Source organism: Heptranchias perlo, chromosome 9 (genome assembly GCF_035084215.1).
Source record: "Heptranchias perlo isolate sHepPer1 chromosome 9, sHepPer1.hap1, whole genome shotgun sequence".
Classification (NCBI taxonomy): domain Eukaryota; kingdom Metazoa; phylum Chordata; class Chondrichthyes; order Hexanchiformes; family Hexanchidae; genus Heptranchias; species Heptranchias perlo.
Window position 1 is genome coordinate 33093485 of NC_090333.1, and position 72089 is coordinate 33165573.

Genomic DNA, 72089 nt, shown 5'->3' on the forward strand with positions numbered 1-72089 from the left:
CAGCCGGTTGGAGACACCAGACAAGCAGGACCTACTGGCCAGAGGGCTAACTCCCACCTTTCTTCATCTGCAAAGCCATGAAGCATGATTTTCACCTGGAGCCAGGAAGAGAGTGGATGGGTAGATTTTCATGCAGGAAACCCAGAAATGAAATGAGCCCGTTGGAATCTGCAATTGCAACTAGATTGAAGGCAATTCTTTTTGCTTCCAGGTTTCTACTCTCCAAACTGCACAGCGGGTTTATTGCACAGCGGGGGTATTGCACAATGGGGGTACTGTGCAGCGGGCGTACTGCGCAGCGGGCGTATTGCGCAGCGGGCGTACTGCACAGCGGGCGTACTGCGCAGCGGGCGTATTGCGCAGCGGGCGTACTGTGCAGGGGGCGTACTGTGCAGCGGGGGTACTGCGCAGCGGGCGTACTGTGCAGCGGGGGTACTGCGCAGCGGGCGTACTGTGCAGCGGGGGTACTGCGCAGCGGGCGTATTGCGCAGCGGGGGTACTGCGCAGCGGGCGTACTGCGCAGCGGGGGTACTGCGCAGCGGGCGTACTGCGCAGCGGGGGTACTGCGCAGCGGGCGTATTGCGCAGCGGGCGTATTGCGCACCAGCATGACGCGATCTAAAGTCCACTATTTAAAGGGCCAATGTAAAAATAGATTTTGGAGGAGAAAGGAGGAAAAGAATTAATGGATTCAAAGGCAGCACCCAGATTCATAGCTGGTTCCCTTGAAGTACTGCTGGGTGCAGTGAGGGCCAGGTGGGAAGTAATTTACCCCAGCGATGGGAGGAAGAAACCTAATTCTGCCACCAAGAAGGCGTGGCTGGAGGTGCCAGAAGAGGTGAGCAGCAGGAGCACGGTGCCCAGATCTTGGCTGCAGTGCAGGAAGTGGTTTAATGACCCAAACAGGTCATTTGTGTGTGAGTACAGTTGCTGATTCACCCACATCCTGTGGTGTACAACACCCCCCCTCTCACTGTCTTGCCAAGCATATTCCATCACATCACTCCTCACACCCACTTGAGTTTCAGCAGCACCCATCCTTCACTTTCTATGCACTGCCTCACCTCCCCATGTATCCATCCACCGCTGCTACTCACCTCAATCCTTATGTAATGTGATGCATCTGCCTCATAGTCACCCTCACCTAATGCACTGCATCGATCAGGTAAATACGTGAACTTCAGTCACTCACAAGTCTGTTCTTTTGCCCCTTGTAGGAGAAGGGAGCACAAAACGCAAGGGAGAGGGCGAGGACTGAAGGTGGCCCTCCACAAATAGTCCAGCTGATAGATTCAGAGGAGGAGGCCATGGAGATTAGTGGCACATCTGCATCCCTCTCCAGGAGAGACTGGGAACCCGCAGATGCCTGGTAACAGAACTTAAACATCTTTCACACATGTGACTTTATTTCATCAATGACTGAACTATGGGAAACCTGAGTATGGTCATTGCCAAGATTGTTACTTTGCCATGACTGATTTATGTTGCTTTCTTTTGTCTCCCAGGGCCTTCACACATAGAAGAAGACTGTGCAGAGAAGCAGGACATCGATTCCTCAGAGGACCTCATTCCTTCTGAGGATGCACTGTCACACAACACACAGCCATGCACCAGCGCAGATACTTGCACTTCGGTGGTTCCAGGTAGTCAGTTAGTTGGGTTGTCACCTGGTGATTCACAACTCACATGTGAGCACGATCAGACACTGGTGGCAGGGACAGCTGTGGAGAGTCCGCATTGGAGGGCGTACTCCTCTCCAAGCTCTGCTCAGCTGGACACAGATGCTGAACTCCAGGGGCCATCGTTGAGAATGAGAATGATTAAGGTTCAGCTGCACCTTTGCAAGGTACTGGAAAATGTGCCGCAATAGCGGAGAGGATGGAGGAGTCCAACGCCAACGCTAGTGGATTGTTGTCCCAGGTAATAGTGAGAATGTCTGCCATGGGGATAGTGGCCGCCTCCATGGAGCTTCAAGCATGGCTTTCAAATGAATCCATGCAGGCCATGACCACGGCCTGCACGCTATTGTGCAGGAGATGTCTGCCGCCTTCAACAGGATGACAGATACCTTACCCATGTCCTTACAGTGCGTCACAGATGTGCACCAAGCTGCTGTCCAGCAGACTGATAGGCGTGGTGTGCCGCTGGTGAGGAAGAGGGATGATGGCGAAAGGGGACATGGAAGTGGGGACTCCACTCAAAGTGCTGACGTGTCTCACCCGTTATCCCCCCCCCTCCTCAACCAATACCCAACATGCTGCCTCCTCTCCCGATGGCCAACTCTGCCCCTGCATGGGTGTAGGTGGAACAGTCTTTGGCGGGGCCCTCACGGACTCCAAAACCCAGAGGTCATAGGCCAGAGCAGGGATCTGAGTGACCTGTCACTACCTCTGTTGAAGTCACAGGGGATGCACCACATAGAAGCAGTAGGAAGAGTAGGTTCAAGAAATTGTAGTTCACCAAGGGTATGCACAAGGGTGTTTGAAGAAATGCTATGAAGTGAAGCTTCCTTTCTTTCATATTGGCACATAAAATGTTTTGTTTAGCACCATTTCCATGTCTTGACCATTTTTTTGTCCTGAGTGTGAAGTGGCCCTTTCATTTGCTTCATGATGAATGCCAATACATCACTGTACCCATTGGGCGGATGTGCAATGGGTGTATGCGTGGTTAAAGGACTGTTTTGTGTAAAGGTGGGGGTGGGTGGGTTTTGGTGTTAGCAGTAGGAGCCAGCCTGAGTATTTCAATGTCTCCTTTGCCACTCTCACTAAGAGAGCCTGTGGGAAATGAGGGCATCCCTGGCAATGTGCGCGGCTGGTATGGCAATGCATGCCCCATCTTCATGTTCCTCCTCCTTTTCCTCCTCATCCTCCTCCTCTTCCTCTTCCTCTTCTTCAATTTTGTTGCCATCATAGGGTGATTGACGAGCGCCTTCATCCTCCTCCACCTGTAAACGTCTCTGCTGCGCTATGTTGTGCAGGACGCAGCACACCACAATTATTCCAGAGACCCTCGCTGGCAAGAACTGAGGGGCGCCTCCAGACCTATCCAGGCACCTGAAGCACATTTTCAACATGCCGATGGCTTGCCCAATGACACACCTCGTGGTCATGTGGTTCTCGTTATGCCTCATTGGTGGGGTTCCTCACAGGTGTCATGAGCCAAGTTTGCAGGAGGTATCCCTTGTCTCCAATAAGCCAGCCATTAAATCTGTCTCCTGTTTCGAAGAGATCTGGAATGTTGGACTGGTGCAAAATGAACGCATCATATCAGCTGCCAGGGAATCTGGTGCACATCAGCATAAATCTCCTCTTGTGGTCGCACACCAGCTGTGCATTGATGGAGTGAAACCCTTCTTGTTTGATGAAAACTCCTGGCTCATGTGGTGGTCCTTGAATTGCTGCGTGTGCAATCAATTGCGCCCTGCACCCGTGGGAAGCCAACCAGAGAGGCGAAACCGACTGCCCACTCATTCTGGCTATTGTCGTCATGGGGGAAGTTCACGTAATTGGAGTCCCCTGGCAAACAACCCATCCGTCACCTGCCTTATACACTTATATGCAGGCAACTGGAGAGGTCACCGGTGATGCACTGGAAGGAGCCAGAGTCAAAGAAATTGAGGGCAATTGTGACTTTTACTGCGACGGGCAATGCGTGGCCATCAGGTCCAGCAGGGAGCAGCTCTTCTTCAAGGAAGCTGCAGATGTCTGCAACCGCCTGCTGACTCAATCTGAGCCTGCGTAGGCACTGCGCCTCAGAGAAGTCCAAGAAGCGTAGCTCTACCTCTATGCCCTCCATGTTGGTAGTGCCTCCTGCGACCTCAGCCCTTCTGTTGATCCCCTCTCTGCTTTTCTCCACTCAGCTCTTCTCTCTGCTGTTCTCCAGATCTTTGTTGCACACCTCTCTCTCGTGCACCTGTAGATCCCAACACCGCGCAACGTGGCTGCCATGGATTGTCATTTTCTCTCCCCCAGATCGCCTCTGGAATACATCCATTGCGCCCCCCCCCCCCATCCTGACCTTGGCAGTTTGAAAGGCTACAAAGCTGTCTCAACACAAGAACTCTCAGCCAAACATTTGCCTGAGGGAACTGAGAGACCAGCTGCAATAACTGACCTTTTATTCAGATGGGTCAATCACAGGTTTAAATACCCAAATTAACTACGGCTGACTCTCGCCTTCATTTCACTGGCGAGATTCAGAAGCCCCGGGAAACCTTTGCTGGAATTGTTAAATTTGAAGTTGGATCAGACTCAATTAAAAAAAACCTACCTCAACTCTCTTAATGACCTTAATTGCTCTTCTAACGACCTGCTCGCCGGCACTAATTGGGGCGCAACCTCGGCAATTTGGTTCCGCTCACGCATCCAAACGTGTTCGCGTTAAACCCGGAAGTGGGCACGTTGGAGCTGGGTTGCGGTCGGAATCGAAAATAATACAATTTTCATCTCCCACCTGACTCCAACCCACCCATTCTTGGGGATTAAAACTCCCTCATGGGATCTGAACTTGACGGGGGCTTCATTTTAAAGAAAGAAAGAACTTGCATTGATATCGGGTTCTATCTGAGCATCAGTGTATGAACCTGTTTCGATGGTCACAGACAACCTCCACATTGATGGAGTAAACGCCCTTGAGGTTTATGAAGGGCATGGGATTTTGCACAGGGGCCTGTAGGACTATATGGGTGGCATTAATGACCTGAACTTTGTGGGGTCCTGCCACACGGAAAACATTGCACAGCTTTCTTATTCAGCTGTCAGTTGCACATGGGAAAAGGAATGAAGCTGTTTGCCGTGCCGCACAACGCATCAATCACCTGCTGAACGCATCTGTGTGTTGTAGATTGACTGATGCTGATGTTCCCCGCGGCAGCTTGAAATAAACCAGGCGCACAAGAGTTAAGGGCTCTATTGGCCTTGAGAGACACTGGCAGTGCCATCCCTGTGGTGGAGGTTGGCTGAAGGTCAGATTCTAGGAGCCGGCACAACTCTGTTACAATCTACCTAATGAAGGGGAGCCTGCAAGTGCAGTTTTCCTCTGACATTTCAAAGTAATTATACTTTTGTCTGTACATATGGATTTGTGGCTAAGGGGAATCCAATTCTGATGCAGTTTGACCTGTTTCACATCCTACCTTTAATCCCCTTCTTCCTTTTCTGAATATGAGGGGTACCCATTTTCAAAATGATAATTGCGGCATATAATAATCAGGCAGATCCTGACTCACTCCTGACCAGAAACCTTAAAAATAAATAACAAAAATTAGCCCTGAAAGTAACACCCAGCAAAAAGCTGAAGAAAAACTTTCTGAAATTTTCCTTTAAAAACAGTGGGTCCCCTTTTAAATGCTAACTTCCTGACAGCCCAGAAACTACCTGCCCCTATTGCCTATTTTGTATGGGCAACATCAGTGCATAGTGCATTCTTAGCAAGAATGACCAGAAAATGCGCCTGCACTAATACGTTTCCACTAAAATAGGTTTAAATATTAAAATTATGCTCTTGCATGTTTGCCCTTAAGACTTGGCTGGAAGTTTGTGCATGGCACAGAATGGGTGCAAGTCGATGAGAATGACCCCTGCCCAGTTTTCTGACCCTCCCCTCTCGTGCCTGTTCCAGTCCAGCAGCATCAGTGATGCTGACAAGAAAATTTACCATAGTCTGATGTCAAGTTCTAAAAGGAAAGCTAAGTGTTGATAACTGAGTCATAGCAAAGCTGAATGTTTACAGGTATGACTCTAGAGTTTTTTTTTATTTGTTCATGGGATGTGGGCATCACTGGCAAGACCAGCATTTGTTGCCCATCCCTAATTGCCCTTGAGAAGGTGGTGGTGAGCTGCCTTCTTGAACTGCAACTGAGTGGCTTATGAGGCCATTTCAGAGGGTGATTAAGAATCAACCACATTGCTGTGGGTCTGGATTCATATATAGGCCAGACCAGGTAAGAACAGTAGGTTTCCTTCCCTAAAGGGGCATTAGTGAACCAGATGGGCTTTTACAACAATCCAGTAGTTTCATGGTCACCATTACTGATAGTTTTTTTAATTCCAGATTTTATTTAATTCATTGAATTTAAATTCCCCAGCTGCTATAGTTGTGGATTTGAACTCATGACTCTGGATTATTAGTCCAGTAACATAACCACTATGCTACCGTAGCCTTAGATAACAAGATGTACTCCCTTAGGGATTTTCAGAGACAGATGCCTAGAAATTCATCAAGAGACAACATGTAGATGAGGAAGACGTGGAGGGCAAGGACGAATCCTTGGGGCACACTGGAAGTGTTGATGCAGGGGTGGAAAGTGAAGCCATTGCTAGAGATGACTATGATCAGATACTTACTAGTGGAACAAAGCAAAAGCAAGGGCAGTCCCATTGAGATGAACAACTGAGGAGAGGCATTGGAGGAGGAGGGTGTAGTCAAAGAAAATGGCCCTGAAATTCTGCAGGGCTTCTCCCAGTCTCTCACTGTAACTCCAGCCGTAGAAACACCACAGAATTTCAGAGCCAACATCTTTATGAGTGTTGCCCGGACAGCTTCTCAACCTTCAGGAGAGCTTGCACAGTATTAGCTGTCCTGGAGTTGGAAGATTTTTGTCTCCCTTTTATTCCAGCTTTGAGCTTCTCTCTCATTATTATCTTTCATTCACCCTCTCTCCATTTGTTGTCAGCTTCAGTGATAAGTAGCCCTTTAACAAGTAACTTGTCTCCTAAGGCGTTACTGTTCATTAGACCCAATTTATTTTGGATTCAACTTGCCTTGGTTATTGTTATACAGAGTATAACAATGTCACCAACCCAGTTTTGGACCGGACTCCAGATTTTTGAATGGAGATTCATAAATTTCTAAAATATTTAAACAGAAAGCCAAAAAAAATTTTGGAAATGGAAGTCCATTTTTTCCATTTTATGATGTAGAGGCATCAATTACTCAAATTACAAATGTTTTTAATTAAATTTCAGCAGCAACAAAGTAAACAGAACTCAAACCACGATCCCACCCCTGCCTAGCCTGGCCCCTATCCTATCCTGTCAAGTTTTGGATTTGGCAGAAGATGATAATTCTAGAAGAGTGAAACCTAAAACAGTCCTACTCATTGTTATTGTTGCCCTCGATTGCAGAATGCCATCCAGCCTGCAGCACTGATTGATAACCAGATTCCTGTGTGTCAGTAACTTGGATTTGTTTTATCCAATTGCATCCAGCACTCTAGAGATTGCTAATGACAGCATGCACACCAGGCTCACTGTGAAAAGGAACTTAAATCATGTAGGGGGTGGTGGTGTGTGTCAGCTTCACCTCTGACTTCTGAGCGGTTCGAATCGCTCCCACTCCCTGGGTTCTAGACCTTGGACTTATTTGGGGGTTGTGACAAAGTGCAGCAGACAACTGGTTTTGGTGCAAGAAACTTTGACCTTTATTCAAGAGAGAAAATACAACACAACAATCTTAACACTCTAATAAAATGGGGAACACTTCAGTACACGCGAGTGGAAAGATACCTCACCCCTCCCAATCCCACTGTACTAGCTAAGTTGGACTCTAAAGGGCCAGAGATAATGCTCACCCAACGGATCCTTGACAGTAATTCACCCAGAGGTAAGTCAGAAATAGATTGTAGAGTGAAAACTTTGCGGATCTTCGGTTTTCTCCCGAGTTGGTTTTCTTTGGTCGCAGTGGCCCAATATTACTTGGTTGGTTGGTGGTAATATTCGTTTGGTTGGTGGTAATATTCGTTTGGTTGTTTTGTAAGGCCCTTGTTGCCGTGAGGTGTCTGATGGTCACTGGGGCTGTTGCTCTGGTTTCTTCTTGTGTGTCGGCCTGCTTCTAGAGCTGCTGACCTTCTCTCTGTTGCCCCCTCACCTTGTTGCACTATCACCTCCCGAGCTGTTGAACAATCCCTTGCCCGTGCAGGGCTGACTGACCGGTTCTCTCACATAGGGTTCGTTGGTTTCGCCGGAAGCTGCTCTTCCTTCCAGACACAGGCAGAACAAGACAAGCAGAACACAAGCGCCAGCAAGAACCAGAGAGAGAGAGCGAGAGAGGTTTCGAGTTTCCACTTCTATATCCCTCTCTTACAATGGTCTTCGTCACTTTAAAAAAAACACTTCATGTCTGTTTAAACAGTTCTTACAAAGTCCTTAAGAATCTTTGATGGCTTTTTGATGGTCCCTCATCATGTTGCAATTGCTTCTCCCGATGGGTCATTGTTTTAATTCCGATTTGCTGATCACCTGGTATACAGGCTTCCTTTTGTATCCAACGTCCTAGGTGTTGATCGGTTTTGCTTTAAAACAAAGACATGGCCCCACCATGTCTGGAGCAGTTGCCTCTTTCAATGGCAGTGAGTGTCGACCACCTGCTGTAGGTTTTGCATTAAAACAAAGACATGTCTGAAGCAGTAATTCCACTGTGTGTATTGTTGAATTCGTCTGGTGACCTCTCACCTATCCTTCCATCTTAGGATTTTGGTCATTGGCCAAAGTTTTTCCATACTCAGGGAAAAGGTGAATTTCTTTAGGGTTTTTCTCCGATTTTTTGGGGGATCTGTGAATTTTGAGAATCTTACAATCATTACATTAAATGATATTACATAGAATCTACAGCACAGAAACAAGCCATTAGGCCCAACAGGTTTAAGCCGGTGTTTATACTCCACACAAGCTTCCTTCCACTCTAATTACCTCTTCCCACCCTGCACCCATATCCCTCTATTCCAGAGGTGTCAAACGTACAGTGTGCTCATACTGGGACCATTCAGGCTCTGGGCTCCACCACCTCGTCAACCTTGGACAGGCTGGGGAATTGAATGGATAAGGGGCACTCACGTCACAGATGTCTTAAAGTTTGCTGTCCTACAGATTAGTGGGAATGCTGAGCCGCAACCCCAAAGCAGAAGCACTGGTGTAATGGTAGTGGAACATGTTGCCCTCTCTCAGGATGACAGCACATCTGTATCTTCGGTACCCCTTCAACCGAAGCCCACCCTGGTGTCAGGAATCCAGCTGGGCCACCAAGTTGCTGCAGTTTGCAGCCAGATTCTCTCAGGCCCGAGCTCCTAAAGGTCACCAACCAGAGTCATCTCATGAGCCCTCATCTGAGCCACAGCAGCCTTCCACCTCCCATGCTGAAGTCAGTGGGGGAGCACCTCATAGGGGCACTAGAGTAGGAAAGAGATAATTTAAGAAAGGTACTATGGAGTAGGGATTGGGTGAATGGTTTGTGAGGTTCATCAATGACTGGATAGGGTGGGTGGATGGGCCTGATGTCTTTTCTCACCCTTCTCATATGTTTATATCTCTGATGATATCTACTGTGTATCAATAGATCAAGCAGGTGATAGAAGCATCATGTGCCAGGGGAACTCTTTCAACATTTTCCTCGTGGAAAGCTGCCAGCAGTACTTGTGGTGGGTTATTGTAAAGTGTAAAGCATCATAGATGGCACATATGTGGCCATTCAGGCCTTTATTACCAATCCCATAGTCTTCATGAACAGAATAGAGTTTCCTTCAATTAATGACCATGTGCATCAAATAATGTAAATTAATGGCTGCTACCTGATAACACTTATGACGCCTTCATTTTAGGCCAATCTGCCATGATATCATTTTTTTAAAGATGAGGATAGAATGAACAGACGGTTTCTTAGGATACCCTCGGAAACTCTAAGTGATGATCATCTTCAGACAGCTATGTGCATGAGCAATATAATGTAATAAAGAACATGCCTCCACCAGGATGCTCGTGGAACATAGTATTGAGATGTTAAAACAGTGGTTGCAATACTTAGACAGCTCAAGTGTTGTCCAGCAGTATAGGCCCACTAAAGTCTCCAAAATCACAGCAGGATGTTGCATGCTGCACAATTTCACGATACAAAGAGGAGTTACCATGTAGCAGGAAGACAAGGAAGCCCAGCCACAACCACTGGCAGAAGAGGACTATGAGTCCAGGCAGAAGATATGGATGTTGAAACCCAGATATAACCAGGAAGACTAGTGAACTGGGCTCTCATTGACAATGTAGTTACATAAGTGTATAAGTTGCTCAATGTGCAACCAGTTTTGTCCACTCATGCATAATCCTGCTAGGTCACTCTTGACAACATAGCCAGGAATGGAATTTGCAGAGAACTTTATGACTGAGGAAAATAGAAAACAAAAGCTGCAAATACTAAGAGAAAAGGATTTTGAAATAGTGAGCATTAAAGTTTTCCTCTGAGCCCTGAAGGTAATGACTAAAATGTGCAACAAGCAGTTGGATACATTGTTGCATCCTAATATCACTAGGGACAGCACTTAGAGGTTTTTTGTTTCACCTAGTCCTAAAGTCTATCTCCTCAAATTCTATTTAGTTCTTCCTCCCCATTCCACTGTCACCTTCTGCCTCCCACAATAAACTTCCCTGCTTTCAGCTGCTGCCTCTTCTCTTCATGTGTTGCATTTATTTTTATGCTCCATTATTCATTCATCTTTAACCAAATAAGCAGATAACATGTGAGCATGATTGTCCCTAATACTCTGCGAATAGTATATTATTCTGTCACTGCATTTCATTCTCTTGGTTGTACAACATGTGAATGTACTTTAAATATTTGTTAAAATGATAAAAATAAGTTACAAATCCAATGATTTGAAACAGTAAAGCCAAATTTTCTTTAATGCAGGCCACTGAAATGTATTTTTAGTATTTATTTAAATCAGCAGCCCAGTTAGAATATTAAAAGAACTATTCATGTTTGAAGGCTACCTCTCAACCTTCACCCCCCACCCCACCTCCCCATATCTATTCGCAAATTGTATGTTTATACTACAGTCATATTTATGTTTTTAATTAGCTTTTAGCTTTGTCTCTGGCCAGATCTCCAGCTCAGTTCAGCCTTGAAAATCTCTGGCTCACACCACCGCTCATGTCTATTAATGTTAGTACTGAAAGAAGTATGGTTTGTATGTGTGTGCTGAGGAATTTGGAAATTAATTTCTGTCTTTTTGCAGAACACTCAAAAGTCATATTCAGAGGAAGTTTAAACTTCTGCCATTGGTAAATCCAATAAAACATAAAATTAATCAAATAAGACAAGAACAGACAAACTTCTCTAACTAACCATCTTTTTTTTAAATGGATTTGATGATCAATCTTTAGTTCCCTCTGAGAAGTAATGGATATTGTGCACACATCATCTAAATTCTCAACTTCAGAGTCAAATGATGAGGTCAGGCTGATCTCCATCCTATGCTCTGTTTCACAGAAGGATTTTATTGATGGACTGCAGGCCTCTATGGATCTAAGTGCATATCAGGATGTTGGACTATGTCCTCCTTGATAAGGCTGAGCCCCATTTGCATTATATTATTTTGGGACTTACTTGAATCCCATTAATATCATCTTTATTACTGCTGCAAATGCGGATTAAGAAGGTTCCAGTAGACAGTTACTTGAACAGAGACACTATACAGCCCTGATTTTAACCTAACCTGCTCGGTGGGAACTGGCTGCATTCAGGTCAAACGCCCCTTTTACACCCCGCCCGATTTTTCGCTCTGTTGAAGTCAATGGAGTGTCAAATCAGGTGGGATGTTAAAACTGGGTTCTGACCCAAACCCAGCCCATTCCCACCATGCAGGTTAGGTTAAAATCAGATGGCCGTAACATCTTGATAGGTGAAGCAAGTGAGCACGTATCCATCTGGCAGCATTCTGTCTTTCATCCACGTTTCCTGGGACACCAGTCAGAATGAAACGTAGAGCAACTGGCCAGCATCTGCAAGGTAAAGTAAAAAGGATATGTGGTGAATTCCAAGCAGAATTACAGATTAACATGTGAACAAGAAATATACAGGATGACTGCAATAAACGAAAAGCATGTTTGCCATAGGAATCAAGCACAAGTGAAAAACAATATACAAGGAAATTTAATGTGAATATATAGTTTTGTGTAATAGGTTACATTACAATAATAACACATATTTATATAGCAGTTCTCAAAACAGAAAGATACTTGAGTGCTTTACAATTGAGAAGAAAATGAACCCAGAGCAGGAGGAAAAAACAGGTAGAATGGAGTTGGGGCAGAACCTAAAGAGTAGCTGACAAGCCTTTGGTAGGTTTTTGAAAACAGGAAGGTAGATGGTAAGGTAGAGGAGTTTTGGGAAGGAGCTCTAGAGAACAGGGCTTGATGGCTGAAAGAACAGCTGCCAATGGTGGAATAAAGAAGATCAAAATGAGGAGTAGACCAGTGTCAGAGGAGAAACGGGTTGATTGGGAATGTAGGACTGAGGGAGGTCACTGAGGTAGGGTGGGGGAAGGCCATGAAGGCATTTGAAGTTTAGAGTAAGGATCTTGAAGTTAATTCAAAGCAGCATGAAAAGCTAATGCCAGCAGGGCTTGGGTTCCTGGTCTATTTCTGTAATGTCCGCGCCCTGTTCCCACCGCTCTCTGGGACCACCATGTGAACCATGGTGGTAGGCCCAGGGTAGTGGCAGGATTGGCCCCAAATGTGGCCAATGGAGGGAGAAACCCTAATAGAGGTCTCCTTACCCTCCCTTTGCCTAACTGCTGAAGGTCTCATTACCAGCTAAGATCTCCAGTCATTGTCCTGGTCCAGTCTTCGGGGCCCTATGGCCCCTTTAACGATGCTTCTCACTTCCTCGAGTGCTACAGCAGAAGTCCATTGCAGCACCGCAATGATTTTCCTGGGGTGCCTATTGGTAATTTATTTCTTGCTGGCAAGACTCCCAACAGAAGCCCACCATGAATACCTAATAACTCCTGACTTGGAAAATAGTTTGGGGTCATGACAGGGCCGAGGTAGCTAGTGGAAGTCCCACCCCAATCCTGTAGAGGGGATCAGGAAAATCCATCCATTAATGTCAGACAGGCAATTAACAAGATGAGCAACTGCGGTGGAATCAAGAGAGGAGGTGGTTCAGTAAAGCTGAATGTTATCAGCATTCACACGGCACCTGATCCAGTGCTTCTGGGCGATGTCTCCAAGGGGAAGCATTATAGGCAGTGAAGAGGAGAAAACCAGAGACACAAACCCAAGAGAGAGAGCAGTGCTATGAGGGTAAACCTAGGAGAGACATTGGAGAAGAATAGAACGATTAATGCTGTCAAAGGCAGTTGAGAAGGATGAGAAGGGACAAGGAGCCCTTGTTTAATCACAGAGCATGGCACTTTTCACTTTGATCAGCTCAGCCTCTGCACTATGGTGAGTGAAAGCTAGATTGTAGGGTCTCAAACAGAGAGGAGGAGTAGACGTGGACACATACAACACAGATATTAATTACAATGTAGGATTTCAAAGATTTCGTACCTCCACACTGATTTGTAAGCTGCACCTGGATTTGGTCCTTGACACAGCTGGTACCTGTTGATGCTCTTTACTGATTCTGGTACTTGGTGGTGAGCTATAATTGGGTGGCTGCTGTTGATTTTCAATTGGTGTCTGCTAGGTGACTGTTGATAGCCCTCATTGGGTGAGACTGCTGGACCTCTCTGTGGCTTCACTAGGTGGTTGCTGCTCGATTTCACCAGATCATCTGCAACTCAATGGTATCATAATTACCTATATCTGTTACTACCCTCTCTGTGACTGTGCGAGGTTAACTCCTTGAGGATAATCAAGCACCCATTTCATTTTGTCCTGATAGCCAGTGTGGATCCAACACTTCTGATCCATCTTTCTCTTTTTCTAGTTTTCAGCTTATAAAGTTCTTCTGTATTAAATCTGTTTAGTCTTCATCACCATGTTTTGTCTGCTAGCCATCTTTGGGCAGAAAACCAATTTAAACAAATCTGCAAACTTAACAAGGATATCCTGTATAAATATCTCTAATAAATAAAAAATAAATACTGCCTCATTTTGAGGTCCACTATGTCCCAATGGACTAAAGAGATTGCATTTACTTTACTGACAATTTGTTGCTAACTATTAGTTCTGTCTTGTTTTCTGAGGGAAGGTAAGGGGTAAAGTTTAACAGTTTCCTTTCCTCCAATATGCCAGTTTCTTGCTTGGAAAGATTTTGCCTTTTGACAGAGCAGGAACATTTCATCAGACAGCACTAGGGGGTCATTTTAACTTTCGGCCATGGCGTAAAACAGGTGGTATTGATTGGCCGCCCAACATACATCCCGTCCGATTTTCATTTCCGTTGAGCCCCCCTGAACCGATGCCTGTCGTGGGGCCAGAAAGGAAGCTGGGCCAGACTGGCCTGGTAGATGCCGAGCTGTTACAGTCTGAAGCTGGGCCGTCTGTGGCTGAAGTTCCAGGTGGTCATTGACCACAAGCAGCTCATAAGCCATTGAATGAGGAGCAGGGGCCTCCCTCCTTCCAGGTTACAGCCATTGGGGGAGCACCTCAAAAAAAAGAAAGGAAACTCACATTTACATAATGCATTTCACAACCTCAGGATGTCCCAAAGCCAATAAAGTACTTCTGAATTGTAGTCATTGTTGTAATGTAGGGAAACAGAGCAGCCAATTTGCACACAACAATGCCCCACAAACAGCAATGACCAGATAATCTGTTTTAGTAAGGTTGATTGAGGAATAAATGTTGGCCAGGACACCAGGAGAATTCTCCTGCTCTTCAAATAATGTCAGGGGATCTTTAAAATCCATTTGAAAGGGCAGACAGGGCCTCAGTTTATCATCTCATCTGAAAGACAGCATCTCCAACAATGCAGCACTCGCTCAGTACTGCACTGAAGTACCAGCCTAGATTATGTACTCAAGCCTCTGGACTGGGGCCTGAACACACAATCTCCTGATTCAGAGCCAAGAGTACTACCACTGAGCCAAGGCTGACACAAAGAAATACTAGAATGTATAAAAGAGCACTTCAGTTAGGTACTAGGGGTTTAAACTGGGGTTAAGAAATCATTTGTTGGCCTTTTTGTGAACCATAAAAATCACAATGTTGTTTGAAATTTTTGTGTGCAGAGAGTCTTCCTGTAGTGACTGGTTATCTTATAATGTTCGTTGACATGAATATCAATTTTGGTATTTGGATAGATGTGGAAGGATTGGGCCAGATGTTTGACATGACTGTTAATGCAGGGAAGCACGAATTGTTCAGCTGAAGTTATCTTCAATGAGCTACTGCTAAGATCTCTGGCTGCAGGCTATCTACCAGTCTCGATGTCCTTAGTGCCCTCTCCCTCATTATGCTGCCCATGTGTTGTCCCTGTTGCAGAGCAAAATTATGCAGCACACTATCATAACCACTATCAAATGGGACACTCTTTCCAAGCTATAATACAGGTAGCCACCAAATCTGTCCAGGCATTTGAATCTTTGTTTGAGGACACTAATGATCTGCTCAACAGCTCCACAACGACAACAACTTTCATTTATATAGTGCCTCTATAGTAGTAAAACATCCCAAGGCACTTTGCAGGAGCGTAATCAGACAAAAATTGATACTGAACCAAAGGAGGAGACATTAGGACAGGTGACCTAACGCTTGGTCAAAGAGATAGTTTTAAGCCAAGTCTTAAAGGAGGAGAGAGAGGTGGAGAGGCAAAGCGGTTTGGGGAAGGAATTCCAGAACTTAGGGCCTAGACGACTGAAGGCACGGCCGCCAATGGCAGTTTGAAATGGCTGCCTAAGGACTTGTACCAGTCATGGTAGATGGCCAAGATAAGAAAGTGGCATAAGTCAGGTGGTAAGGTCAGAAAATAGTGGTAATGCTGTAATTATATCACTTCACCCTGATTTGAATTTATTCATGAGGCTTGTATTCCCTTTAGTTTCAAAGGTTATGGGGTGATTGAATCGAGGCATTTAAAATGATAAATGGATTTGATAGGATAGATACAGAGAAATTATTTCCTCTTGTGGGGGAATCCAGAATAAGGTAGCATAACCTTAAAATTAGAAATAGGCCATTTAGGAGTGAAATCAGGAAACACTTTTCCAAGCCTATTATATTATAAAAAATACATCTTTTATCTACCTAGTCATAGAATCATACAGCACAGAAGGAGACCATTCAGCCCATTGTGCCTGTGCCGGCTCTTTTGAAACAGCTATCTAATTAATCCCATTCCCATGCTCTTTCCCCAAAGTCCTGCAATATATCCTAATCCCTTTTGAAAGCTACCACTGAATTTGCTTCCACCACCCTTTCAGGCAGTACATTCCAGATCGTAACAGCTCGCTGCGTAAGGATGTCACGGCCTTGGAGCAGGTGCAGAGGAGATTTACTAGAAGGGTACCAGGAATGAGGGACTTCAGTTATGTGGAAAGACGAGAGAAGCTTGGACTGTTCTGCTTAGACCAGAGAAGGTTAAGGGGAGATTTAAGAGAGGTGCTCAAAATTATGAGGAATTTTACTAGAGTAGATAGGGAGAAACTGTTTCCACAGAGGGGTTGGTAACCAGAGGACACAGATTTAAGATAATTGGCAAAAAATCCACAGATAAATTTTTTTACATAAAGTTTTGTTACGATCTGGAATGCACTGCATGAAAGGGTGGTGGAAGCAGATTCAATAGTAACTTTCAAAAGGGAATTGGATAAATATTTGAAAAGGAGAAATTTGCAGGGCTATGGGGAAAGAGCACGGGAGTGGCACTAATAGGCTAGCTCTTTCAAAGAGCAGACACAGAATCAATGGGCCGAATGGCCTACTTCTGTGCCGTATGATTCAATGGCCCCGATAATAACTCCGATGTGGGAAGAGAGCGGGGGTGGGAGGGGGGGGGGTTTGTGGACAGGAAACCCGGAAGTAAAGGTTTCCCGCAGATCCTGCCAGCAGGGCCTGTTTTAAATTTTGTCAACAGGTTTCCCGCCCGACAGCCAGCCAGATTGACAGTCTGTCTGGCTGTCAAGCTGGAAAGCAGCCAGGGAGCTGCTGTAATTATATCAAACATTGCGTGGTGGTTGAACATTGGTCGTGGGGGGGGGGGGGGTGCGGTGGGGGAGTCGGACATCACGATGGAGGAGGTCGACCGATCGCCAGAGTCCCATCGCGATGGGGGAGGGAGCGTCGGCCGATCACCGTGTCTCATCGCGGTGGGGGAGGGAGCGTCAACCGATCGCCGTATCTCATCGCGGTGGGAGGGAGGGTTGACCGATCGCCAGTGTCCCATCGCAGTGGGAGGGAGGGTCGACCGATCGCCAGTGTCCCATCGCGGTGGGAGGGAGGGTCAACCGATCGCCAGTGTCCCATCACAATGGGTGGGGTTTTGACCGATCGCCAGTGTCCCACCACAGTGGGTGGGGGTTGACCGATCGCCAGTGTTCCACCACAGTGGGTGGGGTTTTGACCGATCGCCAGTGTCCCACCACAGTGGGTGGGGTTTTGACCGATCGCCAGTGTCCCATCACAGTGGGTGGGGTTTTGACCGATTGCCAGTGTCCCATCGCGGTGGGTGGGGGTTGACCGATCGCCAGTGTTCCACCACAGTGGGTGGGGTTTTGACCGATCGCCAGTGTCCCATCACAGTGGGTGGGGTTTTGACCGATCGCCAGTGTCCCATCGCGGTGGGTGGGGTTTTGACTGATCGCCAGTGTCCCATCACAGTGGGTGGGGTTTTGACCGATTGCCAGTGTCCCATCGCGGTGGGTGGGGTTTTGACTGATTGCCAGTGTCCCATCACAGTGGGTGGGGTTTTGACTGATCGCCGGTGTCCCATCACAGTGGGTGGGGTTTTGACCGATCGCCAGTGTCCCATCACAGTGGGTGGGGTTTTGACTGATCGCCAGTGTCCCATCACAGTGGGTGGGGTTTTGACTGATTGCCAGTGTCCCATCACAGTGGGTGGGGTTTTGACCGATTGCCAGTGTCCCATCACAGTGGGTGGGGTTTTGACTGATCGCCAGTGTCCCATCACAGTGGGTGGGGTTTTGACTGATCGCCAGTGTCCCATCACAGTGGGTGGGTTTTTGACCGGAAGTGAGCGGGTTGGGGTCGGGTTGCCCATTTTTAACATTTTTAACCATCCCTGGGGGTTAAAAGTACCCTTTCTGATTCTATGATAATGATAGAGTAACTTTGGAAAGTATTCATCAATTTGCTCTCAACCTTGACATGAAATAAATTATTAGTTCCTTAACCTCTGATTACTGAATATTTTGCAACATAAGAAGGAATATTTAATGGGATTGTGTACCATAGTAAAAAATAAAGGACTAGGCCTGCTCAGTATAATTTTTTTTTACAGTTCTCTGAAATTTCAGAATAATTAAATATCCTTACAAGAGTCTTTGATTTGACTAGTTTCAAACTGCTGACAACCTGAAATGCAGGTTCAGTATTAAAAACATTTGCCTGAATGTTTTAGATTTGAGTAAACCACATCAAAATGGCTGCTAACCAACTCCCAGTTTCATAAGATATAGAGCTTCTCTTTGTTGGGTTCTCCAGTGAAAGGCGAATAATAACCATTTCAAATTGTAAAACACTGCCTCCTTTACAAGCCTTTGAATCTTAGTGTTATTACTATGGAACGTATTAACACACTAACATAATTAGCAGCAGATGATAGACAGTGCAACCACAAGCACTATAATCCAAGATAGAGACAGACAGAGAGAAATTGAGTTACTGTGAGCAGTAATACCCAAGAAAGTGAGTGAGAGAGAAATGGAAAGTAATCATGTTGCTACATGAATTAAATAGGACAGATAGCAATTTTGTGCTCTAACATCCATAAGCAAATTCCTTGTATCATTCAAATCTGTTGTTTTCAGTGGATGCGTGCCGTCTGAAGACACTTTGTGCATCATCCAAGTCGTGACCCACAGTCAAACTGACACTTCACTAGATCAAGGGTCGCCAATGAATGCAAATAAAACAAAGCTGGATGAATGATATTTGGCTTCTGCCCACAGTATTGAACATTACAAAATCAGCATCAAGCACCCTTAGGCCAAATGTAGGCCAGTTCAAATGTAGAATTGAGGAGAGTGAATGATCACAGGGATCACCCACCCTTCTTTGGCAGTGCCTATGCCATTCTTCCGTGGTTTCTGCAGGCCTTCCACTGAAGGTATGGCCGACAATTGGAAAAACTCTTGTGGAAATTCGCCCCCAAGGTCTCTACATGTTATCCTTAAAATATACCTGAGTCCAAGTCTAGGGCTAGAAATCGGGCCGTCTGGCGCTCGTTGCTTTGGCGCTATGCAGCCTCCTGGAGTGCCAAGATGACGTCTTGGATGCGCACGCAGGTTTCCAGCGTGACGTACGCAAGTAAAGGTAGTAGCACATGTGCAAATAACGAACGTCGGCTGCATGTAAAGTAAGGAGAAAATGCACACAGTGTGCAACGCTGATTTAAAGTGATAGACACAATTTTGGGACTTAATGTTCCACTCAGGAAACCAAATTAAAGGGTATGACGGTTGAAAAGCAATGGCAAACATTTAAAGAAATATTTCAATATTCTCAACGAATATACATTCCATTGAGAAATAAAAACTCCACGGGAAAAGTGATCCACCCGTGGCTAACTAAAGAAGTGAAGGATTGTATTAGATTAAAAGACGAGGCCTATAATGTTGCCAAGAAGAGTAGTAAGCCTGAGGATTGGGAGAGTTTTAGAAATCAGTAAAGGACAACCAAAAAATTGATAAAAAGGGAGAAAATAGAATATGAGAGTAAACTAGCAAGAAATATAAAAACAGATTGTAAGAGCTTCTACAAGTATGTAAAGAGGAAGAGAGCAGCAAAAGTAAACTTTGGTCCCTTAGAGGCTGAGACAGGAGAAATTATAATGGGGAATCAGGAAATGGCGGATGCGTTAAACAAATATTTTGTATCTGTCTTAAGGACATAAGAACATAAGAAATAGGAGCAGGAGTAGGCCATCCAGCCCCTCAAGCCTGCTCCGCCATCCAACAAGTTCATGGCTGATCTTCTACCTCAACGCCATTTTCCTGCACTATCCCCATATCCCTTGATGCCTTTAATATCTAGAAATCTATCGATCTCTGTTTTGAATATACTCAATGACTGAGTCTCCACAGCCCTCTGGGGCAGAGAATTCCAAAGATTCACCACTCTCTGAGTGAAGAGATTTCTCCTCATCTCAGTCCTAAATGGACTACCCTTTATTCTGAGACTGTGACCCCTGGATCTAGATTCCCCAGCCAGTGGAAACATCCTCCTTGCATTTACCTTGTCGAGCCCTGTAAGAATTTTGTATGTTTCGATTAGATCACCTCTCTTTCTTCTAAACTCTAGAGAATACAGGCCTAGTCTTTCAATCTCTCCTCATACAACAATCCCACCATCCCAGCAATCAGTCTGGTGAACCTGCATTGCACTCCCTCTATGGCAAGTATATCCTTTCTGAGGTAAGGAGACCAAAATTGTACACAATACTCCAGGTGTGGTCTCACCAAGGCTCTATATAATTGCAGAAAGACATCTTTACTCCTGTACTCAAATCCTCTTGTAATAAAGGCCAACATATCATTTGCCTTCCTAATTGCTTGCTGAACCTGCATGTTAGCTTTCAGTGACTCATGTACAAGGACACCCAGGTCCTTTTGAACATCAACATTTCCCAATCTCTCACCATTAAAAAATACTCTGCATTTCTGTTTTTCCTACCAAAGTGGATAACTTCACATTTTTCCACATTACATTCCATCTGCCATGTTCTTGCCCACTCACTTAGCCTGTCTATATCCCCTTGAAGCCTCTTTGCATCCTCCTCACAACTCACATTTCCGCCTAGTTTTGTGTCATCAGCAAACTTGGAAATATTACATTTGGTCCCCTCATCCAAATCATTGATAAAGATTGTGAATAGCTGGGGCCCAAGCCCCGATCCCTGCGGTACCCCACTAGTCACAGTCTGCCAACCTGAAAAAGTCCCATTTATTCCTACTCTCTGTTTTCTGTCTGTTAACCAATTCTCAATCCATGCCAGTATATTATCCCCAATTCCATGCACTCTAACTTTGTTCACCAACCTCCTGTGTGGGACCTTATCGAAAGCCTTCTGAAAATCCAAATACACCTCATCCACTGGTTGCCCCTTATCCATTCCACTTGTTACATCCTCAAAGAATTCCAATAGGTTTGTCAAACATGATTTCCTTTTATAAATCCATGTTGACTCTGCCAAATCCTATTATTATTTTCTAAGTGTCCTGTTATCACATCCTTTATAATAGATTCTAGCATTTTCCCTACTACTGATGTCAGGCTAACAGGTCTGTAGTTCCCTGTTTCCTCTCTCCCTCCATTTTTAAATAGTGGGGTTTACATTTGCTACCCTCCAATCTGCAGGAACCATTCCAGAATCTATAGAATTTTGAAAGATGACAACCAATGCATGACAACCAATGTCTTTTGTGTCTTCACAGTAGAATACACAAAAGACATACCAGACATAGTGGAGAACCAAGGGTCTAATGAGAGTGAGGAACTTAAAGTAATTAATATCAGTAGAGAAAAAGTACTTGAGAAACTAATGGGACTAAAAGCTGATAAATCCCCTGGACCTGATGGTCTACATCCAAGGGTTCTAAAAGAGGCTGCAGAGATAGTGGATACATTGGTTATGATCTTCCAAAATTCCCTAGTCATTGGGAAAATGCTGGAATCCATTAATAAGGAAGTGGTAACAGGGCACTTAGAACATCATAATATGATTAGGCAGAGTCAACATGGCTTTATGAAAAGGAAATTGTGTTTGACAAATTTGTTAAAGTTTTTTGAGGATGTAACTAGCAGGGTAGATAAAGGGGAACCAGTCGAATATTTGGATTTTCAAAAGGTATTCAATGAGGAGCCGCATAAAAGGTTGTTACACAAGATGGGGTTGGGGTTGGGGGTAGGGGTAGCATATTAGCATGGATAGAGGATTGGTTAATGGATAGGAAACAGAGAGTAGGGATAAACGGGTAATTTTCAGGTTGACAGGCTGTAACTAGCGGGCTGTCGCAAGGATCAGTGCTTGGGCCTCAGCAATTTACAATCTATATTAATGACTTAGATGAAGGGATCGAGTGTAATGTATCCAGTTTTGCTGACAATACAAATCTAGGTGGGAAAGTAAGCTGTGAGGAGGACACATAGGCCTCCATTTTAGCACCCGCTATCGGGTGCGTTCCTGGTGGGGGGGGGCTCCGAAAATCGGGGAATCCCGCAGCGGGTCGGGAGCCCGGCTCCAACCCGCCCACTTCCGGGTTCCCCACAGACGCGCCGATGTGCGCGCGCAGCCCCCGCATGTGGGACTCCCGTTGGCAATTAAAGCCAGCAGGGTGCCACTTGAGACTATTTACATTGCTATTTCAGGTCATTAACAGACCTGATTAAGGGGTGGGATTTTAGAAACAACTGGGACTGTTTCCCGTACTGGGGGAAACACTCCCAGTTGAAATGGACGTGTTGCAGCTATCAGCCTGTGGCAGCTGCAAAAGTCCATTTGACAGGTGGTGGGGGTGGGGGGAGACCCTCACTCATTGCAGGAGACCACTCTGTCACTTGGGACAAAGTTTGGCCTCCACCACCCTCCTCCTGACAATCAAATGCACCAACTTGCACACTTACCCCGGGGTCCAGAGACATGTACCTACCTTGCGGACCCCCTCAGATGTACATCTTCCGGATGGGGGCCGGCATAGCTACAGTCATGACCTCCTCGGAGGGTGAACAGCATCACCAGCCTCGCCAGCCAAGCCGTCCACCTCTGACACGTGGAGCTCCACAACACAGTGCTGTGACACATCCACCTGCACAGCAGGAGAAAAGGCAACCGCACAGAGAGATGCGTCGCAGGGGGCATTACCCTCGCCACAGGGTCTACAGACCGAGGCTCAGCTTCCTGGACCTCTCTGAGCAGCAGTGCACACGGAGGCTCAGAGTCACTCGACATGTAGTCGTGGACATCTGCAGTCTCCTTCATGCCGAGCTGATCCCGGCTGGCCCAAGCACCATCTTCTTACCTGTCGCTGTCAAAGTCACCACTGCCCTCAACAACTTCTCCTCCGCATCCTTCCAGGGTGCTACCGGGGACATCGCCGACGTCTCTCAGCCGTCTGCACAAAAGAGCCCTGCAAATACACCTACACCCACTCTGCAGTGACACAATGGGTGGCATCAGGTGTGGGTCTTCATTGTGATCCTCAGGTAAGGGCATTATTGCACAAACCAGACAAGATTCACAAAGACGTGGCAGTAGTGGTGACAATATATGTAATGTGAGTTGGTCTGAAATTAAATAGCAGTAAAAACCATGACAAACCCTCAAACACCCTTGTGCATCCCCTTCATGCTCACGACACGTTTGCCTTACGCTTCCTACTGCACATATGTGATGCATGCCCTGTGGCTGCAGCACAGGTAGTGGCAGGTTGAGTGAGGCTGACCGTGAAAGAGATGCATGAGAGGGTGAGTATGAGATAGAGCCATGAGATTGTATGAGGATTGGGTTGAGCGGTAGTGGCGGGATGAGTACTGGCGAGGTGAGTAAGTGCAGGTAAGATGAGGATGAGGTTTGAGTGGGTGTGAGGGGTGATGTGACAGAGTAGTGTTGGCAGTGCAGAAGGAGATGTGGGGTGGGGGCGGTGATGTGGCAGACGGAGTGCAGGGGAATGAGTTTCTGGCATTGCAGCGCCTCCTGCACTGTATGCAGGTGGGCGATATGTTGGTGGTGCAGGTGACCTCCTCTGCCACCTCAAGCCAGGCCTTCCTGGTGGCAGAGGCGTTATTTAAAGGGACCATGCAGGATTTACTGGCTAGTTGCTGGACTATTGTTTCTGGCTGCTGGTGCATTTTTAACTGTTTTTGGAGGTCTCCTATACTTGAATACTAGGACAAGGGGCATAGCCTAACATTTAGAGCCAGAACGTGCAGAAGTGAAGTTAGAAATCGTTTCTACACACAAAAGGTGAGAGAAGTTTGGAACGCTCTTCTGCAAATGAAAGTTGCTGCTAGCTCACTTGTGAATGTTAAATCTGAGATTGATAGATTTCTGTGAACCAAGGGTATTAAGGGATATGGGGCTAAGGTGGGTATATAGAGTTAGGTCACAGACCAACCATGATCTCATTGAATGGGGGAACAGGTTCGAGGGGCTAAATGCCACTGCCACTTGCTGCCTCCTGTCAAGCGCCACCTTCTCCTGCAAGAAATCAGGATGTGTGTCTGGGTGATGTGCCTGTCATGTATGAATAGTTGCCAGTATGTGTGGCCTGTGAGTTGTGGGTGGGCAGCTTGCAACAGTGGTAATGTGTAAGGGTGGAAGGAGGCATCTGATTGGCAGAGTTGAGCACTGATGGAAAGAGTTTGTTGGTAGGTGGGTGATGGGGGTGTAGTGTGTGGAACAGTGAATGCGGCTCGTGGTGCAGTTGGTAGGAGACGCCACTTGACAGTTGACCTCACGCACCTTGACCACTCGTGTCAAAGCATTGGACTTCTTCCTGCACTGCATCCATGTTCGTGGTGCTATGTACCTGGCATTGACTGTGTCTCCCGCTGCCTCCCACTGTCTTTTGAGCATATGTTTGGAGGGCCTCTTGCCCCCCCCTCCCCCCCCCCCACTGTGGATATAGGATGCCCCTCTTTCTCTAGTGCATCAGCAGAGAACCTTGGTGTACACATTCTCACAGGCCTGGTACAAATTCAGAAAGTGCACATGTCCTTGAATCCTCGTGTCAGGGCTGGATTTTAACGCTGCTGGCAGATAAGTGTTCAGGCTGGACGAATGCCTCGTCCTGCACTTTCCACCAGCAGGGGGAGTCCGAATCTCTTAAAGGGAGGCTGTCTTTCTGACAGGCAGCCAAAATCTCTTAAAGGTAGCCGGTACCTGTTATTTGCTAAAAAGTCTGCTGTCTGCATGGAGTCTGAACGGAGATCAGACATCGCATACGTAAAACACGGATGCAGGTCCCATCCCTATGTTTACAAACTGATGAGTTATTGTAAAACTCTGAATAAAGGTCGCGCACTACTAAATCTCACATCCTCCAATTCGCATACCAGACCTCACCAATCTGCCGATCTGAATTTGTACCAGGCCTGTGAGAATGTGTACACCTGCCAAAAGCACCGGGCGCGGGTTAGTTGCGGATTGCGATACCCGGGCCCGGTTTCAGGGGTTAACCAATTTAACCCTCTTGGTCTTTGCGACATTTCTGTTTCCACACTAGATACCCCTGTGGTCTTTATTGATGAGCTTGGCAAATTTCAAAGCACAGATCTTAGAGATGACAGGGTATTGTGTTAACCTGCTGCACCACCCAGAGCCTCTCACTCAGGTCGTTCACTTAAATTAGGTTTTACCCTAACAAAAGATTCCTGTTTGATTTTGACATGTTAAAATGGAAAGTTTACTCTTACCTAGGCAAAGTGCCAAAGGAGTCAGGCATAATAATGTTTTTAGAGGCAGAAGTCACATGATGGCCTTTATTTTTCTCCTCTGCTCTAGATTAGGCTTTGTTGATGGTGCTACCACAGGAGAAAGTAACTTTATTAACCATAGTGAAGGGCTCAGGTGTTGCTGAAGGCTGCCTGCTGTTCATTACGCAGGAAGAGGTATTTCTGGCCAAAGAAGACCTTCATTTTTCGCAGGAGCCTGGTACACTCTGGTATAAATGATGCAGGTGTATCACTGATCACTTCATGCTGGTTTATGTTTAACATGGCTCGAGTTATCTGTGCTCACTACTTGAGGACATTTCACTTCAATGACTACTGCACAATCTGTCTCGCCTACAAGTTTGAATTCGGTGGATCAGCCAGGCTTTCTCATATTGTTGGTGATACACATGTAAGGCCATTTTGTTTCAGTCTCAAATATTGTCACTTCGCTTCTCAATAATTTTTTATTTGTGGTCAATAATCCAGGCCTTTTTGAGATACATTCAGTAAAATAAAAAGGAAAAACTGTAAATTCCGTCAATCTGAAATAAAAACAAAAAGTGCGGAAAATACCTAGCAAGTCAGTCAGCATCTGTAATGAGAAAGGACAGGTTATGAAATTCCAAGTGTGTGCCCTTCATCAGAAATGATCTAATGAAGGGTACGCCGCCAAAATATTGGTATCTATCTTTTCTCTTTGTTAACTGATATGCTGCGTATTTTCTGTTTTTATTTCTAATTCAGTGCTTGAGGAGACATTCTTGAAATTTATTCTGAGGGTACAGCATTGACTTGGCCTTTTTCGTAACAGATATTATTTTCATTAACCACAATTACATTTACAACACATTAACAGAAAATGCATCGCCTGGCACACTCACAAGCTGGTGCCACATTCACAAACTCTGGGAATAAAATGACGAATCTGTACCTGGTTTATAACTAAAAGGCAGAGACACATAAATCTGTATCGTGAGATGATACAGCATTGAACTCAGTGATGCTCACTAGTAAATGCAAAATATTCACTATTACATTTGACACCCAGGTGATTTAAGTCTTCGCACTAACAGGAATTGAGTAAATAATTCATTATCATAAGAATATTCTAGGTTAAATATTTACATTGGCCTTATCTGTGGGTTCAAATTTACACTTAGCACACTGTGTTAGAGAGGATTTTTTTCCTTTTTTCGTGCACTTATAGGAACACAAACATTTACTCAGTGCACAATTACTGCATGCACTAGCTCTTTGTTGAAGCAAATTAAACTCCATGATATTAGAAATTTGTTTTATGAAAATCTCATTACATAGTAATTTCTTTAACGTCTCACTAGAGTCTCAGATTGCACCGATGGATTGAAAGGATGCTCATGTTGTAACGACATTCAAAAAGGGTGACAAGTCAGATCGAGGAAACTGTAGGCCCATTAGTCTGATGTCAGTGAGAGGTTAGATGCTTGAAGGGATCATAAAAGATGTTTTTTATGGATAGAGAATGAGTCATCAGAGACACTCAAAACAGCTTCTAGGAATAAAGGTTGTATCTTACTAATTTTCTAGAATTTTTTGAAGAATTTACTACATTAGTGGATGAGATTACCTCAGTAGACTTGTCTACTTGAATTTTCAGAAAACTGTAGCTCTCCTTGGAGGTTGGCTACTGTAGGGATCAATGTTAGGGCCACTGCTTTTTACTATTTTCATTAATGACCTAGATATAGATGCTCGGGGAATGGTCCACTAGTTCGTGGATGATATGAAATTTGTGATAGTGTTAGGACTAGGGAGGGGAACAAATTTCTGCAAGCTGATTTAGATGTGCTAGGGGAATACACCAAACTCTGGCAAATGGTATTTATGCTAAATAAGTTTAGTGTTATGCATTAGGTCTGGAGCAACCCAAAGTATACTTGCACTTTACAGGAAAAAGAACTGAAATCAGGGAACACTATAGGAAACATAGGAACATAGGAACAGGAGTAGGCCATTCAGCCCCTTGTGCCTGCTCCGCCATTTGATAAGATCATGGCTGATCTGTGATCTAGCTCCATATACCTGCCTTTGGCCCATATCCCTTATAACCTTTGGTTGCCAAAAAGCTATCTATCTCACATTTAAATTTAACAATTGAGCTAGTATTAATTGCCGTTTGCGGAAGAGAGTTCCAAACTTCTACCACCCTTTGTGTGTAGAAATGTTTTCTACTCTCGCTCCTGAAAGGTCTGGCTCTAATTTTTAGACTGTGCCCCCTACTCCGAGAATCCCCAACCAGCGGAAATAGTTTCTCTCTATCCACCCTATCCATTCCCCTTAATATCTTATAAACTTCGATCAGATCACCCATTAGCCTTCTAAATTCTAGAGAATACAACCCCAATTTGTGTAATCTCTCCTCGTAACTTAACCCTGGAAGTCCGGGTATAATTCTAGTAAACCTACGCTGCACTCCCTCCAAGGCCAATATGTCCTTCTGAAGGTGCGGTGCCCAGAACTGCTCACAGTACTCCTGGTGCGGTCTAACCAGGGTTTTGTATAGCTGCAGCATAACTTCTGCCCCCTTGTACTCTAGTCCTCTAGATATAAAGGCCAGCATTCCATTAACCTTCTTGATTATTTTCTGCACGTGTTCATGACACTTCAATGATCTATGTACCTGAACCCCTAAGTCCCTTTGGACATCCACTGTTTTTAACTTTTTACCATTTAGAAAGTACCCTGATCTATCCTTTTTTGATCCAAAGTGCTTGACCTCACATTTGTCTACATTGAATTCCATTTGCCACAATTTTGCCCATTCACCTAATCTATCAATATCGATTTGTAATTTTATGTTTTCATCTACACTGCTTACAATGCCACCAATCTTTGTGTCATCGGCAAACTTAGATATGAGACTTTCTATGCCTTCATCTAAGTCGTTAATAAATATTGTGAATAATTGAGGCCCCAAGACAGATCCCTGCGGGACTCCACTAGTCACATCCTGCCAATGTGAATACTTACCCATTATCCCTACTCTCTGTCGCCTTTCGCTCAGCCAATTTCCTAACCAAGTCCGTACTTTTCCCTCGATTCCATGGGCTTCTAACTTAGCTAACAGTCTCTTATGTGGGACCTTATCAAATGCCTTCTGGAAGTCCATATAAATAACATCCATTGACATTCCCCTATCCACTACTTTAGGCACCTCTTCAAAAAATTCAATCAGGTTTGTCAGGCACGACCTACCTTTCACAAATCCATGCTGGCTCTCCCTGATTAACTGAAAATTCTCGAGGTGTTCAGTCACCCTATCTTTAATTATAGACTCCAGCATTTTCCCCACAACAGACGTTAGGCTAACTGGTCTATAATTCCTCGGTTTTCCTCTCTCTCCTTTCTTAAAAAGCAGAGTGACATGTGCAACTTTCCAATCTGGAGGGACAGTTCCTGAATCTAGAGAACTTTGAAAGATTATAGTTAGGGCATCTGCAATCTGCTCACCTACTTCCTTTAAAACCCTGGGATGGAAACCATCTGGTCCTGGGGATTTGTCACTCTCTAGTGCTATTATTTTCTTCATTACTGTTGCTTTACTGATGTCAATTTTATCGAGTCCCTATCCCCGATTCAATATTAGTTTTCTTGGGATTTCCGGCATGCTATCCTCTTTTTCTACTGTAAATACTGACGCAAAGTAATTATTCAACATGTCCGCCATTTCCCCATTGTCAATGACAATATCCCCACTTTCAGTTTTTAAGGGGCCAACACTGCTCCTGACCACTCTCTTTTTCCTAATATAACTATAAAAGTTCTTTGTAGGGCCTTGTTTTAGACTATTCTATTCAGTTAGAATTAATGGGCTTGGGTCCAGGATGACAGCTAAAATGTACGAGCACGAGAAAAGACACAGGGAATTTGGGTTACATAATCGTGGCAGAGATTGGGCAAGACATATCAGGGATGTAAACAAAGGAAAGGGTGGAGGCAGTATGAAATAGTCCAAAGTTAAAACCCGAGGGCCTGTGATGGGATGAAGTTGACTTGTAGACAGGTTGGAGAATCCATAAACTAACATCCAGGTTCAGAGTCAGTTGTGGAGAGGAAATGGATCCAGGAGCCATTCAAGGGGCAGAGAATCAGCTGAAACTCTGGTGGAATTTGTGCAATGGAACCTGAGGATTTGGGTGCAGTGGATAGTCGACCATGAGCCAGCAGCGTTTGATCCTGGGGTCAACGGAGATACGTAGTGGCCTCAAGTCTTAGCAGTGCACACCAGTGGATCCAGTGGGCCAGCAGGAGTGAAGAGCAATGGGAGTAAAACCCAAGCAGGAATAGCAGTGAAGACCAGGGATTTGATTGAATAAAAACCAACAGTGAAATTAATGAAGGTACAATTGACTGGATTTATTTTGTTCTGAGTATTCCCACCATTAGGTGCCACGGACTTGGTTACTGCTAATGTAAGCAAGTATTAAACTAAATTGGCCATTTTCTCCCATTGGTTTAAATTAGCTGAGCTTGTCTGCAGAGAATCCTGGAAATATTTCAGAAAAGAGAAAATAATGAGCAGGAATCTATGAGAAGAGAAGATTGGCAGATGCATCGATCACTAAAACCCTTGGAATTCTTCAATGGGACACTGTCCATAAATACCATAAATTGCAAATATTTTTTTTCTCCACTGAATTAGTAAAGACAGTCATTACATCAACAGCCTTCTCAGGGATTAAAATTCTTCAGAAACACAAGTCAGCTGAAAAACAACCACATGAGATTATTTCAAATGTGCTATCAGTATAAGCAGGAATGGTTTAGTGGTCAGTAGTGGAATGTCTGATGTTAAAGAGAGAGAGAGGGCAAGAGAACAGTCTTTGTGTCACACTACAATGAATCCCACTGTGCAAACCATGGGAACCACACACTCTTATTCATTACTGAGCCCGTTCAGAAAATCTTTTTCAACATCTTACAAAGACTGTATTTACAAACTAATCAGAAATTGTGCATTCCCATTGCAACATATGTTCTACATTTCTAAAGGTTAATGCTGCAGGCAGTGTCCAGTATGTTAGCCCACTTACTGTAGGCTCTGGACAGGCAAACCAGCTTATTATCATACCATCTAAAAAAAAATCATAATCATAGAATTACAAGATATTAAACCATTTCCTGTTCCTTTAAAAACCATTCCTATTTCAAGTCTTACTGAAGCCTGTATACTATCATCATTGTCTTTAGGTTAAAGGATCCCAGCTAGTCAGCAGCAGTCTGAACTGGTTTTGCGGTATGTCTAAGGATATATTTACACACCAACTTTAGCATTTCAGGAAAGTTGATATACAAACAGAGACTGACCCAAGGATTCTCACAACACGTCACACTAGAGTTGCTGAAATGCAATCCCCAGCAGCTGGCCATTTGACACCCGAAGTGCAGATCCCAGTCCTAAGTGTGAACGCAGTCTTCTGAAGTCCGGGTTCAAAAGTGCACAGTACCCCTAAAGCACCATGATATTGTGACACCAGCTGTTTGTTAAGCTCCTCCCATCTAAAGCTGAAAACTTAAACCTAAACATGGCAGGTTCGCAGTGGCAATGATTTTCCTGTCGCTTAGCCAACTCCTTGTAAATTTGCACAGAGTTTTGGCAGCCAGTCAATTTGTTTCACAATTTTTCTTTTAGTTTCCCAATTGGAAGTCGCTCCTAGGAATAATGCAGCAAATATTTTTTAATTGTTGGTGAACTTTGCAAAACTTGAACATGTAATTGCTGTATTTTTATATTTCTGCAAAAAATCTTAACTGGTGCAGGCTTGGAATATGGGATTCATTAATTGTGTAGGGCTGTTCCTGGGAAACCAGCTTTGCCGTCTGGACCAGCTGTAGTCAAGGCTAGTTTGCCTCCCTGTGACACTTTGATGGCCTGTGATTGCAGCACCTCTACAATTGCAGTGTACACTTTGCGCATAATTATACATCGAGTTGACAGCGCAACATCAAACAAATGTGCAAGTGTTCAGAACTCATTACTTGCTTCCAGTCAGCACAGAGTCATAGCCCAGATCTTGACTGGAACAGCATGATGACAGGTGGTACCCACACAAGATATACAGGTACTTTCTCTACAATTAAAAAGAAAGATTCCCTACTCATTTGGAAATTCTCCATCTAATGTGTACAACCAAAACTTGTATTTAAATAGTATCTTTAACATTAAAAAAACATCCCCAGGTGTTTCACAGCTAGGCATACGGAAAACAGACATCCAGAGAAGTTAGGAGGGGTGATCAAAAACTTGGTCGAAGAGATGGGTTTCTGAGGAGGTGTTTAAAGACTACTTGGAGCAGCTCTGTGTTGTTTCTGGAGGGAGGGGGGCCCCAATATCCCTTCACGGCCTCAGCACTTACGTCCGACCATCCAGCTTTTTTGGTATGTTAGGCACCCCTGATGGTGTGGGTAGCTGCCATTTGCAAACTAGGGAGGGAACCTCCTCCAATCCTGCAAAGTGCACCAAGGTCAGTAGCGGAGCTTCCCAACGGGCACCATCCTGGTGTAAATGTCTGGATCACTGGCCCATGGATTTTCGAGGCCTGAGTATTTTTATATTATCTGGATATTTGAAAGCAGCTGCTTCTTTTGATATTGTGGGTTAAAGGTGAGTGATGTAGGACCTCATTGGATAATAAGGAGGGATGTAGCTCCCCACAGCATTGTGTGGTTGGACCCCACAGGATAACAAAATACTTTGAGAGGTGAGTTATTTACAAGAATTCACCATCGGCTGTAGTACTTTATTGTGGTTGTGGGCAGACAGTTTAGTATATCTAAGCAAAATGTTGGCTCAGAAACAGAAATAAAAGGGGGTAATTTTAACTCACCCCGCCCGGCGGGAAAGGGTCAGGTGTGCAGTTAAAATAGTTGTGCAAAGACTTGCCACCCTGTTCCTGCTCAATTCCTGCCTGGCGCTACCTTAACTGGGCCCTTTTTGTTTGGCAACCAAGTTGCCCGCCTGCCTCAGGTGGGAGCCTCAGGATTATTGCATGTATCAATACATTTAGGTCATTAGGACCCTATTGGAATTGTAATGGACTGTTGAGTGGGGAGCCGGGTGCTCCACGCTCAGTAAAATCTGGCAGGGAAGAAGAGGAGGCCCTTTAAGGCAGGTCACAATCTGTCCTTAGTTGGGCCAGAACAAGCAGGAGTTCTCCTTTGGGCCTGGCAAGGTAAGCCTGGGCCTTTGCTGGCCTGGGCTCTCCCACCTTCCCACCCACAAAATGGCCCCAATTTCCTCCCTTCCCCCAACTTACCTTGGTGCCATTGGGCGGCCTTCAGGCCCCGCAATTTTGACCTACCTGAGTCGGCCAGTTGCCTCTTTCCATACGTTTTGGGCGGGCAGCTGGCCGATGGGATGTAAATGAGGTCCAGGAGTTAAAATAGCCTGGTCCTCAAACTGTGGACATCGAGTGGGTTCGACGCTGGCCCTGCACTCCTCCTCCCCCCAACACCACCCCCACCTAAAACCCACTCCCAGTGAAAATCGCTCAAAGTGTAAACAGGCATTGAAAGAAACTGAGTGAGATTATTTGACAGACACAAGTGCTTACTGGAGCATTTTACCACAGAAGTCAATGTCAGGTTGTCTGGAATTCTACAAAGTTTTCAGCACATCAAAAAGGTTTTAAACATGCCCGTTTACTTTGCTGTATGTATTCTATCCAGTGGAGCATTTGTACATCAAAGGATGTCCAAAAATAACCTACACAACTTGTAGTATTTAGAGTTTACTATAAAAACTTTGACATACCATTTTTGTAATTTATTTCCTCTTTTTCTTTTCTGAATATTCTCCACACTCCTATTTTCCCTGGCTGACAGCGTAGGCTGGAGACATGCTCCTGTAAAGGTCTATGAGCTACAGACCTGCCAGTGCTACTCTATAGCTGAGAGCTTGGACCTGCTCAAGAACATCCACATTTGACTGGCTTGGCAACTTTCCTTCCCTCCACGTGGAGAAGCATCTGACCTCTTCCTGATTCAATCCCACAATAGTCCAATTGAAATGGGGACTTCACCATGTGGGGAATTTTACACAAAAGCCCGTTCTCTGGTGAATTCTCTTCCAGCTCTAAAATGTGACGGCTGTACTGTTGTACATTTGCCATTAATTGTACCTTATATACCAACACATCCACAATTTCAGTGATGATTGTTCTGGATTCACAGTAGATGTTTGTGTATGCAATTAGTTATATTATTTGAGAAAAGTATCAGGAATAGGACTAACTCGTTATGAAATTTCTGCATTTCACAGGCATCTATACGACACTATTCAACCAATTCTTCATACCTATAACTCCTCATTCCTGAAATAATTCTACTGCATCTTTGGTGTACACTTTTCATAGCTTTAATATCCATTCTTCAGTGGGTGCCCAGAGCTCCATACAATATTACAACTGTGCCCTAACCAATGTCTTGTCCAAATTCAACATCACATTTTTGCTTTTATATTCAGTACCCATTTCTAAAACCCAAAATCCTATTTGCTTTTTTATGAGCCTTGTCTACATGCACTCCCACATTTAAAGATCTATGGGCACTAAATAGGGCCGTGTAGCGCCCGTTGTTTCGGTGCTTCACGGCCTCTCTGACATCCAAGATGGCGTCTTGGATGCGCACGCACATTTCCAGCGTGACATGCGCCAGACGTCATCTTGGTATAGGAGTTAGCGCATGCGCAAATACCGTACGCTGGAAGCATGTAAAGTAAGGAGAAAATGCGTGCAATCAGTGTGCAACGCTAATTTAAGTGATAGACATCATTTTGGACCTTAACCCTCAACTCAACGCACAGTCTTAACCCCGACCATCTGAACGTGTCTTACAGTGCCTGGAGTACCCCCCCACCAGCGCTATTTAAAGGGGATATGCAGGTGTTGCAGGTTAGTTGTTAGATTATTGCTTTCTGGCTGCTGGTGGAGTAGGAAGTGTTTTTTGAAGCTCCCTATTCTTACTGAGAGGTCCTAGACTACTTTTGAGAGTGCTTTGGCAGGTACTGCCTTACAGGTCGGAAAGTTACCACCGTGGTTGAACAACATTCCTGCCAACCATGGGTGGTCTGCTAGGGCTCCCACTGGGCCTTGAGCACGACTGGGAGCATGCAGAGAGGCCATTCATGGCAGGTCAAGCTGTGAGGCGACAGAGGATGAGGAGGCACAGGGCACTGAGAATGAGGCCCTAACCAATGACGGCCTTCTGGGAACTATTCTCTACTTCAACATGACCGAGCAGGATTGCATCCGACACCTGAGGTTCACCAAGGAAGCCGTGACTGAGACCTACCAACTGGTGTGGCCACAACTGCAGCCTCAGAGCAGGGCGAGGACAGCATTGCCTGTGGCTGTGAAGATCACCGTGGTACTGAATTTCTACGGCTCAGGATCATTTCAGGCCACTGCTGACGATATGTGCAACATCTCGCTGAATGCAGTGCACTGCTGCATAAGGGAGGTCACAGACGTATTGTACCAGATGAGGAACAGGTTCATCACCTTCCCTCTCCACAGAGACAAGCAGAATGAGCGAGCACGGGGGTTCGCCCGCATTGCTGGCTTCCGCATGGTGCAGGGTGCCATTGACCGCATGCATATTGCCCTGCGTGCCCCGCACATCAACTCCGCTGTCTTCGTCAACTGAAAGGGCTTCCACTCCCTCAACGTGCAGTTGCTGTGCGACCATCCGCATCGAATCATGGAGGTCGATGTCCGCTACCCTGGGAGCAGTCGCGACGCCTTCGTCATGCGGCAGTCCAACGTGCCAGCTATCTTTCACCCGACTCGGCAAGTCAAAGGCTGGCTACTGGACGACAAGGGCTATCCCCTCAAGCCATGGCTCATGACACCAGTCAGGAACCCACGCACACATGCACAGCAGGCCTATAATGAGAGCCATGCTGCCACACACGACATCGTGGAGCACACTATAGGCCTCCTCAAACAACGCTTCCACTGCCTGGACCGGTCTGGAGGAGCCCTGCAGTACTCCCCTGGGCAGATTCGTGGTGGTATGCTGCATGCTGCAGAGCCTCACCATTATGAGGGACCAGCCTTTGCCACCAATGATTGGAGAAAACCCTGAGCCAGAGGTGGAGGAGGAGGAGGCTGAATAGGAAGAGGCTGAGGAGGAGGAGGAGGAGAAGGGGCTGGAGCCGGAAGAGGAAGTGGAGGAAGATGCAAGAGTGCAACAGGAACCACACTCCTTGTCAGCAAGGGCTCTGCGTGCTCGCCTGATCCGTGCCCGCTATCAATAATTTGAACTACATCCCCCAACACACCAACAGTCCCACACTCCCCACCTTTCCACTCCCACAAGACAATCAAATCGCCCTCCATCGATTACACATTGGTGTCCCTCTCAGCTCATTGCATAAATTAAAACCACCACCAAATGCAAAATCAAAGTCTCATTTATCAATGAATAAATGAAATTATGCAAACATAACAGAACTATTCACCCTTGTGCATTCCCTTAGTGCCTTTTGTTTGTGTGCCTTTACCTATCCTAGTGCTCCTACGAGGTGCTTCCCCAGTGGCTGGAGTATGGATGGTGGGAGGCTGCTGGCCTAAAATGGAGGAGCGTGCAGATGGCCTTGGCGGACGACCTCGAGCAGCTCTGGGCCGGGAGGGCCCGGCTTCAGACTGCACCATCTCAGCATGGGCTGCAGCATACTGGCTTGGCTGGCCGATAAGGCAACAACAGGGGCACTGGTGGAGTGGCAGGTATGGGAGCAGGAAGGCTGTCATCCTGAGGGAGGACGGCAGGTCTGACTGCCATGATGCCACTGCCACTCGCACAGGGCGATGCCTCATCAATGCTGGTGATCAGCTGGAGAATGAATTGCTGGAGTGCTGTGACGCCCTGGAATCCCCATTCCACAGTGGTCCCCAGACCCATGATAGCAGCAGTCTGAGCTTCCAAGGCAGCAGTGGATAGCCTGTTTGTGCTGCAATGGAAGCTGTGACATCAATCATCAGACACTGCATCATGGTGTGTTCCACGGGTGTGATGATGGAGGTGACCACCCGTTCCATGTTGGAAAGGTTGGGCTCCAAGCTCTGCGTAAAGCTCTGTGCCAAGTTGGAGCTGGTCTCCTCCATGCCCCTTCTCATTGGGTGCAGGCTTTCTGGCAGGCTTACCAGTGCCCCAAGCATTTGGTGATGTACGCCAATCAGCCGTCTTCTGTAGCCTGGCCCATCGAAGTCCTCATCTGACTCCTCTGCAGCAGAACTAGTGAGCGACCTCGCCCTCGGGCGAGCTGGCACCTGTGGTATCCGTTCCCTCCGCCCCGGCTCCTGCGCACTTGTGCTCGGTGTCTCACCACTTGTAGATCCCTCCTCTACACTAGCAGAGTGTCAGTCTCTGAGCTGGTGGAAGCAAGTATCAGATCGAGTGACAGTGTGGCTTCAGTGTCCTCCTCCTCCTCCTTCTCCTCCTCCTCCTCCTTCTCCTCCTCCTCCTTGGGCGGTGCCGCCATGTGTTCTTGGGTTTCTGCAATGACAAAGGGAAACAGGTTGTGGAGTGGAGAGAGGAGCAAGTAAGGCGTGCATGCTGACAGCATCTGCAGCACTTGAGTCAGTAAAGATTATGGAAGGAGGGAGATGTGGGCAATGAGAAGGAGCATTAGATATGCAGAGACCCCCTTTCATGTTGTCACGGCTGCAGCGATGGCCCGCCCATTGATCCTAAGCACTGTCTCCTCTAGGGGGGTTGAGGATGTGTGAGCTTGCCTGTCCACCCTCAGGTCCCTCCTGCTGCCGGCTGTTATGCACCACCTTCTCCTGCAAGACAGAGGACAGTGTGTCAGTGAGTGTCCTGCAAGGTGTGTGGGTGATATGCCTGTCGTGATTGAATAGCTGCTAGTTTGTGTGATCTATGAGTGGTGGTTGTGTGGCCTGCAAGTGTGGTTCGATGTGCGGGTGAGGTGCAGCATGCCGAGTGCAGCATTGCATTTGGATGGGCAGTGTTTGTTGGTGGGTGGGTGATGGGGGGGTGTGATGCGTGGACCAGTGGTGCAGCTGGTAGGATGTGCCACTTGACACTTGCATTCACTCACCTTGACCACTCGTGTCAAATCATTGAACTTCTTTCGGCACTGCACCCACGTGCATGTTGCAATGCTCCTAGCGTTGACTTCCTGCGCCACAGCCTGCCAATGCCTGTGGAGCTGCAGTCTGGAGGGTCTCCTGCCACCCTGTGGGTACATGTTGGCCCTCCTTTCGTCCACCTCTTCCACCAGGGCCTCCAGCACATCATTGGAGAAGCTTGGAGCCCTCTCTTGTGCTGCCGGTCCTGCTATCCTCATGACCATCTTTCCCATCTCCTAGTAATCTGTGTACCTACCATTTGAAATGTGCACCTATACCTTTAAGAGGTGCAGCCTGCTGATGACGTGCGCTGTGCACGCCCCATTTCCAACTTCCTCATTCTCCGTGCAGTCTCTCAGCACCGCGGGTAGCACTGGCTGCACGAAGATATCATGGTAAGTAGCAGGCAGCACAAAGTTCAGTGCTGCCTGCGTAGGGGCCATTGGGCACGCGGTACTAGCGCATCACACTACCCCCGCCCGAAAACAGCCTTTATCGAATTTTTTCTCCCCCCTCTGTATTTGCACCCCCAGATATCTCAGTTCCTTCACTCTGTTTAGGGTAAAATTCCTTTCACTGTTCTTTTTCCATAAATGTGCTGCTTTACATTTGTCTGGATTGAACTGCATGTAACTGTCCATTCTACTAACCTTCCTGCAATCTTAATCAGAGTTTGCCATGACTCCTAATTTAGTGTCATCAGTAACCTTTGATGTTCTGGCCAATATTTACCTCACAACTAACATCATTAAAACAGATTATCTGGTTATTTATCTCATAGAATCATAGAATGATACAGCCCAGAAGGAGGCCATTCGGCCCATCATGCCTGTGCCTGCTCTTTGAAAGAGCTAGTCAATTAGTCCCACTCCCCCTGCCCTTTCCCCATAGCCCTGCAAATGTTTCCCCTTCAAGTATTTATCCAATTCTCTTTTGAAAGTTATTATTGAATCTGCTGCCACCATCCTTTCAGACAGTGCATTCCAGATCATTATAACTCTTTACGTAAAATAATTTCTCCTACTCTCACTTCTGGTTCTTTTGCCAATTATCCTAAATCTGTGTCCTCTGGTTACTGACCCTCCTCCACTGGAAACAGTTTCTCCTTATTTACTCTATCAAAACCGTTCATGATTTTGAACTGCTTTATTAAACGTCGCTTTAATCTTCTATGCTCTAAGAAGAACAACCCCAGCATCTCCAGTTTCTCCACGTAACTGAAATACCCCATCCCTGGAACCATTCTAGTAAATCTCCTCTGCACCTTCTCTAAGGCCTTGACCACCTTCCTAAAGTGTGGTGCCCAAAATTGGACACAATAATCCAGCTGGGGCCTAACCAGTGATTTATAAATGTTTGGAATCTTACAACACCAGGTTATAGTCCAACAAATTTATTTTAAAATCACAAGCTTTCGGAGATTATCTCCTTCGTCAGATGAAGGAGATAATCATCTGACGAAGGAGATAATCTCCGAAAGCTTGTGATTTTAAAATAAATTTGTTGGACTATAACCTGGTGTTGTAAGATTCCTTACATTTGTCCACCCCAGTCCATCACCGGCATCTCCACATTATAAATGTTTAGCATAGCTTCCTTGCTTTTATACTCTATGCCTCTATTTATAAAGCCAAGGGTCCTGTATGGTTTTTTTAACAGCCTTCTCAACTTGTCCTGCCACCTTCAAAGATTTGTGTACATACACCACAGGTCTCTCTGTTCCTGCATCCCCTTTAAAATTGTACCATTTAGTTTATATTGCCTCTCCTGATTCTTCCTACCAAAATGTATCACTTCACACTTCTCTGCATTAAATATCATCTGCCATATGTCTGCCCATATCACCAGTCTGTCCATGTCCTCCTGGAGTCTGTTACTATCCTCCTCATTGTTTACTACATTTCCGAGTTTCATGCCATCTGCAAACTTTGAAATTATGCTCTTTATACCCAAGTCCAGGTCATTAATATATATCAAAATGAGCAACGGTTCTAATACCGTTGCTCCTAGATTGCTCTTTGTAAGTCCTTGCTGTGTGTTAGTTGGTGACCATGTTTTCCTACATTACAACAGTGACTACATTTCAAAAGTACTTCATTGGCTGTGAAGCTGTTTGAGACTTCCTGAGGTTATGAAAGGCACTGTATAAATTCAAGTTCTTTCTCATTTTTTCTTTCCCATTGAACACAAACATTCTGTCCATGAGATTCCCTCACATAGCACTGTGGCTCCACTATGTCGCCTTCATTGTCATTTAAAATAAACTGTACATTTTTGAGATAGCTACACTGAATCAACTTTCACATTATCAACTTTGGCATTGTTCTGTACTTTCAGTACATTGATATATGTATTCTCATTAAAACATAGACACACAGTCATAATGCAATGCAGAAAAATGATAGTTTATCTTTAGCACTGGCAGCGAAGAACAATAACCTCAAGTAGAGTCGTCTACATTGTATTAATGTTACTGTTTATATACAGTTAATAGTGAAATAGTTACTTTACATATTTAAACACACTTGTATTTTGTGCAATCAATCTCAACACTTAATGCTTTACCACAGTATAACCAAAACAGTACTTAAATCAATTAGTGAGGTGTTGACTTGACTAAAATAAGTTAATCTGTATTTTTTTACATTAAAAAGAAGCACACCACATGCTTGACACAAGTGAGCATTGATGTGGATTTAAATGTCACTTGCACATTGACTCCTTTAGCCACATTAATGAGTAGCAGAAATGCTTTGTGGAAATTTGGCAGCCACTGCCTTGGAATTTCTCTGGGGAACGATAACAGAGGAATGAGAAGGAGACTCTGAGGGATCAAGCACTATTCTTTCAGAAGAATTTACCAGCAAAGATCGCAAGATAGATGAAAAAGGCCATTCGGTGCATCTTAGCTCATCCATCCAGAAAAACCTTACACTGCTCCATCGTGACATCCAACTGTTTTATAAATGATTCCAGAATTTCTGCCTCCACTACCCAACTCCAAAGTCCACTTCATTTATTGATCACACTTTGCATGAAGAACAACTTCCTGACTTAAGTCCTAACAGCACTGTGGGAGAACCTAATGTCAAAATTGCCTTCTACTAGTTTGAACCTGTATCCCCTTTTCCTACTATCAAGGTTTACTTTGAAGTAATGGGCCTGATTTTGCTGGAGCGAGGCATCTCGCCGCGTGTCTCATTAGTTAGACTTGTTCATGCACGTTTAGGTTTTTAAATTTTTTTGCCCTGGAAGTTGCTGCAAGAGAAACAGGGCATCTGGGACCTGAGTGAACAGGGCAAGCAACTGTGTATCTCCTTAACCAATCAGCTTGAAGGTTTGAGATATAAACAATAGAAGGAGTGAGAAGGAGGGTGAATTAAAGGGGATGAATTCAATGTCAAATCAGGTACAGAAAGAGAAATAGAGAGAGGGAAACAGAGATTGGATGAAGAGAGAGAGGGAAAAAAGAAACAAAAAAGAAAAGTAAGAAAAAAAAATATTTTAAATTTAACATTTTAAAATCTCCTAAAACAATTCACAACCTAATAACTGCCAGAGGGGTTGATTGGCAGTCAATAACAATTATCACATCATTAAAAGGGTACTTATGTTGTTAATTACCAGACTTACCGTTCTGTGGCGAATTTAATGGGCAATTAATGTGCAAATGCAGCAAATTCATGAAAACCATGAGTAGGTTAAGCACGAGATGCAGTTTTCGCATTAATTTATCAGCAAAATCTGGCGCACTGGCCCCAAAATTCCTGTAGCCGGAGAGGGCATAAGGAGCTGTTATGTCCAAGGGGAGCCAGAAAATGAGCCGGGTCCCAGCTCTGCTGGGGTTCCAGCTCCACCAGCATCCCATCACAATTTTAGCAGACCTTGAAATTCCGGTTAGGGGGGAGCCATGAGCTGATCTTCCATCCGCCCCACCCCCACTCAAGTCAAGGGGAATTCCTGGGCTTCCCTAGGAAATTCCTTCCTTGGAGCCATTAAAAGACCTCAGTGGAGACCTAACACAAGTCCCTGTGAGGCTTTCTAGATGCCCCAACCTTTTGCTAAAGTAGGGTAATTTATCCTGGAGGGGATCGATTACCTTCTGTATGTAATAGCCAGGTTTCTTAGAACTCTGGGTGTAGTCAGCTGCACATGCACATGCACAAACATTCAACAGCATTACCATTGCTGAATCCCCCACCATCAACATCCTGGGGGTCACCATTGACCAGAAACTTAACTGGACCAGCCATATAAATACTGTGGCTACAAGAGTAGGTCAGAGGCTGGGTATTCTGCGGCGATTGACTCACCTCCTGACTCCCCATCTACAAGGCACAAGTCAGGAGTGTGATGGAATACTCTCCACTTGCCTAGATGAGTGCAGCTCCAACAACACTCAAGAAGCTCACACCATCCAGGACAAAGCAACCCACTTGATTGGCACCCCATCCACCACCCTAAACATTCACTCCCTTCACCACCGGCGCACCGTAGCTGCAGTGTGTACCATCCACAGGATGCACTGCAGCAACTTGCCAAGACTTCTTCGACAGCACCTCCCAAACCCGCGACCTCTACCACCTAGAAGGACAAGAGCAGCAGGCACATGGGAACAACACCACCTGCACGTTCCCCTCCAAGTCACACACCATCCCGACTTGGAAATATATCGCCGTACCTTCATCGTCGCTGGGTCAAAATCCTGGAACTCCCTTCCTAACAGCACTGTGGGAGAACCTTCGTCACATGGACTGCAGCAGTTCAAGAAGGCGGCTCACCATCACCTTCTCAAGGGCAATTAAGGATGGGCAATAAATGCTGGCCTTGCCAGCGACGCCCACATCCCATGAACGAATTTTAAAAATGTACACACACACTTAATGCATTTACCTGCATGAACAAGAAAGGTTTCACTCTTATGAACGTGTAGGTGCTTTGTCTGTAACATGCACAGCATAACCCAAGTATACAACACCTACCCAGGATCAACATATGAATCTTATATTCTGTCTCAATCCTTGGGATTATTTTGCGAGGAATAATAAACTAAACAAATAGATTCTGAGATGTCATGATTTAATCTTGATTTGTTTGCTTAGATTAGTTCACTCTGTGGGATTATATGTATACATATACTCATGCAACTAGTTGGGTTCGTCATTTAACATAACTCCATTCATTTGAACCATTTTCTAACTTTTTTAGAAGTGAAATAATACAGTCCTACACTCTTAGGGGAGAAATTGGACCTTACCTCATAGCCCAATTTCCCAAGGACACCTGATTGTCTCAATTGTCGAAGAGTCACTTTCCACAAAACCCATATTCTCCACAGCTGGATCAATGAATTTTTTGACATTTCTACCAGTTGCACGGCTCATTAGCTGATTGAGAAACATTAAAGAATCATTATTGCAGGTTCATCATGATTAGCTGTTATTTGTCTTCTCAGAAATTGCATGCTTCAAAATTGTGCTTTCCTGTAATTTCATTAATTACAATGAAAAAAGAGCACTTTGCCCACTTTTTGACAAAAGGGCAGAATCTAGCCCTGATATAATGACAAACCCAACTTTTAGAATTAAAGTGATACTCCTCTAGCTCTGACTTTAATACAGCATGACAGAGTCAATTTTTTGTTATCAAGGTAGTACAGAAGCATGCAATGAAAAGGTTCTTCGGCTTTGTTGTAATGCTATTGAACTTCTAGAATATTGGCTGTGGTATACAATATTCTAGAAGTTCAATAGCATTACAACAAAGCCAAAGAATCTCTTTGACCTGATGACTGAATAATTGATGTGCAGAAATGATTCAAGTATGGTGAGCAATTGATTCATCTTTGGTTGAATGCATTGATTCAAATATAGAATACAAAGAATAGTTTGTGTGCTGAGATGGAGATTAGTTTTCATAGCTGGTACATGGGACAACTGAAGTCTTTTTATTCTTCTCTTCTGAAGAGCATTTCCTTCTCCAATTCTGGCAAGGAGAGGGAGATACTTGATGAAAGACACTGAACAAGAAATAAATACTGAATTCTGCCTCTGAAAACCTTGGGCCCTGAAAATCCTTGGCCGTTCTGGCATACTCCCACAGTAATTATCAGCGGGAATGGTGGTAGACTAGGTTGGGATCCAATTAGGCTGGGTCCCAGCCTTCCCCCAGAACTTTATCTTCGGCCTATTCGTAGCAGAACCTCCATCCGCCCCAAACATGACAATCATCACAGACGGAGGGGGGGGGGGGAATCTCCCTGCCGAGTCTACAATGGGATCTGTTGTATGATCAGCGGACTAGGTGTAGCTTGCTAACAGGGGCAGACATGAGACTCACCTGGGGATCCTGGTTGGGATCAAGGCCTGGACCCACGAAGAGGAGCTGAATTTTTTTTAAATTCAATGCAAGACCCTTACAAGGAAACCTTTAGGGGTAACGTAAAGTAGTTTTGTTGGGTTGGGGGGGGGGGGGTCTCAGCCCCTCCCAGGCATCTCAACTGGATTTTCCAGCTGTTCACGTGTGGTGGACGCCCTAAATGCACCCTTCTGGTGTGAGCATCTGCCAATGGCAGGTTAAATGGGGAATATCTCCCTGACTCCTGAAAATTCCAGCAGGTTGACAATGAAGATTCGCGCTGAGCCTGATCCTGACGTAGTTGTCAGAATTGCTTGCCGATGGATTTTCAGGGCAACAGGTGTAATTATCCAATGTCAAAATGTACTGTTAAACCTAGTGGACAAGTGCAGAGCCACAAATGCAGAACGGAAAATAAAGAACATATCGAAAGCTGATTCTCAGACAAACTCACTCATTTACTTGAAGTTAGAATAACAAAATCAGATACCTCACCATCTGGCTATTCATAATCAACAGATCAACTGTTTGGCTGTCATAAAATCCAATTAAGCACTTTAGAAAGTAGTACAAAAAATTCCCCATTTTGGGGATTTTCAAACTTTTGACAAGGTTGCCTGCACCAGCTAATAAGGCCTTTCCTGAAATGGTTTAGCCTCTCTGTAATGGTGGTTTTGGTTATTATTAACTAGAGCATTGTCAAATCTACAGCAGCATATGCAAACAAATTTGTGAGTTATCCACCCATGTCTCAGAATTGTTAACATTTGCTAATACCTTAATACACTTCAATGAACACATTAATTCCAGATGCATCAACCTTTGATGCTGTCAAGTGAACCTTCTAAATGTAAAAATATTAAAACTCTGCAGTATATGGCAAATGTTTACATTCAAAAAATGATGACAAAAGGAAGTCCAATTAGCCGCTCCGATATTACATTTCGTTCCAAACTTGATGCCTGCAGGCTTAAGTCTTAAGGAGTAGAGCAGATATTTGGAATGCAGTCATTTTAGTGTTCCTTATGCAGACTCATGGATATGTTTTTCAAGACATAAAGAATAATTTGGACACTATTAATGCCGCTCCACATACTTTTTGTAATAGAAGAAAATATTAGCCTCAAGAGAATTTTGATTGATTATGCAAAACAAAATCAATTGTCTGATTGGCAAGGAATCCCTTGAGACAGGTCTCCTTCCCACCAATGCAACTCAATAACATTACCAACAGAGAGTTTTTCCAGGAATCCTGGAAAGGGTCCATGGGAACTGTTGGAAGCCACAACTTCAAACCAGTCTGAGAGCTACTCCAGATTCAGAAACCTGGGAAATTACCTCCACCACATTACCTGCCTCCATCCCTACTGCAGTCCTTCTACTGCTAAAAACTTTATACATGCCTTTGTCACCTCCAGACTTGACGGGGGCTAAATTGGGCCGTGTAGCGCCCATTGTTTCGGCGCTACATGGACTCTCTGACATCCAAGATGGCGTCTTGGATGTGCACGCGCGTTTCCAGCATGACATGCGCTAGATGCCATCTTGGTATAGGAGTTAGCACATGCATAAATACCGAACGCTGGAAGCATGTAAAGTAGGGAGAAAATGCATGCAATCAGCTCGCAATGCTAATTTAAAGTGATAGACACCATTTTAGACGCTAACACTCAACTCAACGCATAGTCTTAACCCCGGCCATCTGAACGTGTCTTACTGTGCCTGAAGGACCCTGCACCAGCGCTATTTAAAGGGGTCATGCAGGTGTTGCAGGTTAGTTGCTGGATTATTGCTTCTGGCTGCTGGAGGAGTAGGAAGTGTTTTTTGAAGCTCCCTATTCTTACTAAGAGTTCCTAGATGACTTTTGAGAGCGCTTTGGCAGGTACTGCCTTAAGGTTCGGAAAGTTACCACCCTGGTTGAACAGCATTCCTGCCAACCATGGGCGGTCTGCTAAGGCTCCCACAGGGCATTGAGCACGACTAGGAGCATGCAGAGAGGCCACGCAGGGCAGGTCAAGTTGCAAGGAGACAGAGGACGAGAAGGCGCAGGGAACGGAGAATGAGGCCCTACCCAATGAGGGCCTTCCGGGACCAATTCTCTTACTTCAACTGAGGAGGATTGCATCCGACGCCTGAGGTTCACCAAAGAAGCTGCGACTGAGGTCTGTCAACTGGTGCGGCCACAACTGCAGCCTCAGAGCAGGGCAAGGAGAGCATTGCCTGTGGCTATGAAGATCACCGTGGCGCTGAATTTCTATGGCTCAGGAGCATTTCAGGCCACTGCTGGCATTATGATCAACATCTCGCAGTATGCAGTGCACTGCTGCATAAGGGAGGTCACAGACGCACTGTACCAGATGAGGAACAGGTTCATCACCTTCCTTCTCCAGAGAGACAAGCAGAACGAGCGAGCACGGGGGTTTACCAGCATTGCTGGCTTCTCCATGGTGCAGGGTGCCATTGACTGCACGCATATTGCCCTGAGTGCCCCGCATATCAACTCGGCCATCAACCAAAAGGGCTTCCACTCTCACAATGTGCAGCTGGTGTGCGACAACACACATCGAATCTTGGAGGTCGATGCCAGCTACCCTGGGAGCAGTCCGTCCAATGTGCCAGCTATCTTTCACCTGACTTGGCAAGTCAAAGGCTGTCTACAGGGTCACAGGGGCTATCCCCTCACACCGTGGCTCATGATACCAGTCAGGAACCCACGCACACGTGCACAGCAGGCCTATAATGAGAGCCATGCTGCCAGACAAAACATCGTGGAGCACACCATAGGCCTCTTCAAACAACGCTTCCGCTGCCTGGACCGGTCTGGAGGGGCCCTGCAGTATTCCCCTGAGCAGGTGGGCAGATTTGTAGTGGTATGCTGCATGCTGCACAACCTCACCATCATAAGGGACAGCCTTTGACACCAATGATTGCAGAAGACCCTGAGCCATAGGTGGAAGAGGAAGAGGCTGAGGAGGAGGAGGAGGAGGAGGAGGAGGAGGGGGAGGAGGAGGAGCAGGAGGAGGAAGAGGCTGAGGAGGAGGAGGAGGGGGAGGAGGAGGAGCAGGAGGAGGAAGAGGCTGAGGAGGAGGTGGTGGAGCCGGAAGAGGAAGTGGAGGAAGGCGCAAGGGTGCAACAGGAACTATACGCTTCGTCTGCAAGGGCTCTGCGTGCTCGCCTGATCCGTGCCCGCTATCAATAATTTGAACTACATCCCCCAACACACCAACAGTCCCACACTCCCCACCTTTCCACTCTCATAAGACAATCAAATCGCCCTCCATCGATTACACATTGGTTTCCCTCTCAGCTCATCGCATAAATAAAAACCACCACCAAATGCAAAATCAAAGTCTCATTTATCAATGAATAAATGAAATTATGCAAACATAACAGAACTATTCAGCCTTGTGCATTCCCTTAGTGCCTGTTTTTCGTGTGCCTTTACCTATCCTAGTGCTCCTACGAGGTGCTTCCCCAGTGCCTGGTGCATGGATGGTGGGAGGCTACTGGCCTTCAGCGGAGGAGCGAGCAGATGGCCTTGAAGGACGACCTTGAGCAGCTCTGGGCCAGGAGGGCCCACTTCAGACTGCACCATCTCAACATGGGCTGCAGCAGTCTGGCCTGGCTGGCCAAAAGGCAACAACAGGGGCACTGGCAGAGTGGCAGGGGTGGGAGCAGGAAGGCTGTCATCCTGAGGGAGGAAGGCAGGTCTGACTGCCATGGCGCCACTGCCACTCTCCCGGGGTGGCGCCTCAGCACTCCTGGTGATCAGCTGGAGAATGGATTGCTGGAGTGCTGTGATGCCCTGGAAGCCCCGTTGCACAGTGGTCCCCAGATCCACGATAGCAGCAGTCTGAGCTGCTAATGCAGCAGTCAGACCTTGGATGGCAGAAGTTTTGTGCTGCAATGGAAGCTGTGACATCAGTCATCAGACACTGCAACATGGTGGATTCCACAGGTGTGCTGATGGAGGTGACCACCCGTTCCTTGTTGGAAAGGATGGGCTCCAAGCTCTGCACAAAGCCTTGTGCCAAGTTGGAGCTGGACTCCTCCATACCCCTTCTCATTGGGTGCAGGCTTTCTGGCAGGTTTTGCAATGCCCCAAGCATTTGGTGGTGTACACCCATCAGCCGTCTTCTGTAGCCTGGCCCATCAAAGTCCTCATCTGACTCCTCTGCAGCAGAACTCGTGAGCGACCTCGCCCTCGGGCGAGCTGGCACCTGTGGTATCCGTTCCCCCCACCCTGGCTTCTGCGCACTTGTGCTCGGTGTCTCACCACTTGTAGATCCCTCCTCTAAACTAGTGGAGTGTCAGTCTCAGCTGGTGGAAACAAGTGTCAGATCGAGTGACAGTGTGGCTTCAGTGTCCTCCTCCTCCTTCTCCTCCTCCTCCTCCTCGGATGGTGTGGCCATGTGTTCTTGGGTATCTGCAATGACAAAGGGAAACAGGTTGAGTTGTGGGGTGGGGAGAGGAGCAAGTAAGATGTTCCTGCTGACAGCATGTGCAGCACATGAGTCAGAAAAGATTATGGGAGGAGGGAGATGTGGAAAAGGAGAAGGAGCATTAGATATGCAGAGACCCCCTTCATCGGGGCCTCCAGCGCGGCATGTTGTCACGGCTGCAGCGATGGCTGGGCCAATGATCCAAAGCACTGTCTCCTCTAGGGGGGGGTGAGGATGTGTGAGCTTGCCTGTCCACCCTCAGGTTCCTCCTGCTGCCGGCTGTTATGCACCACCTTCTCCTGAAAGCAGAGGACAGTGTGTCAGTGAGTGTCCTGCAAGGTGTGTGGGTGATGTGCTTGTCATGCTCGAATAGCTGCCAGTTTGTGTGGCTTGTGAGTGGTGGTTGTGTGGCCTGCAAGTGTGGTACTATGTGCGGGTGAGATGCAGCATGCCGAGTGCAGCATTGAGTTTGGATGGACAGTGTTTGTTGGTGGGTGGGTGATGGGGGGTGTCTTGCGTGGAGCAGTGGTGCAGCTGGTAGGATGTGCCACTTGACACTTGCATTCACTCACCTTGACCACTCGTGTCAAATCATTGAACTTCTTTCGGCACTACACCCACGTGCGTGGTGCAATGCTCCTGGTGTTGACTTCCTGCGCCACAGCCAGCCAATGCCTGAGGAGCTGCAGTCTGGAGGGTCTCCTGCCACCCTGTGGGTACATGTTGGCCCTCCTTTCGTCCACCCCTTCCACCAGGGCCTCCAGAGCATCATCAGAGAAGCGTGGAGCCCTCTCTCATGTCGGTCCAGCTATTCTCGTGGCCATCTTTCCCTCCTGCAAGCAGCTGTGTACCTGCCATTTGAAATGTGCACCTGCACTTTTAAGAGGTGAAGGCTGCTGATGACGTGCGCTGTGCACGCCCCATTTCCAACTTCCTCATTCTCCATGCAGCCTCTCAGCAGCACGGGCTGCGCTGGCGGGTACGGTAGCATAGTGGTTATGTTACTGGGCTAGTAATCCAGAGGCCTGGACTAAAATCCAGAGTCATGAGTTCAAATCCCACCACGGCAGCTGGCGAATTTAAATTCAATTAATTAATTAAATTCAATTAATTAAATAAAAAAATCTGGAATTAAAATACTAGTATCAGTAATGATGGCCATGAAACTACCGGATTGTCGTAAAAACCCATCTGGTTCACTAATGTCCTTTAGGGAAGGAAGCCTACCCCCCTTACCCGGTCTGGCCTATATGTGACTCCAGACCCACAGCAATGTGGTTGATTCTTAATTGCCCTCTGAAATGGCCGAGCAAGCCACTCAGTTGTAAAATCTCGCTACGAAAAGTCATAATAAGAATAAAACCGGACGGACCACCCGGCATCGGACCACTAGGCACCGGACACGACAATGGCAAAACACCAAGCCCAGTCGACCCTGCAAGGTCCTCCTTACTAACATCTGGGGACTTGTGCCAAAATTGGGAGAGCTGTCCCACAGACTAGTCAAGCAACAGCCTGACATAGCCATACTCACAGAATCATACCTTTCAGCCAACGTCCCAGACTCTTCCATCACCATCCCTGGGTATGTCTTGTCCCACCGGCAGGACAGACCCACCAGAGGTGGCGGTACAGTGATATACAGTCAGGAGGGAGTAGCCCTGGGAGTCCTCAACATTGACTCTGGACCTCATGGCATCAGGTCAAACATGGGCAAGGAAACCTCCTGCTGATTACCACCTACCGTCCTCCCTCAGCTGATGAATCAGTCCTCCTCCATGTTGAACACCACTTGGAGGAAGCACTGAGGGTAGCAAGGGCACAAAATGTACTCTGGGTGGGGGACTTCAATGTCCATCACCAAGAGTGGCTCGGTAGCACCACTACTGACCGAGCTAGCCGAGTCCTGAAGGACATAGCTGCGAGACTGGGCCTGCGGCAGGTGGTGAGCGAACCAACACGAGGGAAAAACTTACTTGACCTCGTCCTCACCAATCTACCTGTCACAAATGCATCTGTCCATGACAGTATTGGTAGGAGTGACCACCGCACAGTCCTCGTGGAGATGAAGTCCCGTCTTCGCACTGAGGACACCATCCAACGTGTTGTGTGGCACTACCACCGTGCTAAATGGGATAGATTCAGAACAGATCTAGCAGCTCAAAACTGGGCATCCATGAGGCGCTGTGGGCCATCAGCAGCAGCAGAATTGTATTCCAGCACAATCTGTAACCTCATGGCCCGGCATATTCCTCACTCTACCATTACCAACAAGCCAGGGGATCAACCCTGGTTCAATGAGGAGTGTAGAAGAGCATGCCAGGAGCAGCACCAGGCGTACCTAAAAATGAGGTGCCAACCTGGTGAAGCTACAACTCAGGACTACATGCATGCTAAACAGCGGAAGCAACATGCTATAGACAGAGCTAAGCGATTCCACAACCAACGGATCAGATCAAAGCTCTGCAGTCCTGCCACATCCAGTCGTGAATGGTGGTGGACAATTAAACAACTAACGGGAGGAGGAGGCTCTGCAAACATCCCCATTCTCAATGATGCCGGAGTCCAGCACGTGAGTGCAAAAGACAAGGCTGAAGCGTTTGCAACCATCTTCAGCCAGAAGTGCCGAGTGGATAATCCATCTCAGCCTCCTCCCGATATCCCCACCATCACGGAAGCCAGTCTTCGGCCAATTCGATTCACTCCACGTGATATCAAGAAACGGCTGAGTGCACTGGATACAGCAAAGGCTATGGGCCCTGACAACATCCCAACTGTAGTGCTGAAGACTTGTGCTCCAGAACTAGCTGCGCCTCTAGCCAAGCTGTTCCAGTGCAGCTACAACACTGGCATCCACCCAACAATGTGGAAAATTGCCCAGGTATGTCCTGTCCACAAAAAGCAGGACAAATCCAATCCGGCCAATTACCGCCCCATCAGTCTACTCTCAATCATCAGCAAAGTGATGGAAGGTGTCGTCGACAGTGCTATCAAGCGGCACTTACTCACCAATAACCTGCTCACCGATGCTCAGTGTGGGTTCCGCCAGGACCACTCGGCTTCAGACCTCATTACAGCCTTGGTCCAAACATGGACAAAAGAGCTGAATTCCAGAGGTGAGGTGAGAGTGACTGCCCTTGACATCAAGGCAGCATTTAACCGAGTGTGGCACCAAGGAGCCCTAGTAAAATTGAAGTCAATGGGAATCAGGGGGAAAACTCTCCAGTGGCTGGAGTCATACCTAGCACAAAGGAAGATGGTAGTGGTTGTTGGAGGCCAATCATCTCAGCCCCAGGGCATTGCTGCAGGAGTTCCTCAGGGCAGTGTCCTAGGCCCAACAATCTTCAGCTGCTTCATCAATGACCTTCCTTCCATCATAAGGTCAGAAATGGGGATGTTCGCTGATGACTGCACAGTGTTCAGTTCCATTCGCAACCCCTCAGATAATGAAGCAGTCCGAGCCTGCATGCAGCAAGACCTGGACAACATCCAGGCTTGGGCTGATAAGTGGCAAGTAACATTCGCGCCAGATAAGTGCCAGGCAATGACCATCTCCAACAAGAGAGAGTCTAACCACCTCCCCTTGACATTCAACGGCATTACCATCGCCGAATCCCCCACCATCAACATCCTGGGGGTCACCATTGACCAGAAACTTAACTGGACCAGCCATATAAATACTGTGGCTACGAGAGCAGGTCAGAGGCTGGGTATTCTGCGGCGAGTGACTCACCTCCTGACTCCCCAAAGCCTTTCCACCATCTACAAGGCACAAGTCAGGAGTGTGATGGAATACTCTCCACTTGCCTGGATGAGTGCAGCTCCAACAACACTCAAGAAGCTCGACACCATCCAAGATAAAGCAGCCCGCTTGATTGGCACCCCATCCACCACCCTAAACATTCACTCCCTTCACCACCGGCGCACTGTGGCTGCAGTGTGCACCATCCACAGGATGCACTGCAGCAACTCGCCAAGGCTTCTTCGACAGCACCTCCCAAACCCGCGACCTCTACCACCTAGAAGGACAAGGGCAGCAGGCGCATGGGAACAACACCACCTGCACGTTCCCCTCCAAGTCACACACCATCCCGACTTGGAAATATATCGCCGTTCCTTCATTGTCGCTGGGTCAAAATCCTGGAACTCCCTTCCTAACAGCACTGTGGGAGAACCGTCACCACATGGACTGCAGCGGTTCAAGAAGGCGGCTCACCACCACCTTCTCGAGGGCAATTAGGGATGGGCAATAAATGCCGGCCTTGCCAGCGACGCCCACATCCCGTGAACGAATAAAAAAAAATTAAAAAAAGATATCCTGGTAAGTAGCAGGCAGCACAAAGTTCACGTCCTGCCTGCGTAGGGTCCATCGGGCGTGGGGTAGTAGCACAACGCACTACCCCTGCCCAAAACGGACCCTTATCCAATTTTTCCCCTGACAACTCTAACCATCTACTCCCATCCATAAACTCCAACTTGTCCAAATGTCTGCCACACACATCCTGTCCTGCACTGTCTCACTCATCCATATATAAATGCAAGTTGTAGTTGCTGTTATCAGCTAGGAAATGGCTATGCCAGTAAGAGCATTATTATTTTTATAAATTGTCAATTAAAGTTCTTCTGAAGCTAATTCTTTCTTCTGTAAAGGGGGAGAATTTTCTAGGTGGTTTGATAACTGGAGTCTGGAAATACTGGAGAAGAAGTCTGTGATAGGGCGGAGGTGAACCACATTTACCCAAGGAGAAAGGGAAAAGTGGAGATAATTTTTTTTTAAATAATGACCTCCTAGTAAATATATTTCTTACTCAACTTAAAAGGGTTACAAGAGGTCTTCTGTACTTCCTTTCTGACACCCTAACACTGTTCCTTTCCTATGGCTTACCTGGGCTCTATTTCAAAACCACACAAAATAAAATCACCTCTAGCCAAAATACTTGTCAATGTTTTCCAACATTCTCAAAGAAAGATCCATTTATAGATGTTTCCTTAAGAAATAAATGAATTTAAACATTACAAAGTCATTTGTATGGGCTGTAAAACAGATGTGACCAATTTTTGCTGTGTTATTGCTGATCATCACTTTGTCCAGCTGGATTTAAAAACCTTTAAAAACCACTTACAGGACAAGTTTCCCCAACTTTGAAAAAGAGTTACATCATGATTGTAGTGTTCCTATGTTAAGATCAGAATTTCCCTAGGCACACACTTCCTGTATTTACATTTTTTTGTACATTATCCTATTTACAAATGGGACAAATGGACCAACAAGTGTAAAGAAACAATGAAACCCACCTATAATTTTCTCATTTGTATATCCAGGAATTAGTAATCTAATATTGTATTTAAATATCTATAATTTATTGTTTACTGTCACACTCCTCCTCTCCGTGCATGGGCCATTTTTATTTCTGACTTGGTTTTTCTTATAATGTTTATTTGGATTCCTTATCTTTCTCTCTTTCTGTTTATTTTCTTCCCTTCATTTTGCTGTTTTCCTCATTATTTTTCTATTTCTTTAATTTTTTTTTCTTCCTCTTCTGCCAATTCTCATTTTCTACACCAGTCTCACTCTTTTTTCCCTTCTATGCTTTATGTTTTTCCTCTTTCTCACTCAAACTCTACATCATACCAAACCTCAACCTAAGCAGCTCATATACTGTAATGAAATTGTCAATGGGACTCTCAAATAAATTTTGCAAGTTTGTGTATTTAGTGATCTCAATGGCTATTTAATGTGGTTCCCATGGACACTTATAATATTTTAGTGTGTCTGATCAGAGAATTCTTAGCTGCAACTATTTTACAACCAGAGATCAAACAAAAACTAGTAAGAGATAGGAGTAATGCAGTTATGGTCAGCTTTTGTTTCCAACCAATTGAACAAAGTAGCTGCTGTCGGAAAACGACAGGCGGTTTACCTGGATTGTTTGGGAAGTCTGAAATGTGACCATGATGTCCCCTTGCAGAATTTTACCCAGAAAATTCTTGTTTACTGGTTCACATCTATGGAACAGCCAACCAAATGAACATTTATTTGGCTCATTGAGTTTTAGTAGTGGAAAAGGGGAAAAGACAAGTTAAAACTGTGCTGAATGATGACCTTGTATTGGTATCTAATGGAAATGGAATCATTTGGGAAAAACCACAGTGCTTGAGTAGAGGCAGAGAATGAGCAGATTAGTGTCAGTCCTTTGTGTTTTATGGCACAGAACAAATTTTCATCCATATCTAATTTTGATTCTCTATTTGTTCCTCTGCACTTACATTAATAAGAATCATAGAACCATAGAATGACACAGCACAGTAGGAGGCCATTCAACCCACCGTGCCTGTGCTAGCTCTTTGAAAGAGCTATTCAATTAGTCCCACTCCCCTGCCCTTTCCCTATAGCATTGCAAATTTTTTTCCTTCAAGTATTTATCCAATTCCCTTTTGAAAGTTATTATTGAATCTGCTTCCACCACCCTTTCAGGCAGTGTATTCCAGATCATAACAACCATAAGATTATATTACTTTTAATTATGCACTGTTGCCACCCGTTTTGCAAGTGTGCAATGGTCTAACAGATTGGCACAACAACATAATTGGATTATATCTGGCACTGTAAAACATTTTTAATAAAATTCAAATCCAAAATAACTGTGCGAAAGATCATAGTGGAGTGACCAAGGTGGTGAAATCTGAGTTTTCCAAGCACACGGCACCTGGTTGTACTAGGAATGTAGCCAGCCCAAAATCTCTCATATACAGTGACACGACCCCTTTTAGAAACTGGAAGAAATAAATAAAAGCAGAACATCCTGTCAATCACAGTGCTCCTAGGTTTGTGAATAAGCTAGCACTTCAACTGGAGTGGTTTTGTCAATATGTAATATTCTGATTGCCCAATCCATCTATTCATATTCAATAACTAATTACCAATAAAAAGTTTTTCAATGCAGATTATCAGAGATTTACAACTAAATCTGAATTTTTGGATTTTTCCAATAATGGGTAATTATGAAATTAAGTTTATGTGCATAGAAAATGATTTTTAAGGGACACAGCTTAACAGTGGGCCTGCAGAAACAATCATAAAATTTATCGATAATTTCTATCAGAATATTTAGCAATATATTCTATCAGAAAATTGAATACAAATTCTAGCAGAAAATTTATGAATAGGCTCTCAATTCTTTCAGCTCAATGATTACACAAATAGCAGCTCTGTCATGTCTGTGGTTTCAAAGGTTTAGCAAATCATTGCTTACCTTACTGAGATTTTTAAACGGGGGAGGGAGAGGTTGCTGAATCCTAGTAACTTTGAATCCTCTAAAGCCCGATCTTCTCATCTGTTCATGACTTACTGCCTCAATATCTTTCTACCTCTTTCCGGTGTCTTAATCTAATGTCAGCTTTATTTTCCAGCCCATCTTTTTTGTTTGTCCTTGTTTTGATTTTTTTAATTGAAATCAGTGGCAGAGTCTTAGGGGGAAAATTGGATAGGGCCTGTTTTTGGGCGGGAGTAGCACAATCCGCTATTACCCCGCGCCCAATGGTCCCTGCGTAGGCAGGACAAGATTATTGTCAGGCCTGAGGACTCACATGCAATCTGCGTTGGAAATCAGCGTTGAGCGAGGATTCCATGCAATTCGCATTTTCCACCTGCAGGGGGAGCTCCAATCTCTTAAAGGCAGGCTGTCGATTAGAAATCTCATAAAGGTAGCTGGTACCTGTTATTTGCTGAATATAACAGCCTGCGGTCTGCACGGATCAGACATCGCACACGTAAAGCACAGGAGCAGGTCCCATCCCTATGTTTACATACTGATGAGTTATGTTTGAATAAAGGTTGCGCACCACTAAATCCCACATCCTCCAATCTGCATGCCAGACCTCACCAATCTGCTGATCTGAGAGTCCGTGCACCAAGGTTCTCTGCTGATGCACCAGAGGCCTTGGTGCAAGAGGTGAACAGAAGGAAGGACTTCCTATATCTGCGGGGGTGGGGGGGGGGGGGAGCAAGAGGCCCTCCAGACATACACCTAAAATGCAGTGGGAGGCAGTAGGGGATGAAGTCAATTCCAGGCGTATAGCATCATGAACGTGGATACAGTACAGAAGAAGTTCAATGCTTTGACATGAGTAGTTAAGGTGAGTGAGGTCAACTGTCAAGTGGCATCTCTGACCAACTGCACCACTAGCCGCATCCACTCCTCCACACACTGAACCCCCCAACACCCACCTACAAACAATCTCTTTCCATCAGTACTCAACTCTTCCAATCAGATGCCTCCTCCCACCCTCACACATTACCACTATTGCAAGCCGGCGACCCCACAACTCACAAGCCACACGCTGGCAGCTATTCATACATGACAGGCACATCGCCCAGACACATATCCCGCTTTCTTGCAGGAGAAGGTAGCGCATATCAGTAGCAGCAAGTGGCAGTGGCATTCAGCCCCTCGAGCCTGTTCCCCCATTCAATGAGATCATGGTGGACCTGTGAGCTAACTCCATATACCCGCCTTAGCCCCATATCCCTTAATACCCTTGGTACACAGAAATCTATCTATCTCAGATTTAGAATTCACAATTGAGCTAGCATCAACCGTCGTTTGCAGAAGAGCTTCCCAAACTTGAAAGACATAGGAACATAGGAATAGGAGTAGGCCATTCAGCCCCTCGTGCCTGCTCCGCCATTTGATAAGATCATGGCTGATCTGTGATCTAGCTCCATATACCTGCCTTTGGCCCATATCCCTTAATACCTTTGGTTGCCAAAAAGCTATCGATCTCACATTTAAATTTAGCAATTGAGCTAGTATCAATTGCCATTCGCGGAAGAGAGTTCCAAACTTCTACCACCCTTTGTGTGTAGAAATGTTTTCTAATCTCACTCCTGAAAGGTCTGGCTCTAATTTTTAGACTGTGCCCCCTACTCCTAGAATCCCCAACCAGCGGAAATAGTTTCTCTCTATCCACCCTATCTGTTCCCCTTAATATCTTAAAAACTTCGATCAGATCACCCCTTAACCTTCTAAACTCTAGAGAATACAACCCCAATTTGTGTAATCTCTCCTCATAACTTAACCCTTGAAGTCCGGGTATCATTCTAGTAAACCTACGCTGCACTCCCTCCAAGGCCAATATGTCCTTCCGAAGGTGCGGTGCCCAGAACTGCTCACAGTACTCCAGGTCCGGTCTAACCAGGGTTTTGTATAGCTGCAGCATAACTTCTGCCCCTTGTACTCTAGTCCTCTAGATATAAAGGCCAGCATTCCATTAGCCTTATTGATTATTTTCTGCACCTGTTCATGACACTTCAATGATCTATGTACCTGAACCCCTAAGTCCCTTTGGACATCCACTGCTTTTAACTTTTTACCATTTAGAAAGTACCCTGATCTATCCTTTTTTGATCCAAAGTGGATAACCTCACATTTGTCTCCAATGAATTCCATTTGCCACAGTTTTGCCCATTCACCTAATCTATCAATATCGCTTTGTAATTTTATGTTTTCATCTACACTGCTTACAATGCCACCAATCTTTGTGTCATCGGCAAACTTAGATATAAGACTTTCTATGCCTTCATCTAAGTCGTTAATAAATATTGTGAATAATTGAGGCCCCAAGACAGATCCCTGCGGGACTCCACTAGTCACATCCTGCCAATGTGAGTACCTACCCATTATCCCTACTCTCTGTCGCCTTTCGCTCAGCCAACTTCCTAACCAAGTCCGTACTTTTCCCTCGATTCCATGGGCTTCGATCTTAGTTAACAGTCTCTTATGTGGGACCTTATCAAATGCCTTCTGGAAGTCCATATAAATAACATCCATTGACATTCCCCTGTCCACTACTTTAGGCACCTCTTCAAAAAATTCAATCAGGGTTGTCAGGCACGACCTACCTTTCACAAATCCATGCTGGCTCTCTCTGATTAACTGAAAATTCTCGAGGTGTTCAGTCACCCTATCCTTAATTATAGACTCCAGCATTTTCCCCACAACAGATGTTAGGCTAACTGATCTATAATTCCCTAGTTTCCCTCTCTCTCCTTTCTTAAAAAGCGGAGTGACATGTGCAATTTTCCAATCCAGAGGGACAGTTCCTGAATCTAGAGAACTTTGAAAGATTATAGTTAGGGCATCTGCAATCTGCTCACCTACTTCCTTTAAAACCCTGGGATGGAAACCATCTGGTCCTGGGGATTTGTCACTCTCTAGTGCTATTATTTTCTTCATTAATGTTGCTTTACTTATGTTAATTTTATCGAGTCCCTGTCCCCGATTCAATTTTAGTTTTCTTGGGATTTCCGGCATGCTATCCTCTTTTTCTACTGTAAATACTGACGCAAAGTAATTATTCAACATGTCCGCCATTTTCCCATTGTCAATGACAATATCACCACTTTCAGTTTTTAAGGGGCCAACACTGCTCCTGACCACCCTCTTTTTCCTAATATAACTATAAAAGTTCTTCGTATTGGTTTTGATATCCCTTGCAAGTTTCTTGTCATACTCTCTTTTTGTAGCTCTTACTAACTGTTTTGTGACCCTTTGTTGATCTTTGTATCTTTCCCATTCACCCGGATCTGTGCCATTTTTTGCCTTTTTGTATGCTCTTTCCTTATGTCTTATACTGTCCCTTCCCTCTTTAGTTGTCCATGGCTGTTTTTTTTGGCAAGTAGAGTTCTTGCCCCTCAGGGATATAAACCAATTCTGTATCACGTTAAATGTTTCTTTAAACATTTCCCACTGATCATCAGTCGATTTACCCATTAACAGATTTGCCCAGTTTACTGTGGACAGCCTCTGTATCACCCCATTGAAGTCAGCCTTTCCCAAGTTAAGAATCTTAGCAGCTGATTCACTTTTTTCCCTTTCAAACACAACATTGAACTCGATCATGTTATGATCGCTATTGGATAGATGTTCACGCACAGTTAAGCTGTTAACTAAATCTGGTTCATTACTGATTACTAAATCTAGTATGGTTTGCCCCCTTGTTGCCTCTAGGACATACTGCTGTAGAAAACTATCCCGGACACACTCAAGAAATTCACTACCTTTCTGACAGTTGTTAGTCTGCTTTTCCCAATCTATGTGAAGGTTAAAGTCCCCCATTAAGACCACTATGCCTTTGTTACAAGCTTGTCTAATCTCTGCATTTATACAATCTAGCACTTCAGAGCTGCTGCCAGGGCTCCTATACACAACTCCCACTATAGTCTTAGATCCTTTCCTATTTCTCAATTCAACCCATAAGGTCTCTGTTGGCTGCTTACCTCTCGTTATATCCTCCTTTATCATCGAAGTGACTTCATCTTTAATCACTAAGGCTACTCCTCCCCCTCTTCCATTTTCCCTATCTCTCCTGTAGACCTTCTAACCCGGTATATTTAGTTCCCAATCCTGACCATCCTGCAGCCATGTCTCAGTAATAGCTATCATGTCGAAACCTCCAATTTGAATTTGAACTTCTCCCAACCTTTGCCCTCTAGAAGCGTTTCCTAACTTCACTCCTGCATATCCTGGCTCTAAATGTTAGGCTATACCCCCTCGTCCAAGAATTCAAGTATAGGAGACCTCCAAAAATAGTTACAAATGTCTCGGCAGCCAGAAGCAATAATCCAGCCACTAACCTGTAAATCTTGCATGGTCTCTTTAAATAGCGCCGGTGGGGGGGGGTCCTACATGCACTCTAAGACACATTCAGATGGTTGGGGTTAAGACTGTGCGTTGAGTTGAGTGTTAAGTCCCAAAATGGTGTCTATCACTTTAAATCAGCGTTGTACACTGATTGAAGCCATTTTCTCCCTACTTTACATGATTCCAGTGTTCGTTATCTGTGCCTGCGCTAACTCCTATACCAAGATGGCGTCTGGCGCACGTCACGCTGGAAACGTGCATGCGCATCTAAGACGCCATCTTGGATGTAAAAGAGGCAGTAAAGCGCCAAAACAACGGGCGCTACACGGCCCAATTTAGTGCCCTTAGTCACTTGACTCTGAAACTGACCCTCACTCCATACTATCCAGATTTGATCAGGACATCTGTAGATTTTATGAGGGTGAAATCCGTCTTGGGCAGTGGCACGACCGATTTCACCCCCCACCCCCGCCCCCCCACCCCCCCGCCCCCCCCACCCCCCCGCGCCCCCCTATGCCTTTGTCAAAGTTCAGATTTAGAGCTGGTTAGCAGATTCTAAGACTATGCCTTGGTTGGTTTCAAAGACTGTATTTCTCAGGATACATGACATGGTGTGCAGGCTAATAATTGTTCTAAAGGTGGAGCCTTTTATACTCCTAATAGGCAAATGTTCCTGAGGAAGATGGGGAACCTTGGTCCAAGGAACTCTTCATAAGGGAGGTATTTCTCCAACAATTCATCCACACATCCTTGCAAACACATTTACCTTCTCCTATTTCTCTCTCTCTCTGTGCATGTAGGCCTCCCTACCTGACTAACATCTAGATATATATTCTTAACAAAGCTGACAAACACGTCTCCCTTGACTGCCGTTTTGCACATTCTTTTAGTCAGCAGGCAACGCCATGATCATTGCTTTTAGCAGGGTTGCTACACAAGAACATGAGAAAATATGGAATAGGAAAATCCAATTCAACTCATAGATATCAACCAAAACAATAATGGCAGCTATTATACTCTCCACAACCAATGTAAATAATCAACTGTGATCCTCTGATATTCCCCAGCCTATTGCATTATTATCAGCCAATAATGGTACAATTTATCAATATATTAAGTTTATATTGTCAGCTTTGTCTGGTATGTTGACCATTCTGCAACATGCATGCCAGCCGCTCCACATACATACTGAACTCACCAACTACCACATGGCAGCAGAGTGACCCCGTGTATCGGAGGAGAAAATAATCTTTCAGAATGATTTTAAAAATTACCTCAATTTTTTTTGAAATGTAATAAAGTAAACTCATAATATCGCTAAACATATGGAACAAATAAGAAGCAGAACAGGAGTTAATGGTTTACCAAAAAGATAAACTACTGAATGAGTCAGCTTTCATAAGTTGGGCATCCGATATTACTCAATCATATATTTTTTGGTAAATCCACAAAGTCCCACTATTTATCATATATTTTTACTGTTCCTAAGCAGTCCACAGCTTTAGATACTATGATAAACTGCCATTAAAACAAGTAGTTTTAAGTGGAGTAAGCTGCAGAAGACTGAACAGGGACACAAAAAGGAGAAGCAAAGTGGACATTATCAGGTAGATTATATTTAGACACTACATTAGAAGTGTCCTAGCCATAACAATACACGCTATTGAAGTAAGCAGCCTCTGATCTATTATGAATAGCCTTCAAACACATTCCGAGGATCATGCTATGTGCCAATGGTTGATAGTGGATGATTAATGGGGTAGGGTATAGGACAAAAGAATGTAAACCAACAGCAACAACAAAAATCTTTCGTTTAAGTGACAGCTCCTTCCTATCAGTGCTATAATTGTGAATTGGTCATAGGGGGAGGATGCATGATTCAGACTCTTACATGGAGTTTATGATCAAGATTTCTGTTAACTTGAAGTAACCCCTACCTACTTCATACAAACTGAATACCTGAAAAAACTGGTAGCTTCAGTCGTTAGAATGTGGAATTCTCTGCCACAAATTGTTGTTGAAGCAATGTCTATAAATTATTTTAAAATGAGAATAGATAGTTCCTTGAAAAAGAAAAATATTAAAAGGTAAGGGGAGTGAGCAGAGGATGGGACTAGGCTAGGTGAGTGCAAAAGACAAGGGTGAAGCGTTTGCAACCATCTTCAGCCAGAAGTGCCGAGTAGATGATCCATCTCTGCAACCTCCTGATATCCCCACCATCACAGAAGCCAGTCTTCAGCCAATTCGATTCACTCCATGTAATATCAAGAAATGACTGAGTGCACTGGATACAACAAAGGCTATGGGCCCCGACAATATCCTGACTGTAGTGCTGAAGACTTGTGCTCCAGAACTAGCCACGCCTCGAGCCAAGCTGTTCCAGTACAGCTACAACACTGGCATCTACCCGACAATGTGGAAAATTGCCCAGGTATGTCCTGTCCACAAAAAGCAGGACAAATCCAATCCGGCCAATTACCCCCCCATCAGTCTACTCTCAATCATCAGCAAAGTGATGGAAGGTGCCGTCGACAGTGCTGTCAAGCGACACTTACTCACCAATAACCTGCTCACCGATGCTCAGTTTGGGTTCCGCCAGCACCACTCGGCTCCAGACTTCATTACAGCCTTGGTCCAAACATGGACAAAAGAGCTGAATTCCAGAGGTGAGGTGAGAGTGACTGCCCTTGACTTCAAGGCAGCATTTGACTGAGTGTGGCACCAAGGAGACCTAGTAAAACTGAAGTCAATGGAAATCAGGGGGAAAACTCTCCAATAGCTGGAGTCATACCTAGCACAAAGGAAGAAAGTAGTGGATGTTGGAGGCCAATCACCTCAGCCCCAGGACATTGCTGCAGGAGTTCCTCAGGGCAGTGTCCTAGGCCCAACAATCTTCAGCTGCTTCATCAATGACCTTCCCTCCATCATAAGGTCAGAAATGGGGTTGTTTGCTGATGATTGCACATTGTTCAGTTCCATTCGCAACTGCTCAGATAATGAAGCAGCCCGTGCCTGCATGCAGCAAGACCTGGACAATATCCAGGCTTGGGCTGATAAGTGGCAAGTAACATTCGTGCCAGGCAAGTGCCAGGCAATGACCATCTCCAACAAGAGAGAGTCTAACCACCTCCCCTTGACATTCAACAGCATTATCATTGCCAAATCCCCCACCATCAAGATCCAGGGGGTCACCATTGACCAGAAACTTAACTGGACCAGCCACATAAATACTGTGGCTACAAGAGCCAGTCAGAGGCTGGATATTCTGCGGCGAGTGACTCACCTCCTGACTCCCCAAAGCCTTTCCACCATCTACAAGTCAGTAGTGAGATGGAATACTCTCCACTTGCCTGGATGAGTGCAGCTCCAACAACACTCAAGAAGCTCAACATCATCCAGGACAAAGCAGCCCGCTTGATTGGCACCCCATCCACCACCCTAAACATTCACTCCCTTCACCACTGGCGCACTGTGGCTGCAGTGTGTACAATCTACAGCATGCACTGCAGCAACTCACCAAGGCTTCTTCGACATTACCGCCCAAACCTGCGACCTCTACCACCTAGAAGGGCAAGGGCAGCAGGCACATGGGAACAACACCACCTGCACGTTCCCCTCCAAGTCACACACCATCCTGACTTGGAAATATATCACCGTTCCTTCATCGTCGCTGGATCAAAATCCTGGAAGTCCCTACCTAACAGCAATGTGGGAGAACCTTCACCACACGGACTGCAGTGGTTCAAGAAGGCGGCTCACCACCACCTTCTCAAGGGCAATTAGGGATGGGCAATAAATGCTGGCCTTGCCAGTGACGCCCACATCCCATGAACGAATAAAAAAAAGGGTGCTCATGTGGAGTAGACTTGAAGGGCTGAATGGCCTGTTTATGTGCTGTAACATTCTATAGCCCAGAAATTTCTGGGCCTCACACTTCCGGCGTAAATGTGACAGAGCAGAACTCCCACCCACCCTTGCCCCAGGCTGGACACGCTGTCGAGAATCTCAGGGATGGGGTCACTTGCTTATCCAGGGTTGAACACCAGCATCTGCAACGGTGCATCAGCGGTGTTCGCCTTGGCTGAACTCAATCTAAGTATCATTCTAGTAAAGGTTTGGAGACTTCAGAAGGTCTCAAAGGGATTCATGCCAGGTCACAACTGGTGTGAGTTCCTCCGAGGCCTTTCAAGTGCATAAAGGGAAGATTTTCTGGGGTGGCTCGGGAACTCCCCTGACACGTCCCCTGACATGGGAGCGGATGGAAGATCTGCCACACCTCTCCAACCCCGACCAAAATTTAAAGGTCCAGTCTAAACAGTGCAGAATCCCGCCTGAGCTGTGTTCGTACCTCTGGATGAAAATGGACCCTGTACCCTCTCCCTCATTTTGAGGCCTGTGAATCTATTTAAATGACCATATTTCAAAGGAGCAAACCAGAGGATGCAACAATTTGAAAATTGGGAATGGGAAAGGACTTGGGTTTTTGGAACATCAATTGGAATACAAGCAGGATTTGAGCAACAAGGAAAGACGTACGGTTGAAAACCACTTATACTTACCAGGCCACCAGTCTACCACCCCGTCACCCCTTCAACCCATATCCCTCTTCACATCCTTAAATAATTTGCTGAGATGCAGAGAGAAAGTCAACAAAACCAGAACAATCTCGGTTAAATCAGGATATCTGCCCTGAGTAGGTGGTGGTGAGCCGCCTTCTTGAACCGCTGCAGTCCATGTGGTGAAGGTTCTCCCACAATGCTGTTAGGTAGGGAGTTCCAGGATTTTGACCCAGTGACGATGAAGGAACGGTGATATTTTTCCAAGTCGGGATGGTGTGTGACTTGGAGGGGAACGTGCAGGTGGTGTTGTTCCCATGTGCCTGCTGCCCTTGCCCTTCTAGGTGGTAGAGGTCATGGGTTTGGGAGGTGCTGTCGAAGAAGCCTTGGCGAGTTGCTGCAGTGCATCCTGTGGATGGTACACACTGCAGCCACAGTGCGCCGGTGGTGAAGGGAGTGAATGTTTAGTGTGGTGGATGGGGTGCCAATCAAGCGGGCTGCTTTGTCCTGGATGGTGTTGAGCTTCTTGAGTGTTGTTGGAGCTGCACTCTTCCAGGCAAGTGGAGAGTATTCCATCACACTCCTGACTTGTGCCTTGTAAATGGTGGAAATGCTTTGGGGAGTCAGGAGGTGAGTCACTCGCCGCAGAATACCCAGCCTCTGACCTGCTCTTGTAGCCACAGTATTTATGTGGCTGGTCCAGTTAAGTTTCTGGTCAATGGTGACCCCCAGGATGTTGATGGTGGGGGATTCGGTGATAGTAATGCCGTTGAATGTCATGGGGAGGTGATTAGATTCTCTCTTGTTGGAGATGGTCATTGCCTGCCACTTGTCTGGCGTGAATGTTACTTGCCACTTATCAGCCCAAGCCTGGATGTTGTCCAGGTCTTGCTGCATGCGGGCACGGACTGCTTCATTATCTGAGGGTTGCGAATGGAACTGAACACTGCAATCATCAGCAAACATCCCCATCTCTGACCTTATGATGGAGTGAAGGTCATTGATGAAGCAGCTGAAGAGTATATTAGCTACCCGTCCTGGGATCCTGAGTTTCAATCCCATCCTCAAATGTCACTCAAGCATTGGTAAATTTCAGCTCGTTCATGACTAGTTTGGAGAAGTGCATCAGCTCCTGTACATTTTAACTGCGTGTGAATTCAATTAATTCATACCCTTGGGCTCAAAAGTTCCTCTTGGCCAATTTTCTGATGATGTCATCCACACATACTGACCCAGAATTTCCAAGCTATTTTTGGCGTAATTTCAGCAAATAATCAGGACAAGTATTTTTTTTTGGCAATAAATTGAGGCAGAAACCATTTATGTTAGTTTTCCACCTCACTATCGATCCTCTTGAATTTCCTTGCACTTTTTGGCCCTTCGTACACCCAATGAGTCTCAAGTTTACATATATGATAATGAAGGCCAGTGGTGCTGCAGCTCCAATTTTCCTGCTTTTACACACGAAATGCACTCAGGTAAGTTGAATTCAGAATTCTAAGGTGCAGTTGAGAGAATCAGAAACAAGGAGTTTCTGAGTGTGGAGATTTCTCCAGCTGGGAACAACTTTTTGAAGTGATTTTTTTTTGGCATTCTGCATACAAAGGCCTGACTGCTTCTGACAATGTGAAACCATTGGAAGATTTTCATTCTCCGCAGCAACCCATCCACAGTGAGGGCTTCACAGGAGCAGCTATGGAATTCCCTATAGATATACCCTTGTTTGTCATTATCATGGAGGAGGAGGAGGAGCAGCACAGGATAGAGCAAAGGAGAGACAAGAAGCATTTAAGTTAGATGAATCCCACAAGATATTAACCCCCAAAGGAGTATTCAGGCAACACAGATCATATAAGGACCTTAGTAAAGAGATATGCATTTAAAAAGTGCACTTTGTCAAAGAGGCAAAGAGGAGCTCCAGTTACAGGTGTCTGCCCACACTGCTCTGTCTGTGGCTATAAAGGTGACAACCGCTCTCGACTATTATGGTATAGGCTCATTTCAGGCAGCCGCAGAGGATCTAAGTAATATCAACCAGAGTGCGGTATGGGAATGCATTTGTGAGGTGGCTGACACACTTTACTGGAGAGCTGGGGAATTCATCACCTTTGGCGTCACAGCAAGGCAGCAGTGAGGTAGGGACATCCACTTTTACAGGGTTGCTGCTTTCCCAAAGTTCAGGGTGCAATAGGTGGCACTCACATTGCTTTGCGAGCTCCTACAGTAAATGCCCTCAAATAGCTCAACAGGAAAGAGTTCCGCTCCTGGAATGTACAGATCATGTGTGACAACATGCAAAGGATCCTGCACATCAACGTGGGATTTGCTGGAATCATGATGCATTCATATTTTGAAATTCGGCCTTCCCCGACCTTTTCAAGCAAGAACGTCATATCAACAAATGGCTTGTGGATGACAAGGCTCACCCCTGTGCTCCCATGGATAATGACGCCACTAAGAGTTGCACAAACAGCAGCACAGGAACACATGATTCTACCAGAGTGTTAGTCGTGAGGACCATTGCAAAAGGGGTGTTTTTGCTACCTTGACAGGTCAGGAGGGACTCAGCAGCATGTGTCCTGCATAGTTATAGCCTGCTATACCCTGCACAATTTCACCATACAAAAATGATAGGACTTGGATATTCTTGGGGAGGCGGCCCTAGCCGCTTTGGAGTCAGAATTATATGGAGGAGAGCATCAGGACAACCATCAGGATGACCCCTTGGTGTCTACTGCAAGGAGCATCACGGTACATCCCATCACTGAATTCTTCGGCCTGTCTAACACAGTATACCTTTGACACCAGTGCCTTACCACCTTCTCCCCCCTTCAAATAAGGAAGAAATTCTTCAATCCAGTCCCATCCCAGAACCTAGCAACACATCAGCCCTCTTTGCCCCTACCTGACCATGCCAATAATCATCACCATACTGAATAAGGCAGCACTAAATAACTGCACCCTTTCTGTATACTCACACCAGTAAGGCACTTCAGAGACACCCATCCCGACAGCTGGGAGGAAAATTGAAGCAGTGCCGAGACCCCAGAAAGGGCCAAAGAGGAACATCATTTAAATTTGTCACATGTTCTCAAATGTTCCTACGGGAGAAAATGCTCTTGTTTAACAAGGTAATAGATCCCCTTTGGGATCAATTAGCTTTGCCTGCAGAACTTTTCTACAGCTGTTACTGGGCTCTGAACTAGCAAGAGTTCTGTTGGGCCTTACAAGGGTGAAATGGGCAGAATTACTGGAGTTAGCCAGTAACTCATCCACCCACACCTCCGGACAGAAATATGGAACACTTATTGAACAGGGCAGAAATCAGGCAGATCTGGGTCCACCCCAAGTTCCGGCCCTATGATGGGTAATCCATCCTCCCCGCCTCCCAGAATTTCAGAGTTTACTGCTTTAAGCAGCAGGAGATGGATGGGTGGAATGGGCTGCCCAGGGGAGCAGTGAAGGTAGAATAGCTGGAAAAATTTAAGGGAGAATGAGATAAATATTTGAGGGAGCGGATGCATTAGACTTTTGTACTGGCCAGCTGGATTGCATATTCTTTTTCTTCCTTTCCTATGTTCCTATTTCATACCCTCGGACATATGCAAAGTTGAATTGTCCAAAGAGCAGTCCCTTGCCTGGCCAGTGACAGCTGAGGAAATCAGCCTTCAGCCTTAACACATTGGTACAGATATATTTGTCTGTTAATACCAAAAAGAATGGATATAACCAGCAGAAAATTAGTTAAGAAAAAACGTTCCTTTTAAAAAAACTTTAGTTTGAGTGTGTAACAAAACAAATATTGGCTGCAATGCTTAAAATATAAACTATTTCCCTACAGTTTACAGAGGCAACTTGTCCCTCATTTGCACCCATACGTTTGTTCAAGGATATTCCTTGGTCAACCCAACGGAGTGTACATTTGAATGATGCATGAACAAATCTCTGCTTGATCATTTCCTCTTGCTGTTCCCAGGATATCCTTCTGTGCCCTTTATTGTCTTTAGTCAGGAGACAGCAAGATTCAGCTTATTAATAACTCTACTCACATGGTAAATAATAAAGCAAATAAGAATTTCCTCCTCTACATTGTGGGAAAAGAGCAGTTTAACAAATGAGTGAAGTTCTGTCTTTCTCCTGACCTCCCCTTGTTTTTGCTTAACACATTCAAGGTATCCAAGGAGATATCCTACAGTGAGCTGACACTCAATAAACACTCTTGTGGTGGTCATTTCAAAAGGTGCAAGGATTGCCTAAAGACCAATCTAACAAAATGTGACATGTCAACTGACACATAGAATCATGTGCTTGTGACAGGAAAAAGTGGCAATTCATGATGGCATGACAGTGTTTGAAGCAAGTCGTAACCAGCTAGCCAAAGAAAAGAGAACTTAAAGGAAATCAAGAAAAGATCTGCCCTTAGGACACTGTGACATCCAATGTCTTGTGTGTGGGAAATTATTCCTTGCAAAAATCAGACTTTACAATCAGATGAGAACCCACAACCTGTGTTAAATTGGAGATGAATCATAGGCTGTCATCATCGACAACAATGAACAATCCATCATCATCATCATCATCATCATCATCACCGGTGTAGAACACCAAGACCAATGATATTTTCTAACAAAATTTACCATGCTAGGTCACATATGTCCAAATCACAAAACATTGTCCAATCATATCTGAAAAAGTACAATTGACTCGTGTTAAAGGAGTATTATCATCTTTGTAGGGAGAGCTATTTAGTGTCACTACCAAAGAAGCAATGGAGCAAATATCTCAGCAAAATAGTCTCCCCATAACAATGAAGTAAGCTCTCGCTACACAAATTGCCTATCTACTACAGGGGGATGATTAAATCAAGACAAAGAGTAGACAAGGGTAATCCAGTAGATGTAATATATTTGGATTTTCAAAAGGCCTTCGATAAGGCTCATGATTAAGATCAGAGGATGTGGAATCAGGGGACAGGTAGCAGAATGGATAGCAAGTTGGCTACGAAACAGAAAACAGAGAGTAGAGGTTAAGGGTATGTACTTAGACTGGCAAAAGGTAGGAAGTGGTGTTCCACAGGGATCAGTGCTGGGACCACTGTTATTCACAATTTAAATTAATGATTTGGATTCAGGAATCAGAAGTGCAATTTCAAAATTTGCGAAAGCCACAAAATTGGGGGGTGTAGTTAATACAAAGGAAGAATGCATCAAAATACAAGAGGACAATAATAAACTTGCAGAATGGACGTGTAATTGGCAAATTAATTTCAATATAGATAAGTGTGAGGTGGTGCATTTTGGTAGGAAGAATAAGGAGGCCACATACTGCTTGGATCATAAGAGTCTAAATGGGATAGAGGAGCAAAGGGATCTAGGGGTTCAGATACAGGAATCACTAAAAGTATCGACACAGGTGATTAAAACCATAAAAAGGCAAATCAAGCACTGGGGTTCATTTCTGGAGGGATAGAATTAAAAAGCACAGAAGTTATGTTAAACTTATATAGAACCTTAATTAGACCACACTTGGAGTATTGTGCACAGTTCTGATTTCCATATTATAGAAAGGATATAGATGCATTGGAGAAGGTGCAAAAAAGATTCACAAGGATGACACCAGAACTAAGAGCATACACTTATCAGGAAAGGCTGAATAGGCTGGGGCTCTTCTCTCTAGAAAAAAGAAGGCTGAGGGGTGACCTGATAGAGGTCTTTATGATAATGAAAGGGTTTGATAGGGTAGATGTAGAGAAAATGTTTCAACTTGTGGGGGAGTCCATAACTAGAAGTCATAAATCATAGAATCATAGAATCATAGAAGTTACAACATGGAAACAGGCCCTTCGGCCCAACATGTCCATATCGCCCAGTTTATACCACTAAGCTAGTCCCAATTTCCTGCACTTGGCCCATATCCCTCTATACCCATCTTACCCATGTAACTGTCCAAATGCTTTTTAAAAGACAAAATTGTACCCGCCTCTACTACTGCCTCTGGCAGCTCGTTCCAGACACTCACCACCCTTTGAGTGAAAAAATAAATCCTACAGGGAATTCAGGAGAAACTTCTTTACCCAAAAGAGTGGTAAGAATGTGGAATGCACTACCACAAGGAGTAGTTGAGGCAAATAACATAGATGCATTTAAGGGGAAACCAGATAAGCTCATGAGGGAAAAAAGAATAGAAGGGTATGCTGATAGGGCTAGATGAAGTAAGAAGGGAGGAGGTTCATGTGCAGCATAAATGCCGGCATAGACCAGTTGGGCTGAATGGTCTGTTTCTGTGCTGTAGTTTCGATGTAACTTGATGTAATACCTTCCTTTCGACAATAATGTCAACACTGTTATAATTTGGATAGCCAGATGGTGAAGGATAGAATACTAGTGCCTAGTCTTCAGTTGCTTCCAAGCCTTTATTCACAGAGCTCCACATTACACCCACACCACACCCTCTCTTATAAATGGATACAAGAGAGTTCCCAATTGATATGCACCACCTGAATACAATTAACACTAATTGATATAAATCACATGGATACAATTAACAAACACATCTGCAAAATATGTCAAAATGGCTGGATCCTAATCTTCAAAACAATGGGTGGTCTGTCAGTATTTCAACTGCCAACAATTTTACAACAATAAAGACTAACCATAAAAATAATGATAAAAAATGGCCTATTAGTTTGCATATAATTTTAATTAAAGCCTAATTCTCTCAATAGAAAGTAATGAGCTGAACAGAAGATTTGACTGGAATCAGACCAAGTGAAACTTTGCTGGTTCTTTCATCGGTCCTGCAGAGCTTTCCAAACTGATTACCGTGCAACAATAATCTAACTGTTTGCTGTATGAAGCTGTAGTTGGAAGATTTGTATTGCTGGCACAACCTTGAGTGTTAAGGTTCTGAGACACCCATAATCAAAACAATGGATGATACCACATACCGGTGTGGAACGTTGAGACCAATTATATTTTTGAACAAAATTTACCATGCTAGGTCATATCAACCTCACATAGGTACAAATCACAAAGCATTGGCCAATCATATCTAAAAAAAAAACAGTTGACTCATGTTAACAGTGCATTATCATCCTTGTGTGGAGGGCTTCAGTTCTAATGGCAGGTTCTAATATCCCAGGCAGTTACTAGAGGAGACTGTCTGTAGCCAGGATCTTTCAATTTAAATAAGACCGTGGGAACACAAGAAAGTTTAAAGCTTTTCTCATGTTACATTTTTATTTTTCTTTGTCTTTAGCTGATCATTTAAAGAGCAGAATAAATATTTTTTAAAAGACTATAAATGCTGGAATCTGAAATCAAAACAGAAAATGCTGGAAATATACTGCAGCTTCATCAGCATCTGTAAATAGGAAAGACAGGTTAACGTTTCGGGAGTATGACCCTTCAAAACGTTAACTTTTCTTTTCTCTTTATGGATGCTGACAGATCTGTTGTGAATTTCCAACATTTCCTTCTTTTTATATAACAGCAGAGTTAACTTATTGCAATCTTCAAATAGAACCTTCTTATTGAAAGTGGCACTGCTGTTGAATTCTCCAAATACTATGGCACTAAAAAGGCTTTCACAGATTGAATTCTGCCACTATAAAGTGTAGGAATTGGTTGGAA